Raw genomic sequence first — 72,089 nt, forward strand, 5'->3', positions numbered from 1 at the left:
TTTAACATATAATATATATTTTATTTAATAATATATAAATGGCATCAGGGGAAATTTCACTAAAATCTATTTTATTGACCTCATTTTCATTTTGTGATGTCTAGAGCTTGCCAATTTACACCAGTTAAAAGCTAAAGGCATATATTTCATTTGCCTTACATTCTTTTTTTTTTTTCATAGCTTCATTTATTTATTTGAAAGGTAAAGTTACAGAGAGGCAGAGGCAGAGAGAGAGAGAGGGAGGGAGAAAGAAAGAGAGAAAGAGAATTCTTCTATTGGTTGGTTCACTCCCCAGCTTCTGGCCAGAGCTGTGCCAATCCAAAGCCAAGAGCCAGGAGCTTCTTCCAGATCTCCCATGTGGGTGCAGGAGCCCAAGGACTTGGGCCATCTTTACTGCTTTCCAAGGCCATAGCAGAGAGCTGGATCCAAAGTGGAACAGCCAGGACTCGAGCCGATGCCCTTATGGGATGCTGGAACTGCAGGCGGTGGCTTTATCCTCTTATGCCACTGCACCCGCTCCTGTCTTACTTTGAGACACATATGATTTCTTCATAGTGTGACTGTTCCACATCATTAATACTTAGCTTGTGAAAATCATTTGAATCACTTGTTTTAATGTGAGTCTGGCTGCTAATTAAATGCAAGAGCTTATCTGTCTTTCTTTAATCCTAATGTGTCTAGACATTAGTCTTGCCTATTATGCATATTCCCAAGTTTATACATAGAATGTATTAATTAAGTGAAGGTGTGTTCAATGAAAATGATAGAGGTGCTTCCATACATTTTAAGTAATACACATAACAAAATTAAAGGGAAAAATCCCTGAAAGCTGATAGGCAAAAAATTTTAAATCAAAGTCATTCCTAAATATATAATATTAGTGTAAAATTGCACTGCAATCTTCTGAATTACTGTGTATGTAATTGTAATGAGAGAGAAATGAATGAAGCTAAGCACTGTTAAGGTTTTTTGACTGCTTTTCATATGCCAAAATGCACCTTCATACGTCAAAATGCACTTTGCTAAGTACTTTATATAAACAATCATGGATAATTTTCTCAAAATTTTACAAAACAGATATTGATATAATTTGCACTAACAATCTAAGAATGTAAAAACAGAAATGTTAAGTAATTTACTAAAAGTGATAGACCTGAAAAAGTTCTGGGCAATCAAACTCGATCTGAAATGCCAAAGATCTGAGTTCCATAACAACACTTCTTCCTCAGTGATATTTTAGTAACAATTTAATCATACATTTCTAAATGCCAAAGTTCAGAGGTCAGTGAACCATGGACCATGGGTCAAATCCAGCCTCCTTCTGTGCTGTAAGTTGAAGCTTTATGGAAGCAAGTCGCACCTGGTGATTTGCGAATTGTCTATGGCAATCTCATTAAAGCAAACCTGATTAATTGCAACACAGGCCACATGGGTTGCAAAGCTTGAAATATTCACTGTCTCATCCTTTATGGTAAAAGTTCACTGATCAGTGTTTCACACTTCTGGTTTGAAATGTGAAATCAATATTCTGTGTCTTAGACTATTACTGCATTTCTGTTTATTTCAGTTCGAAAACAGCTAATAAGTTTGAAGTAATCGTCCTATACATCACAATCACATGACTGACGGTCTCATTCCTAGGGCAGGCCTTGGGTCTAGTGGTTGTGATGCCCATGCTGCAGTACCTAGTTTTGATACCTAGCTCTGCTCTTAACTCCAGCTTCCTGGGAGACATGGTGATGGTTCAAGTAATTACTTTTCTGCCCTCTACGCAGTGGACTTACACTGAATTCCTGACACCCACCTTTGGCCCTAGATGAGGGTTATTGCAGGAGTTTGGGGAGTGAGCCAGAGAACAGCAGTCCCTCTTTTTTCTGTCAATCTGTCTTTCTCTCTGTCTCCTATAAATACATACATACATACGTAAATACAAAGTCAAACCTAATTCCTGATAGTTGCCTTAAAGAAAAACTCAAAAATTAACCTAAACTATCATCACTTTTCCTATGAATCCTACAGTAAAACTTGCTATTTCGTAGTAATGACTTATTTCTATAGTGCTTCAAGCTAAGAACTTTTCTTTCTTTTTTTTTTTTTTAAACAGGCAGAGTCAGTGAGAGAGAGAGAGAGACAGAGAGAAAGTCTTCCTTCCGTTGGTTCACCCCCAGAATGGCTGCTACTGTTGGCGCGCTGCACCAATCTGAAGCCAGGAGCAAGGTGCTTCCTCCTGGTCTCCCATGCAGGTGCAGGGCCCAAGCACTTGGGCCATCCTCCACTGCACTCCCGGGCCAAAGCAGAGAGCTGGACTGGAAGAGGAGCAATCAGGACTAGAACCCAGAGTGTGGGTGCCGCAGGTGGAGGATTAGCCTAGTGAGCTGTGGTACTGGCCCTAAGGACTTTTCTAATACAAAATCGTATTTATTAAAGGGAAAGCTTAATTAATATCATATGCCATAAAATAACTAATATATCTATAAAGATGTCAAAATAAAGAGATATCATTAGCATAATTAAAATAGCATAAAACTATTACATTGACTTAAGTTTTGCTGATGAAATCAGTTATTTGTAACAACAATTAGCAATAATGTCTGGATAAAATTAATTTATGAAATAATGGGAATATTGTGTCATTTTTACAAATTATAATCATTTTTGCAGATTTAAAGGCTCAAAATTAAATTAATACCCCTAAACAGTTAGTTTTATATCAGGAATTAGAGAAACTTTATATATAAAGCAATCTAAAGAAGCACCTCCAGGTAAAATCTAGCAAGGGGCCTGATCTACTAATATGCAGTGCACCAATTTTAGTGAGTTCACTAGAAACTGTGCAATTGGGTTTTTAATTTATAAAGTCCATTGGTTAGTCCACCAAGTCTCTTTCTTATGAGTCAGCACACATTGTATTTACAGAAATGGAAGCATAGAACCCAATGGTTATTTATGTCCAATGAAGAAATATATCTGCTCAATGGATGAGGCTCTGACTCATCTTCAGTAGTTTAGGAAACTGATGTAAATCACAAACTCCTGAAGTATATCTTCCCACAAAAAGACCCCAATGCATCCCATACTATTCCTACATTCAATTTTAAGAGATTGCATAAACATTCAAGATACTTAAGGGCATATTTTAGTGATTTGATGCTTCTAACCAAGTGGGATGGAAACATGGATCCTAAACCTATCTCCTGTGAATGTGACGCCACATAATCCTCACATGCTGTGAAAGAGAAGGCAAAATAATAATGTTCACATTTCCTTTATGATGACTGACCAGAATAGTGTGTTATCAGATTTTTTTGTGTGTAGATATCTAGATTCTGCCTAGATTCTAACCCACCATGAAAAGATACTCAAGTTTACCCTGTGAGTGGAGACTGAGCTTGGAATGGATGCAAAGAGGGATGTAGTTTGATCTTCCCTTTAGCAGACCCAGCTGACTGTGTCTTTCTCTGCTTATCACTTGGAGATACCCCCCTACTTCCATGGTAAAGTGGCATCACACCCACGAAAAGGCAATTTTAACTTAGAAAGTGTATATTTTATGGGAAAGAGGTCGTTCTCTGGACAGGTTAAATGTTAAAGCCCTTCATATTTTAGTTTAAATGTTTTTTAATTAAAATTCTGAGTTGTACATTTAATATCTCTGCTTTCACATTATCCATTGCTTTCTATTCTATACATTCTGTATGTACCATCACTATTTTATTGATATCTGATATCATTGTCAAATATAAAAGCTGTTCCTCAGTTTCATTGCACTTGATTTTAACAGTACTCATATTTAATATTTTTATATTATCATATTTAATATGATATTATTATCATATTTAATATCATATTTAATATTTTTAATGTTCTTTAAAAAACATTTTTCCTGGTGTCCATGACTCTCTATTTTCCTTATTTTACTAAATCTAAACTCTTTCTTCATTCTTACTTATCTATCTCTAAGTGAAATTATATATTTAATTCCAAATTTATCTTGAACACTCATCCTTCATGTTACAGTAAGATCAGAGGATCAAACTTGAAATCTTGTGCTGTTTTGTTGGTTAGTAGATGTGGATGTCGGAAAGGGAGTATATAACATCTTATTCAACTCCTTCTTGCTGGCAATTGATAGATGAAGTGCTAGCACCTGATAAAATGAAAGCCCCCAGATCTACATTGCACATCAACTTAGTATACCTTGGGTATAAGCACTAGACAAAATTTGCTCCTGTGAGTGGTAGGCGGTCAACCCAGCATGACCAAGATCAAACACCTCCGAGTTATTCTGGTTAACCTTGACTAGAGTTGCTCACCCAAGTATTCTAAAAAAGTAGACCCAACTTCCTTCAGGTTGGCAGATGTCTCATTTCTCTAGCCATTCTCAGGTTACATCTTCTAATTTCCTTCCATGTTTGTAAATCTAAGCTTTCCTTTGGTGAAAGAACAGAAATGTTCTAAGATTGTGCTCTAGCTTTCTGAAGAGAAAGAAGGGGGAAAGCAAAACAAAATTATTTCACTACCAGGTAGTCTAAAGGGTTAAATTTTCACAGTATCACATTTATTTTATAGCAGCTTCATGAAGAAGTAATTTTTTTCTATTTTATAGCACAGAGCATTTAAGCTTGGGCAGTTTATTTGGAAATGGCGGATAGTTTCTATAAATGATTAAAGCTTCGCTCACACCATTAAATATTTTTTCAAAATACATAATTATTTTAATCTGATCCTCTAACATAGCTTGAATGATTTTGTTTCCACATAGCTAAATTCACTTTTCAACTTACAATAAGCATGATTCATTTCATTTCATCAGTTAATTAGTTTGGATACAAGCTACTGAAACAGGAACTTTGAAGTCAAAGTGTCTTTCAACCATCCCTGCCCAAGTGGATGCATTTTAAAAAGAACTGGAAGTCACAAGTCTAGTGTGAATTGCTGCAAAAATAGACCAAAGAATATATAACAGATACAGAATCTCCATTTATTTTTAAAATCCTTTTCAACAAAACAGTGTCAAGCATCTGCTTAAAAATTCAACACAACTACATGAGGATATAAGTAGCAATGTTCCCCATTAACCTGATCATTTGTGGTTTGTGGTTTGCATGAAATAATGTCCAATGAATGGTAATTATAATATATTTTTAAAAAGTCATCTGGTTTTCTCTTCTCCAATTATTATGTAATTAATTGCATTCCTTTTACTCTTTATGATTATTCAATGAATAAAAAACCATCTCCTTTTACTCTGATGGTTGTCAAAAAAGGCTTCATAAAAGAGATGAGAGCAAAGCAGAATTTTGAAAGGTGGATTACAGTCAAACACAATTTTTACTAAAAGGTATGTGAAACACGTGAAATAGATGTTTTCACAAACCACCTAATCAGCACACTTTATGCTTTCAACAACCATTGTCCTAAAGGGCTTGCTAAGCACTGTGCATATCTGATACTACATCAGTCACCAAACCGTGCCAGTCAGTAACTCTTAACTTCTTTCCACAATGTAAGTGTGCATTTAATAAGCTTTGGGGGAAAAAGAAAGGAATATATCTTGAGAAAGAATCAGGAATTCTTTTGGGTAAGTCGCAAAACACAGTGAGAACTGAATTCTGTGTGTCCTTTTTATCATTTGAGAATCTCTGTTAATTAGTTTTTTAATGTTCTTCAAAGCATTACTTTATGTTCCTATTGACCTGGAGGCACATTAAAACATTTCTGTGTAGTACATCATCAAAATGAAGCTAAATAATGCTCACTAAAGTTAATAGTAACATGTCTTACTATCTTTTAACTCCTTAGTAAGAATGAGTCTATTTTTGACAAGTGCTTCTCTATTGTACATAGAAAGTCAAATTCTAGTTGTGAGTCTCAGGACTTCTCCAGACCTACTGCGACATATTGAGTAAGCCACAGTTTTTCTGATTCTTAAAATCCTCATTTGTAGCATAGGTCTTATTTCACATGATTAATTTCTTCAATCCTTAAAAATACTTACGAGTGGCATACAGTATGGCCTGGGAAAGCAATACCATGGCCCAAGTTCTTGGGTACCTGCATCTGTGTGGGAGACCCAGAAGAAACTCCTGGCTCCTGGCTTTGGATAAGCACAGCTCTGGCCATTGTGGCCGTGTGAGGAATGAACCAGAAGATGGAGGACCTCTCTCTCTCCTGTCTCTGCCTCTCTGTAACTCTCCCTTTCAAATGAATTAATAAATTAAAAAAAAAAAAAACCTAAAAGCTTCTAATACTACTTTAAAGTAATGAAGTTCCACAAATTTAGTCCATGAAATGTTGTGTAACAAGACTTGCTGTTTTACCCATGACTTACTTTTAGGAATTAATGATGTCCAATGTCTGTGGGGGTGCAAACTATTGAAATATTTACTTAGTGCATAATAAGTTGATCTTCTGTATATAAAGATAATTGAAAATGAATCTTGATGAAGAATGGGATGGGAGAGGGAGTGGGAGATGGGATGGTTGCAGATGGGAGGGAGGTTTTGGGAGGACAAGGCACTATAATTTAAAAGCCGTACTTTGGGCTGGCGCCGCAGCTCACTAGGCTAATCCTCCACCTGTGGCGCCGGCACCCCGGGTTCTAGTCCTGGTTGGGGTGCCAGATTTTGTCCTGGTTGCTCCTCTTCCAGTCCAGCTCTCTGCTGTGGCCCAGAAAGGCAGTGGAGGATGGTTCAAGTGCTTGGGCCCTGCACCTGCATGGGAGACCAGGAAAAAGCACCTTGCTCCTGGCTTCGGATTGGCGCAGCACGCCAGCAGTAGCAGCCATTCTGGGGGTGAACCAACGGAAGGAAGACTTTCTCTCTGTCTCTCTCTCTCACTGTCTAACTCTGTCAAAAAAAAAAAGTCTTACTTTAGAAATTTATATTTATTAAAAAATTTTTAAAAAATTATTACATGATAAACCAGTAAACTCCACTGCCCATACATAAAAGTAGGAAGAACAGACATGACTTAATAAAGGCAAGGAAAGTTGAAATTAAGTATTAAATTTAGATACAAGATAGTAAAATTGAGAAGTGGTAGTAAGAATATGGCCCAGGAACAGATCTGTATGACACAGCACTGGAAAAATTCTGGGGTATTCAGTATCTGATCCTGAAAACTTGGATGTTCAAATGGAAAAATAATACATCATTGAGTACTGTATAATTCATGTAAATGATAATTCAGATGGAAAAAGTATCTAATTTAAAGAAATATCTATAGCCCTCAGGGGAGGAAGAATTCCTTTAACACACATAACAACAGCAAATGAAAAGCATGAATCATTTCACTACATTAAAATTTAATACTTCTGTATTACTATATAAAGTTAAAACAGAAGCAAACTTATAAGCTGCTAAATTGTATTTTATTACCAATAAACAATACTGAATTGGTTTATGAATGGATTAAAAGTTTCTACAAATAATAAAAAAGTGGTGAGTCAAGAATTTGAACAGCAAATCACAGAAGGAAAATTCAAATTGTTATCAAACATTTTATCAGCTCAATATTACTAGAAATTAAGGAAATGTTTATTAAAGCAATGAAGTATATTCAGATACATTTTTTACATCTGTCAAATTGGCAAAAATACACACATACATTTAATAAAACTAAATAGGCATGGACTTGCAGAAATAGAACTGTCTACATTGCTTTAAGTATATATACAAGAATAACCACAAGAACAATTTAGTGATATCCAGTAGACCTAGGAATCCATATAGAATAAGAATTAGCAATTATTTGTTTATGGATAGCTGGTGAAGAATTATTTTAATATTAAAATTGAAGCAATATAAATTTTGAGTAATAGGGAAATGAATTAAAAGTCAATTACTGTATAATTTCTAAATAACATAAAATTGTATACTTATTAAACCACTTTATCTACATGTATTAACATAGATAAATCTTTAAAAATTAGCAATATAGAATTGAAAATGAATATGTATGATATAATGTCATTTATATAAACATGAAAACATCAAAATGATGCTATCTTTATGGATGTATGATTATAAATATGAGTCTATATAAGATGAAAAGAGGTCTGTAAATCTTATGCTAATATTTTAGCCTTTTTTAGAATAATTCAATTTTTTAAAAAGATTAATGTTATAAAAGACCAAACCATATATTAAAAATGGGTGGTAGATATAGAGTGCCTACTATGGCATACACTGCTGTATCTTTTAAATATTTCACAATTTAAGCAAATTAATAATTTAAAAACTATAAAATAAATGGAAGTAATATAAATTCTATGGTTTCAGCCTTTCTCTTGTTCATCTGAAAAGCTAAAATCAAACTTTTAAAGCAGCATTTCATTTTCATATCCAGATCACAATATTTATTCCATAAAGACTTTTTTAAACCACATAATGAGCATTCAGAAATTAGCATATAGTATTCTAATGAGTTTCCTAACTTGGAAATATAATGTAAGACAAAGGGGTATACCAATACAATTATCAAGTAGGTTGAAATATCTTGTAAAATATCACATAATTATTTATATATTTTATTTTTATGTATCATTTGAGAATGCATTGCTTAGATCTTGTTTCTAAATACCGTGATGAAATGAAGTTACACAGGATTTAGGTGGATCCTACATCCCATGACTGGTATCCTTATAAGAGGAAGAGTGAGAGTTTAGTCTAACAGGTTAGGATGTCTGTGTTCTATTGAACCACCTGAATTCAACTTCTAGATCCAGTTCTTGATTTCAGTTTCCTGTTGATACAAACCCTGAGAAGGCAGCAATGATGGCTTGCATGTTTGAATTCCTGCCTTCTGAGTTGGAGACCTGAATTGAGGTCCAAGCTCCATTATACAGCATTCGGGGGTGAATTAGTGAATGGGAGATCTCCCTCCCTCCCTCCCTCCCTCGCTCCCTCCTCTCTCTCTCTCTCTCTCTCATATATATATATATATATATATATATTTATATATATTTATATATATTTATATATATTTATATATGTATATATACATATATATAAAAAATAAAAAAGAGAGACACAACAATTGGAAATTTATGAAGAAATTCCAGCAGCTGAAGGAGCTAGGAGAGGGACAGAGTAGATTTTGCTTAAGAGCCTCATGAAGGTACAAACCCCACCAACATCTCGATTTTCAATTTCTGGACTCCTGAACTATGAAAGAATAAGTTTCTATTGTTTTCAGTCACTCAGTTTTTGATAACATTATGTAAGTCCTAGAAAAACAAATACAAATATCACTAATGAATAAAAGAAATAGGAACTCCTTTGAGAGGCAGCTGATTCTAGGACTGAAGCATGGAACTATTCAATAAATGTGCAATACTATCTTGAAGACACACACACAGACACACACACACCCCAAAATGCAGAAATGGGCATTTCAAAGAGACTAGAAGCCAATCTGAGAAAGTTCCCAATGTCAAAGTGGAAATAATTTAAGGAATAAATAATGATAACGTTAGATGAAAATTTGAAACAGTAAAATAACTCTCCATAAGTCCACTCTGATATAAATTATAAATGATTAAATGACTAAATAAATAAAATGTGTGTAAAGGAGACATCTTTATTACAGAGTATTTCTAATTGCTGCAGAATGAAGTACATCAAGCAAGATCCATTGATAAATGCTAAAATTAGTAGGTAAAAATTAGAGAGAACCAGTGTCTTTGCATTGCAAAATGTCTTCTAGTATGTATAATGTGGTTTTAACACACGATCACAAAATTTTTGGTACCCTTCGCTGTAAGTGATATAGCTTACTTATTCTTTCCTTGAACATGAGCTGAACTTAGTGACTCACTTTTAGTGAATAAACTATGGAAAGAGATAAGGAGTAACTTCAGAAGAGAGAGACCTATGAAATAACACTTTAACCTGAGATCTAAGTACATCACCAATGATAAGTCATATTGATATGCTACTCCTGATAGTATTCAATAAGGGAATATAGAAACTGAGATATTCTTCCCCCAAATTCAGAACCTTCATTAATCCATGAGAGAGCATATCCAAACTGAGGGATATATGTAACAATGCTTGACTAATATATCCAAAAATGTCAAGTTCTAGAAGATAAAGACTTTGATTGTTATAGATCGCAACTAAGGAGACATGGTAATTAAATGTAGGGATCTGGGATTAGAACAAAAACCAATCCAAATGAAAGGCTTTGGTTGCACACCCTGAGAAGTAGCAGTGATGGCTTAAGTACTGGGACCCATACCACTTCCATGAGAGACAATGATTGAGTTACTGTCACAGGATGTCAAACTGGTTCAGCACAGGCTGTTAGAGGCATGGGGGGAGTGGATAAGCAGATAGGAGTTGTTGCATGTCAATGTCTCTCTGCCTTTCAAATAAATAAAAACAGATACGTGAAGTTGTAAGAGGAATTATAATACTGTAGAACTCAAAGTTGATGGCTTAATTATTAATATAAATACTAATATGAATTTTTTAGTTTTCATAAAGATGTCTTGCAAGCTAAGATATTAATACTAAAGAAAGCCAAAGTCAAACCAAGAACAACTGAGAACTTTACTATTTTGCAAGTGTCCTAAAGATTTAAAATTACTTCAAAATTAAAAATCTAATCCAAATATGACATCAAAATTTGGTTATATAATTCATTTTCAAACTCTTTATAAAGTTCAAATATTCATCATCTTAATTACATATGAGGTTAATTGAAATCATTTGCAAGTAAATAATTTCCTCAAGGTTATAGAATATACTAACATTAAAGAAACGTGAAGATTAAAGGCTTCTTTCTGAGAAAATAGAGAATGTTTCCTGAGAAGTAACAGAATAGGACTACAAATGTTTTTGTAGTAATGTCTCAGAAAGTCTCATCCAAAATAATTTTTATAAGTAGTTTCCCAAGGGATTGTGGATGTCATCTTCAAACTAGAGATCTATTAAAAATTCAGATTACTTTAAGGACTTTAAAAAGTGTTGTTAAATTTTATATTTTTCTTCTCTGTGACACAGATTTATGGATAATTTTAGAGGAAATGGCCCTTAGAATTGAGTGAATGGATTTATGTTGAAATATTTGATTAAAATTAGAAAAAGACTAACTACTCATTCAGTTGCTAAGTTCTCAATCATGGTTTGAAATGATCTGTAAATTATTCAAAGTGCATTATGGTTGCCTATTTCTCATGTAATACTATGAATAATATTTCAGTTAGAAAAAATTCTAAGTCATAATTTATTTTTACTTATCTTTTTAATATTGGTATTATAGATTTTATCATAGTCTTTTACTTCTCTTTCTGTGTTTCTTTCTCTCTCCCTTCCTCAAAAATGAATAAAAAGCTTTTAGAAAAGCTTTTTTATTGAGGGAAAGGGAGAGGTAGAGAGAGGGCTGCCGTCTACTTTTGAACTTCCCAAATGCCTGCGAAGTCTGGAGAAGCCAGAGCTCTTTACCAGTGCTGCTCCTACACTACCAACCTACCTACACACACATAGTCTTAAGCCTAGTTACTATGTCTTGGGTGAAGAAAAGTATTAAAATACAAATTTATTTTTTCATTTTCAATAATCATTGAACACTAACCAGGTTAATATGTCAAATCATGGCTGGAATTCTGAGATTAATATGCATACAGATATAATTGAAAATGTTTCTTGAAGTTATCTTTTCTAAAATATATATGAATAAATATTATTAAAAAGTGAGGGTTCGGCATTGTGGTGCAGTAGGCTAAACCTCCACCTGTGTGCGGATTCATGTCCTGGCTACTCCTCTTCTGATCCAGTTCTCTGCTTATTGCCTAGGAAAGCAGTGGAAGACGGCTCAAGTGCTTGGGCCCCTGAACCTGCATGGGAGACTCTGAAGAAGTTCCTGACTCCAGGCTTCGGGCTGGTCCAGCTCTAGCCATTGTGACCATTTGGGGAGTAATTCAGGGACTAGACATATCTCTTTGTCTTTCTATCTCTCTCTCTGTAACTCGATCTCTCAAATAAATAAATTTTAAAAAATCTTTTAAAAAAAGTGAAACACATTCACTTTTCTAGACTTTGAAACCTTTAGTTTCATAACCCTTCACAAAACTTTATGATTTCATCAACTTTTAACTTAAATTTTTGTTATCTGGCAAGTGATTAGCTTATAATTTACATTATGCTAAATTTTCTGTTCTTTGCTTTTATTTGTTATTCATCTCCAGATATACCCAAGCTAATATCTTTAGCATATTTTCGGTATATATTATTTGACTCAAAAGTGGTATAAAAGTGCCTGTTTAATAGAGTGTAATTAAGTCTTAATTCTACCCTCCAAAAAATTTGTGCTGACATAAAGAGAATATTTATGTACTTTAAAATACTGCTAACTTTTTTAAAACTGTGCTATTACATTCATTCATAACCCAATTTGTTTTGATTGGTTGAAGTGAGCTACATAGTTTGGTCATGGTGTATTTCTAATATTGTTCATCATCCAAAAAGATGAAACTCCTGGAAAGAACTGAAAAATATATTTTCTATTCTGAATTCTTCTCATGTATTGAAAAGAGACTGAGGTCAATTGCTATGAAATCAGGAATTGTAAACTCAAGTGCTTACAGAGGTCAGTTGGTAATTTAAATGGAGCAGAAAAGTTCCAACTAGCACACACCCTTCCAGATGCTGCAGCTCTGCTTTGAGCTGAATCTCGCCATGATGGAAACCATTCTTAACATTGGCTGATATTCCAATTTATCAGGCCCCTTTATCAGGCCATGCCAGAAACCAGTATTTTTATTTAAAATTTCATGATTTTTCCAATGCTGACTCTTTGTTTCTGGTAAGTTGCTCAAGCCAAAATTTAACATGTGTTTGAAGGGTGAAACTGATCATCAATCTGATCACACTGATGACTTACTATTACATTTTACAGCAACCCTCTGCAAATACATAGGGAATTGGAGCTGAAGAATTCTGCCAAAAGTCCTTTTTAAAAAGATATAAATGAAAAAAAAAGATATAAATGAATGTGTTAAACACTAATATATGTCAAGGAAAATATTTCTGAAAATCTAAGGACATTATTGCTGCTATTTTTAATTAGGTTTTGAGAACCTCGGAGTTAGAAGAGATGCTAATTGATCTTACAAAATAGACATTCATGGGTTTGGCATTGTGGTGTAGCTGATAAAGCTGCCGCTGCAATGCTGCATCCCATATGGGTGCCTGTTCATGTCTTGGATGCTCCATTTTTCATCCAGCTCCCTGCTGATGGCCTGAGGAAAGCAATGGCCCTAATATTTGGACTCTTGCACACATGTGGGAGACCCAGATGAAATTCATGGTTCCTGGCTTTTGCCTGGCTTAGCACTGGCCTTTGCAGGCACCTGGAGAGCGAACCAATCAGTGGATGGAAGTTATATGGGTGTGTGTGTGTGTGTGTGCAGGCATGTGTATCTCCCTCTCTCTTTGTAGATCTGAATTTAAAATACATAAATAAAATTTTTATGGAAAAAAAGAATATAGATTCAGAGGTGGGCATTTAATGCCGTGGGAAAGTCACCTCTTGGGATGCCCACATTCCATATTGGAGTGCTTGGTTCAAGACCTGACACCTCGCTTCTGTTCCAGCTTCCTGGGGGGGCAGCAGGTGATGGTTCAAGTCCTAGGGCCCCTGTTACCCACTTGGGAGACTTAGGTGGTGTTCTGGGCTTCTGGCTGCAGCCTGGTGCAGGCCTGGCTGTTGTAGGCATGTATGGAGTGAACCAGTGGATGGAAGATCTGTCTCTATCTCTCTGTCTGCCTTTCCAATAAAATAAAATAACATTGATTCTGAATAACAGGTTAATGGAAACCATTTAGTTAAGCATAACTTTTTATTGCATAATCTTTCAGGATCTTAATTATAAAATATTAAGTATCAATTTTTTTGTATTCTCAGGAGTCACTTTGAATTAAGGCATTATCAAAGAATGTTTCATTTCACTTAAGTAGATCCAACTACATTGAAAATAGTATATAGAAAAAACTTTCTTATTTGCTCATCAGAAAATATAATCTTAAAAATTAGAGTAATAATTTTGCAAATAATCACATAAACTCTTCCCCATTAATCTTTTCTTATACAATGAATTCTTGCTTGTTTCATCACGGGTTAGTCAGTAGTCTGCTTTTGTTAGGACATCTACTGCTGGATTCAAAGTGTTGGAAATCCTGGTTCAATTCCTTAAAGCAGTATTATAGGTGAATGCTCAAGGCAGCCTGTACCATGTTCATGGGGATTGCTATGTGCAGATATAGACTGTCAAGAACACACATTACTGCCCTCCAATGAAGCTATCATTCCTTAAGACTAGTTAGTCCAGGTTAGTATATTATTGCAATGAATAACACAAGAATGGAGAATTACAGAATCATTTTTAGGATACTACAATGCTAAATATTTAAATATCCAGTATTGATTATCATGTGTATCAAGGAAATACACAATGGATTCATGAGGACATTGACAAATTTCTAAGGCTTTCTATGTTATCCAGTAAGTGTTCTGTCACAAATGTCATCAATAAACAAAGTAATTTTTAAACAATAAACCATAAAGTCTAAGATATTCACTTAATGGCATTCATTATGCCAGCCCTTGTATAAGAATTTGAACATGCATTTACTCATACCGGGACATTTGCAAGGGTACATGAAAATGTTTGTGGAAAATGAAATAAGAAAATAAGCTTTTTGGTGCAAAACAACTTGAAATCTATGCGTAGTTTTTTTTTTTTTTAAATAGGCATTTTCCATGAACTTTTTTGAAGATTCCTCATATATATGGACAGAATTATTCCTTAACTCCATTGTCTACAAATTTTTAATTATCTTCGTAAAATTGCTGAAATGAATTCATATGAATGATATTTCATGTTTATATGATAGACCTCAGTATGTTTAGTTCCTCTATTTGATTTATAAGATGTACTATGTCGGACCCTCGCCAGCAAGGGTCCAACGCAGTCATGACACGGTCACTGTTCATCGGTTCTCAAGGAACTTTCACTCTTTCTCGGTTCTCAAGGAACTTTACTCATGGGGACAGAAGGAAAGTGGGGAGAGGAGAAAAGAAGAGGAGGGGCCTCGGCAGCCACCGCGCCCCACCCAGATCCCAATGTCCCTTTATATCCCAAGTCCCATGGAGCATGTGCTCCATAGCCAATAGCGGTTCTCTTCACGTCCAGTTTATGCTAATGTCGTCCAATCAGATGAAAGGGCACGTATAGCCTCAGGTCGAAAGTTCATCTGTTTCACCTGGTTCCTCCTAGTTGTTTATGCAGAGTCCATCCTGTTTCATATGTTTCACCTGGTTGTTTTCGTAGGCCCTGTGGTCGACTGATTGCTGTAAGCTATGTAGATACAGAAATGAGGAGGTTCCCACAGGTGGCCAGCCTGCAGTTCCCCACAGTACTAGTCAGTGTTCTCCAAGAAACAGGATTGGCTGGCTTGATGATAGATAGATAGAGAGATAGATAGATAGATAGATAGATGCTATTTTGAGGGATTGACTTCTGTGATTATGGAAGCTGAGAAGTTCCATGCTCTACCATTTATGAGCTGGAAGCTCAGGAAAGCTTGTGCTGCAGTTCCAATCTCAGCACCAAGTCCTGAAAACCATGGTGCTAATGGTACCTGTCTGGTCTGAAGGCCATGATCTAGAAATGCTAATGTTGGAGGACATAAAAAGGTAGGATTTTGAGCTCCAGAAAACAGCACATTTGTCCTTCATCCATCTTTTTGTTCTATTCAGCCACTTGATTTGTTGGATCACGCCTTCTCTCACTCTTTTGATTATGAAATCATAATCTCTTCTAGAAATCCCCTCAACAGACATACAGAAATAATACATTACACACTCCATATTTTCTTATCCAAGTCAAAGTGACTCATAAAATTAACATTCACAAAAAGCTTTCTCATTTTCCGACAATAAGAAGCTCATAGTAGTAAATACAGAAAAAAATACAGAGTAAAAAAAATATAGTAAAAAATACAGAAAATATAAAAAAAATCTAGGTATACTAAACCTGCATTCATTTTGATGGTGAGATAGTGAATATGGTACCAGTCAATCCAAATGTTGATCTCCAAAAACAGCTTGTATACATAAAATTAAATATTTATAATATTCTGAATTTCAGGCCTGAAATTCATTTTCATGAAAAGCTATAAATGTAGGTCACATATATCTACCTGAAAATATGAAGTAGCTCTAGACTTTGCATGTTGTTCAAAATGAGCACAGCAGAAAGAAATGATTATTAAGAAATATATTTCGAAGTTCCGGGCAAGATGGCGGAATAGGCAGAAGCACACTTAGTCCGGGGGGAGAGAAAGTTTAATATAAGTGGAGATACTGCAGGGTCAAGGAAGAGTAGGGGATGAAACAGCAGAGGAAACACTTCCGGAACTAGTGATTCACAGTGGACCTGCGTGGAGAGCGTGGGAGCCCAAGTTCGGGACACCAGCAGCAGACTCAACGCACCAGCGCTGGAACGCGAGGTGAGCCGAACCACAATAGCCCGAGATACCAGCGAGCAAGCGGAAAGAGGAGGCTAGAGGGAACGAGGCTTGAAACTCCGTGGGAAAAAGTTCACCAGGCTAACTAGAAGAGAGAGAAAAAAAAAAATAAAAAAAGTGACTGATACGGACACAAGTTTCTCTCTCTCCGCTCACCTATCAAAGGCGAGCAAGACAGAGCAGGCGCCATTTTGGACATACGTCATAAGCTGGGCGACCTCAGGTCTGCACCGGCCCTGAGCCTAGCAGAAAAACCTGACTCTGTGGGGAGGGGTGAAATAACAGGAGATTAGGATCTAACTTGGCAAACCAGTGGGAGACTGCAGGAGAATTGGAGCCCACACTGAGGGCAGCAGAGATTCCCTGTGTGGTCCTTGGGAAAGAGCTTCCGATCTCTGGCTCCTGTGGGTATATCATTTGCGTGCTAACTACCTCCAATTACATTCAGCTGTGCGGAATTACTTCCCTTTTGAATCAAAAAAGAGAGAGATTTACCACACCTAACCTGGGAGTGTCATCTTTGACACACCCTCAGCCCTGAGGAACCAAACACAGCTCTCAGTCCACACTCATCTCAAGCCTCTAAGGCACCACTGAAAGCAGACAGTCCACTTAATATAGAGCCATAGTGTAACAAGAAAAAACACCACAGTGAAGAAACCAAATATCTCCAACATGCCAAACAACAAACGCAAAAACCAAGCTAACAAGAATAAGGAAGACACTATGACACCCCCAAATGAAAAAGACACCCCAATTCAAGATTATGAAGATGAGGAGATTGAAGAAATGCAAGAAGCAGATCTCAAAAAATTGCTAAGAACATTAAGAAGTTCTCAAAAACAAATTCTTGAACTACAGAAATCCTTCATGGACAAGATAGAAAATCTCTCTCGTGAAAATGAAATATTAAGGAGGAATCAAAATGAATTGAAACAACTAGTGGAACAAGAAATGGTGATAGTGATGAGAAATCATAATGAAATGAAGAATTCAATAGATCAAATGACAAACACATTAGAGAGTCTTAAAAACAGAATGGACGAAGCAGAAGAGAGAATATCAGACTTAGAAGACAGAGAACAGGAAAGGAAACAATCAAATCAAAGAAAAGAAGAAGAAATCAGAAATCTAAAAAATACTGTCAGGAATCTACAGGATACTCTTAAAAAACCCAACATTCGGGTTCTAGGAGTACCTGAAGGCATGGAGAGAGAGAAAGGATTAGAAGGCCTTTTTAGTGAGATACTAGCAGAAAATTTCCCAGGTTTGGAGAAAGACAGAGACATCCTAATACAGGAAGCTCATAGAACCCATAATAAACATGACCAAAAGAGATCCTCACCACGACACGTCGTAATCAAACTCACCACAGTGAAACACAAAGAAAAGATCCTAAAATGTGCAAGAGAGAAACGCCAGATTACTCTCAGAGGATCTCCAATTAGACTCACAGCTGACTTCTCTTCAGAAACCCTGCAAGCTAGGAGAGAATGGCGAGACATAGCCCAGGTGCTAAGAGAGAAAAACTGCCAGCCCAGAATATTATATCCTGCAAAGCTCTCATTTATGAATGAAGGTGAAATAAAGACCTTTCAAAGCAAACAGAAACTGAAAGAATTTGTCGCCACTCGTCCAGCCCTGCAAAAGATGCTTAAAGATGTGTTACATACAGAAACACAGAAACACGGTCACCAATATGAAAGAAGGTAAAGGTAGGAAACCTCACACCAAAAGATCACAGGAATCTCAAACCATATATTAGAAAGTATCTTTGGCTAATGGCAGGGCAAAGTTACTCCTTCTCAATAGTCACATTGAATGTTAATGGCTTGAACTGTCCAGCTAAAAGACACCGATTGGCTGATTGGGTTAAGGAACAAAACCCATCCTTTTGCTGCTTACAAGAAACCCATCTATCCAACAATGATCCATACAGGCTGAGAGTGAAAGGCTGGAAAAAGATATACCACGCCAACAGAAATGAAAAGAGAGCGGGCGTAGCCATCTTAATATCGGACAACATAAACTTTACCACAAAAACTGTTAAGAAAGATAAAGAGGGGCACTATTTAATGATTAAGGGATCCATTCAACAGGAAGATATAACGATTATCAATGTATATGCACCTAATTACAGGGCACCAGCTTATTTAAAAGACTTGTTAAGGGACTTAAAGGGAGACTTAGACCCCAATACAGTAGTACTGGGGGATTTCAATACTCCACTCTCAGAGATAGACAGATCAACAGGACAGAAGATCAACAAGGAGACAGTAGATTTAAATGACACTATAGCCCAAATGGATCTAACAGATATCTACAGAACTTTTCATCCTACATCTAAGGACTTTACATTCTTCTCAGCAGTACATGGAACCCTCTCTAGGATTGACCACATACTAGGCCATAAAGCAAGTCTCAGCAAATTCAAAAGAATTAGAATCATACCATGCAGCTTCTCAGACCACAAAGGAATGAAATTGGAAATTGGCAACTCAGGAATCCCTAGAGCACGTGCAAACACATGGAGATTGAACAACATGCTCCTGAATGAACAATGGGTCATAGAAGAAATTAAAAGAGAAATCAAAAATTTTCTGGAAGTAAATGAGGATAACAGCACAACATACCAAAACCTATGGGATACAGCAAAACCAGTGTTAAGAGGAAAGTTTATATCAATAGGTGCCTACATCAAGAAATTGGAAAGGCACCAAATAGATGAGCTTTCAAGTCATCTCAAGGATCTAGAAAATCTGCAGCAAACCAAACCCAAACCCAGTAGGAGAAGAGAAATAATTAAAATCAGAGAAGAAATCAACAGGATTGAATCCAAAAAAACATTACAAAAAATCAGCCAAACGAGGAGCTGGTTTTTTGAAAAAATAAACAAAATTGACACCCCATTGGCCCAACTAACTAAAAAAAGAAGAGAAAAGACCCAAATCAATAGGATCAGAGATGAAATGGGAAACATAACAACAGACGCCACAGAAATAAAAAGAATCATCAGAAATTACTACAAGGACTTGTATGCCAGCAAACAGGGAAATCTATCAGAAATGGACAGATTCTTGAACACATACAACCTCCCTAAATTGAGCCAGGAAGACATAGAAAACCTAAACAGACCAATAACTGACACAGAAATTGAAACAGTAATAAAGGCCCTCCCAACAAAGAAAAGCCCAGGGCCAGATGGATTCACTGCTGAGTTCTACCAGACATTTAGAGAAGAACTAACTCCAATTCTTCTCAAACTATTCAGAGCAATCGAAAAAGAGGGAATCCTCCCAAATTCTTTCTATGAAGCCAGCATCACCTTAATTCCTAAGCCAGAAAGAGACGCAACATTGAAAGAGAATTACAGACCAATATCCCTGATGAACATAGATGCAAAAATCCTCAATAAAATTCTGGCCAATAGATTGCAACAACACATCAGAAAGATCATCCACCCAGACCAAGTGGGATTCATCCCCGGTATGCAGGGATGGTTCAACATTCGCAAAACAATCAACGTAATACACTACATTAACAGACTGCAGAAGAAAAACCATATGATTCTCTCAATAGACGCAGAGAAAGCATTTGATAAAATACAACACCCTTTCATGATGAAAACTCTAAGCAAACTGGGTATGGAAGGAACATTCCTTAATACAATCAAAGCAATATATGAAAAACCCATGGCCAACATCCTATTGAATGGGGAAAAGTTGGAAGCATTTCCACTGAGATCTGGTACCAGACAGGGATGCCCTCTCTCACCACTGCTATTCGATATAGTTCTGGAAGTTTTGGCTAGAGCTATTAGGCAAGAAAAAGAAATTAAAGGGATACAAATCGGGAAGGACGAACTCAAACTATCCCTCTTTGCAGATGATATGATTCTTTATTTAGGGGACCCAAAGAACTCTACTAAGAGACTGCTGGAACTCATCGAAGAGTTTGGCAAAGTAGCAGGATATAAAATCAATGCACAAAAATCAACAGCCTTTGTATACACAGGCAATGCCACGGCTGAGGAAGAACTTCTAAAATCAATCCCATTCACAATAGCTACAAAAACAATCAAATACCTTGGAATAAACTTAACCAAAGACGTTAAAGATCTCTACGATGAAAACTACAAAACCTTACAGAAAGAAATAGAAGAGGATACCAAAAAATGGAGAAATCTTCCATGCTCATGGATTGGAAGAATCAATATCATCAAAATGTCTATTCTCCCAAAAGCAATTTATACATTCAATGCAATACCCATCAAGATCCCGAAGACCTTCTTCTCAGATCTGGAAAAAATGATGCTGAAATTCATATGGAGACACAGAAGACCTCGAATAGCCAAAGCAATCCTGTACAACAAAAACAAAGCCGGAGGCATCACAATACCTGATTTTAGGACATACTACAGGGCAGTTGTTATCAAAACAGCATGGTACTGGTACAGAAACAGATGGATAGACCAATGGAACAGAATAGAAACACCAGAAATCAATCCAAACATCTACAGCCACCTTATATTTGACCAAAGATCCAAATCTAATCCCTGGAATAAGGACAGTCTATTCAATAAATGGTGCTGGGAAAATTGGATTTCCACGTGCAGAAGCTTGAAGCAAGACCCATACCTATCACCTTACACAAAAATTCACTCAACATGGATTAAAGACTTAAATCTACGACCCGAAACCATCAAATTATTAGAGAGCACTGGAGAAACCCTGCAAGATATAGGCACAGGCAAAGACTTCCTGGAAAATACTCCAACAGCACAGGCAGTCAAAACCAAAATTAACATTTGGGACTGCATCAAATTGAGAAGTTTCTGTACTTCAAAAGAAACAGTCAGGAAAGTGAAGAGGCAACCAACAGAATGGGAAAAAATATTCGCAAACTATACTACAGATAAAGGATTGATAACCAGAATCTACAAAGAAATCAAGAAAATCCACAACAACAAAACAAACAACCCACTTAAGAGATGGGCCAAGGACCTCAACAGACATTTTTCGAAAGAGGAAATCCAAATGGCCAACAGACACATGAAAAAATGTTCAAAATCACTAACAATCAGAGAAATGCAAATCAAAACCACAATGAGGTTCCATCTCACCCCGGTGAGAATGGCTCACATTCAGAAATCGACCAACAACAGATGCTGGAGAGGATGTGGGGAAAAAGGGACACTAACCCACTGTTGGTGGGAATGCAAACTGGTTAAGCCACTATGGAAGTCAGTCTGGAGATTCCTCAGAAACCTGAACATAACCCTACCATACAACCCAGCCATTCCACTCCTTGGAATTTACCCAAAGGAAATTAATTTGGCAAATAAAAAAGCCATCTGCACATTAATGTTTATTGCAGCTCAATTCACAATAGCTAAGACCTGGAACCAACCCAAATGCCCATCAACAGTAGACTGGATAAAGAAATTATGGACATGTACTCCATAGAATACTATACAGCAGTAAGAAACAACGAAACCCAGTCATTTGCAACAAGATGGAGCAATCTGGAAAACATCATGCTGAGTGAATTAAGCCAGTCCCAAAGAGAAAAATATCATTTGTTTTCCCTGATCGGTGACAACTGAGCGCCAAAGGGGAAACCTGTTAAGTGAAATGGACACTATAAGCAACAATGAACTGATCAGTTCCTGTCCTGACTTTAGATGTACAATGTAATACTTTATCCTTTTTAGTATTTGTTGTTGTTGTTGTTGTTCTAGTACTATTGGTTGAACTCAGTAATTAACACACAATTATTCTTAGGTGTTTAAATTTTAACTGAAAAGTGATCCCTGTTAAATCTAAGAGTGGAAAAAGAGAGGGAGGAGACGAACAATTTGGAACATGCTCAATCGGACTGGCTGCAAATGGTGGAGTTAGAAATGTGCCAGGGGATTCCAACACAATCCCATCAAGATGGCATGTACCAATGCCATCGCACTAGTCCAAGTGATCAATTTCAGCTCACAATTGATAGTTCTGATAGATCTAAGAGTCAAAGAGATCACACAAACAAGACAAGTATCTGCTAATACTAACTGATAGAATCAAAAAGGGAGAGAAAGATCCAACATGGGAAGTGGGATACACAGCAGACTCATAGGATGGCAGATGTCCTAAACAACACTCTGGCCTCAGAATCAGCCCTCAAGGCATTCAGATCTGGCTGAAGAGCCCATGAGAGTATAGCAGGCATGGAAAGCCAAGATATCATGGAAAAAAAAAAAAGACCTAAATGAATGATCTCTGTGAGTGAGATCCCAGTGGAAAAAACGGGGCCATCAAAGAAGGAGGTACCCTTCTCCGAAGGGAGGAGAGAACTTCCACTTTGACTATGACCCTATCGGAATAAGATCGAAGTCAGCGAACTCTAAAGGCTTCCATAGCCCTGGCAACTCATGACTAGAGCCTAGGGAGATTACTGACGCCATGAACAGGAGTGTCAAATTGTTAAATCAGCAACAGGAGTCACTGTGTACTTACACCCCATGTGGGATCTGTCCCTAATGTGTCGTCTAAAGCGAAGTGATGCTATAACTAGTACTGAAACAGTATTTTTATACTTTGCGTTTCTGTGTGGGCACAAACTGATGAGGTCTTTACTAATTATATACTGAATTGATCTTCTGTATATAAAGAGAATTGGAAATGAAAAAAAAAACCAACCTGGTGTTAAAATGGAAATGGCATAGAAAATTAACTAATTTGAAAAAAAAAATTATGTAGGATCTCTGTCTTTAATGTGCTGTACATTGCTATTTAATGCTATAATTAGTAATCCAATGGTAGTTTTTTCACTTTGTGTTGCTATATGGGCAAAATGTTGAAATCTTTACCTAATATATACTAAACTGATCTTCTGTATACAAAGAGAATTGAAAATGAATCTTTACATGAATGGAAGGGGAAAGGGAGCGGGAAGGGGGAGGATTGCGGGCGGGAGGGAAGTTATGGGAGGGGGGAAGCCATTGTAACCCATGGGCTATACTTTGGAAATTTATATTCATTAAATAAAAGTAAAAAAAAAAAAAGAAATATATTTCTATTTGCAGTTAGAGAACTTTTGTTAAAATGATGAAAACTGAGAAGTTAATAGGACTTTGGGAAGCAATAGTGTCCTGGTGATAAACAGAAACTGTACAATGAGAGAAAATGAGAAGGTTTAGGATGTCTTTCTTTTCTCTTTTTTTTTTTATTTTTTTTTATTTTTTTGACAGGCAGAGTTAGACAGCGAGTGAGAGACAGAGAGAAAAGTCTTCCTTCCGTTGGTTCATCCCACAAATGGCTGCTACACAGCGCGCTGCACCGATCCGAAGCCAGGAGCCAAATGCTTCCTCCTGGTCTCCCATGCGGGTTCAGGGCCCAAGCAATTGGGCCATCCTCCACTGCCTTCCCAGGCCACAGCAGAGAGCTGGACTGGAAGAGGAGCAACCAGGACAGAATCCGGCGCTCCAACTGTGACTAGAACCCGGGGTGCTGGCACCGCAGGCAGAGGATTAGCCAAGTGAGCCTTGGCGCCGGCCTAGGATGTGTTTCTGTTGCTGCTTGTTAAGACAGAATGGAGAATAGCAATCCTTCAAAATCTGGGTTTTCCTCTTTATCATCCATAAATATTGCTAAATAATATTCTACATTTATAAATATGTGTTTAAATATACTTGCAGTCAGTAGAACATAAAAGCAAATAAACCCGTCTTACCAGTATAAAATGATATATTTCCTACATTAAATCTACTATTGTTCAAATTGGAGCTTTAAAAGTAGCAAAAATATTTTATATAAACATGAATATATAAGTTAAAACCAAGTTTGGTGTCTCAGATTATTTGAATTCTCTTTATTCATAATTTGAATTCTAGGAATCCTTATGCATGGATTCAACTTAATATTAGTCCAAAGTCAAAAAGACAATTATCTATATTAGAATTATAATTTAAGTTAAAACTATTCAATAAGAAAATTATTGTTTAGTGCAAGAAAGTGACATTTCAAATTCTACCCAGTCAGCGAAAACAAAGAAACATTTGAGGTGAACATTGACTTATGCTTACAAGAATATATTCTTTTAAAAACATTTATTAAAATTCAATTTACTTAAAGAAATGTTTGAAGTCCCAAGAATTAAGTAGTTTAATCATGTACCTAACTCAGAAAAGCAATAAGAGAAATTTAGGAATTTCAAGGAAATGAAAAAAAAATCATAAAAAAGAGAAAATGTTACATTTGCATAGTATTTCATACTGGAATGGTCAAAGATCACATATATAAATATATGTGCAACAGAAAATCACTAAGCTAATGTATGTTGTTCAAAGATTTACTCAAGTTATCAATAGCTCATGAACTTTTAGTCATACAATTTTTACTATATATTAAAATGTTAACCAATTTTACAAGTGCCATTTTATAGGTATTCATTGTTCCTATTTTTTAACGACAATCAGAAATTGTCATCAGGTCAATTCTAAGATAATAGTTTCTATGACAGGTTTTATTAGTTTTTCAGGTTTTATTTAATTTTTTTGATAATTCTGTTATTAGAATTTTGTTTCTATCTAATACTCTGCTACAATTACAAGTTTCAAACCATAAACTGAATAGTGAATCTGGATATATGCTAGAAAATGCAAACAGACTTCATAATAATTCAAACACATTTTCATTTTACTAAGATTATAATTTTGAAAGTATTTTCTATGCTAATGGACATAAATTTTTGTTCTGATAAATACATTTCCTGCAAAGTTAGATATGTTATTAATCTCTGATAAGGGTGCTATAACTATTGTAAATAACTATCTTGAGAGTAAGTAGATGAAGCTGTCTAATATCTAATATCTAATGATTATTCAGTAATTGACAAAAATATACAGATTCACATGTTTATGGAACGGAAAACTAGTGAGAAATTGGGAAAAAATAATCAGGGAGTCAGAATGGAGAGAATGTTTAGCTCCACAGTTTCCTTTACTCTAATTGAATCAAATGTTGGTTACTCCAGAGAGCCACAGCTCGATAATGGATAGAGGAACTGTACTAAAAACAACCTGAGACCTTGTTGATTATGTTCAAAATATTAGGAGATGTTTAAGGATAGAAAGTCTGGCACTTTTAAGGACGACTTTGGTTAGTAATTTGGGCAGGGAAACTGTTCATGATCACTATCAGATGCTGCTAATATGTTTTAATCAGAAATCAGCCAGTTTGTTTTCTCCCCCTGGAATCAGAAGATGTAAATTAGCTTCATTCATCCAGCAAGTACTTTTTAAGCAACTACTATGTGATAGGCATTGCATAGATAAAGGGAACATAGTCATGAACAAACAGAACAGGAGTTAGAAGGCATCTGAGAAATGAAATCTGAGTGTTCAGAGTCATACTCATATATTTCAATTTATTTGAAAGAAAAAGAAAGAGACACAGACTGTAGAGATTTTCCATCCTCACTTCATGCCTGAAATGCACACAATACCCAGGGCTGAGCCAGACCGAAGTCAGGAGCTTAGAATTCAGTCTGGGTCTCCCTCATGGGCAGCAGCTACCGAAGCACTGGTTGCCTTCTGGAGCACACATTGTCAGGAAGTTGAATCAGAAGCAGAGACAGCAGGATTCAAACCATTCACTCCGACATGGGATTCAGCACAGCAATTGGTGTATAAATTGCTGTGCTTAATGCCCACTTTTAAAAAAAAAATTAGCATTTTATTCTCTCCCTAATAAATTATTGAGTTCTTCTTAGATATATAATATATAATACATTTTTATAATAGAGATCCTTTAAACATGAGCAATTACGTTATTAATCTATTCCAGTATCAGATTAACATATAAATCTTTTTTTCTTCAGAGAATATTTCATATTATATGATAGAATACTATTGAATTCTTTGGCACGCTAGGAATAACTTTTTCTTTTTTAAAAAAAAAAAGATTTATTTATTTATTTGAAAGTCAGAGTTACACAGAAAGAAAAGGAGAGGCAGAGAGAGAGAAAGGTCTTCCATCTGATGGTTCACTCTCCTGAGGGCCACAACGGCTAGAGCTGCGCTGTTCCAAAGCCAGGAGCTAGAGCTTCCTCTGGGTCTCCCATGTGAGTGCAGGGGCCCAAGGACTTGGGCTATCTTCCACTGCTTTCCTAGGCCATAGCAGAGAGCTGGATAGGAGGTGGAGCAGCCAGAACTCGAACCAGCATCTATATGGGATGCCAGCACTGCAGGCGTCAGTTTAATCCACTACATTAAACACTGGCCCCAGGAATAACCCTTTTCTGAAGATCATAAGCCCTTTACCCTAGGGTTGAGTACTGGGGAAGGACTCTCAGCCCATATTATTGTCCAATAAAAGTTTGCTATCAAAATACATTTCTCTTTGTTGCCTATGTGGTAGTTTCTGTCTTCCTTGTCAGAATTTGGATCAAGGTATAGGCTCAATTCTAAAATTAAACACCTTGTTATCAAAATAGAAAGCTTTTACTTACATTTTTACTTCATTTACTTGGGCTTTTATATGGAAATCACCTACTTCGTATGAAAGACAAAGAGAATAAAAGCAATTCATGTTTCATATATCTCAATATGAGAGGTCATGCAGTTGTTAAATATAGAAGAAACTTGAGCCTGAATGGCATCTAAGTTTTCAAAATTGAAAACACTTATTGAGGTTGACTTATGCAATTGTTGAACAAGTCAAACATTGCTGGCTTTTATATCACAAATATCTCATCCTATAGTTCTGCAAACCCAGCATTAAATGTTTAAACATTTGCAAACATTTCTTTCTTTTCAATAGTGCATCTGTATGTTTTAATTACTTATTTTGGATTACATATCGCTATAGTGAACACATATGACAGATTTGTATGCCTAATAAATCCGTTAGATAAATTCTCTGTGAAAACTATACATAGATTCAAAGGGGCAATGATTACAAATAAGTCCTTCATTGTAGTTAACAAGGTTACTTTTGTAAAGTACAAAGAGAGATCTTGTAACATCTGGCAAAAGTTAATGCATTCATAAGCACACATGTAATCAACTTCTGCAGGGAAAACAGAAACATCAGACAAGTTGAGAATTACTTCTACAGCCGAAGAAAAGCAGTATCACTGATACTGGGCATGACATGGGCAACCTTTTCACTTGTGCATTGGAGACCTGCCCAGGACCTTTATTAAATGGCTTGTCCCCATGGTGCTGTTAGGAAGAGGAAAGTGTTTCAGCTCAAGGAGCTACCCCGGAATTTTGTAAACACTCAGAGTAAAAATAGACACCACCTTCTCTGCCCTTTCCAGTAGCAGCAAAAATCAGACAGCCATTAAACTAGAAATAACCCAGACAGGCTGGCCTTAAACCAAATCTATCCCAACCACTAAATGACCATGAATCTGTCTCAAAGAGAGAAAAATTTTTATTGCTTCATGGTGATACTAACCTTTGCCACACTTGATGCCAAGGAAGGCATGGACTGGTGCAAGGGGCCTGTAAAATATACTTCTTGAGCAAAACAACTCAGTTACTACGTGGAGTGTTTTCTGTAGATATTTCACTGGGACTACCCATGTAAATATAGTTATATGTATAGATATAGATATACAGCTGAAAAACTGAGTGGAATTTCAATTACAATAATACAGTGTAATGCAAATGAGTTCAGTGTTCTGAACAACTGAGATTCTGGAATAAAGAAGTCTCTGTCTACTGTTCAAATTGTTATTAGAACCAAAAAATGGCTGGCGCCGTGGCTTAACAGGCTAATCCTCTGCCTTGCGGCGCCGGCACACCGGGTTCTAGCCCCTGTTGGGGCGCCGGATTCTATCCCGGTTGCCCCTCTTCCAGGCCAGCTCTCTGCTATGGCCCAGGAAGGCAGTGGAGGATGGCCTAAGTCCTTGGGCCCTGCACCCCATGGGAGACCAGGAGAAGCACCTGGCTCCTGGCTTCGGATCAGCGAGATGTGCTGGCCGCAGCAGCCATTGGAGGGTGAACCAACGGCAAAAAGGAAGACCTTTCTCTCTGTCTCTCTCTCTCTCTCTCTCACTATCCACTCTGCCTGTCAAAAAAAAAAAAAGGAAAAAAAAAAAAGAACCAAAAAACACAAATTATTATAAGACAATAGAAACTCAGTTAGGATAATGTGTGGATAAATCTTGAAAAAGAACAGAAGTTTTGATGGTGGGAAGAAAGAAGATTCTGTCTTGTTTGAGAAAATAGAGCTTTTCAAATGGACCTGGAATTCATGTGCTATATTCTGGAATGCAGGGCTTTTCTGACATGGAATTTTATTTCTAGGCCATGATAATCAAAAATTTCCAGATGGAAAAGAGGGAAGCTAAAAGTAAAATGTCATTTCTAACATTTCTACTTGAAAATTTAGTTTAAGAATTTGGAGCTTAGGGAAGTGTTATTTAGTCTAATTTTCTAGGTTATTTTGAAAATGCAATCAATGTACATCTATGTTATAGCAACATAATTCATAGTAGACAAAATGTAAAGCAACCTAAGTCTCCACCAACAAATGAACAGCTAAATAAAATGTAATATATATATATATATATATAGCTAAGAAAATATTCTTCCCCTTAAAATGACAGATAATTCTGACACATGTAACAACATGGATGAACTTTCAGAATGCAATACCAAGTGAAATAAACCAGGACAAAACATGTATGATATACATGCACTATATATACATATATACAATATATATATATGATATAAATAGCCCTGTAGGAAGGCTCTGAAGTAGTCAAAGTCACAAACTAGGATAGAGATTGTTAGGGACTGGGAAATTGCAGTTGTTTAATGGCCATAAGGTTTCAATTTTGCAAGATGAAAAAGCTCTGGAGATTGATTGCACAGCAACTTGAATCTACTTAACACTTCATAACTGTGCACTTAAAAATGGCTAAGGCTGAAGAGATCCCAAGATGGCAGAATAGGGAGGCAGTTTACTGTTACAGATAGTTTAAAAAAAGTGCAATCTCAGGGAAGTATTAGAAGGAAAACTGCAGAGGAAACTCCACACAAATTAGAGGGACACTGTGGATCTACATGGAGGTGTGGACGTGCACAACTCAGGACTCCAGCAGCCGAGACCTTTAGCACCAGCTTTGGAGAGTGACATTAGACCAGACCGCAGAGACCCAAAACACTGGTGATAAAGCTGTGGGAAGAGCCTGACATGAGTCTGACTAGGAGCCCAGTGGGGGACAGAGTACCTGCCAAAGTATTAGGGGTAAAAGGGGGCACATTTCTCTTTCCTTGATCACCTGGCACTGGAGTCTTGTAACTAGCTGAGGGAGGGCAAGTGCCATTCTGGACATATTAACAGATGCACCAGCTTGTGTCCATATGCCCAGCAACCAGTCAAGGGGAGACACATGAGTATGGTTGGGTGCTTGTGACTGTGGGAACCTTGAATGCTGGGACAGTCTGTGAAAACACTTAGGTTGCAAGGGAAGGTGCAGGGTGTGGCTGAGTCTCTGAGCAGTCACTGTGGGTGGCTCCACACACTCAGGGCTCCCTGTTTGCCTGGTGAGAGGCATTGATGTCCATTCACTGATGACTGGATATTGAAATTTTAAGACATGTACAGCATGGAATATTACACAGTGGTAAAAAATGAAATCCTGTCATGTGCAACAAAATGGATGCTAATGGAAAACATACTTAGTAAAATAAGCCAGTCCAAAAATAAAAATACCGTATGTTCTCCCTGATTTATGGTAACTAACTGACCACCTGAAAGGTAATCTCTATAGATGAAACTAACACTTCGAGATGCAATGACTTTGAACAGCTCTTTGAACATTTTTCTTCCATATTATTTGTTGAACTCTTTAAACAGTGTATGGTTAATCTTATGTGTATTAAGTTAACTAAAATAAATCAGTAAAAAAATAAGAATGCAAATACAAGAGGGAGGAAAAAGGGTGGTAGCCTGGGTGGGAGGATGGGAAGAATCACTATATTCCTAAAGTTGTATTTCTGAAATACATGGAATTTGTAGACCTTAAGTAAAAGGTTTCTGGGTAAAAAAAAAAAAAGTAAAGTAAAAAAATGACTAAGACTGTAAATTTTGTTGTATATAAATACATATTTTATAATAATTAAAAGCAAAACAACAGTTATCCTCACAACAAAATGGAGCATCTTTGTTTTTGTGTCCAATATGATGCACATACCTTGCAAAGTTGTGAGTTAGTTAGATTATCTTTTCTGATTTGAGCTGGGTCAATATAACATATCAAAATAAGGGAACCAAATAAATAATTTATTCTCATTGGATTATGAATGAGGAGGTGAAAAAAGACTTGCAGAGATTTTTACAGGGCTCTCAGTACATTTTCATAGACAACAATCTGTCTGATCTGATCAAGCTTTCTTAACTTATCCATCCTTGTCATGTTCCAGTACATCCCTTGTTAGTGTCACCTTTATATAAAATGCATAATAATTTAGGAAATCAACTTCTTTTAAGATGTAACAATTTTATTGAAGGAAAGAGAACTATTTATAATTTATTATTATAATTATTTTAATTATTTATAATTATTATAAATTAATATTTATAATTTATAATTCACTATTTATAATTATATATATAATTATAGCAATTTTCCTACATTTGTTATTTTATCCACACAACATTTAAGCTTTTAAACTCATCTTTCAATTCCATTTCCATATACTTTTTAAAGCTTCCTTGTATTGTTTTACCCATTGTAGCTACATTATTTTAAATGCTTTTGTCTGAATTTTAAAGCCAAAGTTAAAAGTGATTTATACAGCACCATTACAAATTCGAGTATTCTAAGGCAGATTTGACTCTAAGTGTCTTTTTAGCAGTGATCATGTTTTATGCTTTCATATGGCTTCATGTTGTAAATTAGCATTGTTTAATTTGAAATTGAAGAATTCCCTTTAAAATTTATTGCAAGGCAAGTCTAACAATGAACCCCTTTAGATTTTGTTTGATTATCAACATCTATATTTTCCCTTCACTTCTGATGGACAATTTTGCCATATATAGTATCCGTAGTAGGCAGATTATTTTTTCTTTCTGTAAGATTTCTACAGAGAGATCCCCTGACTGTCTTATAGAGCTTCCCCTATATCCGATGGGTGTATTTCCTACTGATGTTTTCATAGTTCCCCTTTTCTCTGACTTTTGATAATTTGATTAATATTGTGTTTCAGCCTTAGGATTCATTTTCGTTAGGGTATGTTTAACTCCATAAATTTGAAAGTCCATATTCCTCCCAAGATTTGAGAAGGTTTCAGACATTGTATTTTTAAATAAGCTTTCTTTTATGTTCTCTTTTCTCCCTTTTATGAGACTATCATAATTCATATATGCTTATGTTTGATAATGTCAGATAGATCCCTTATGCTTTCTTTTTTTTAAAGTTTAATATATTTTAATAGCAAACTTACAAGAACAGCACAGAAGACAGAAAACATTAAAAACATGAACTCGCATGTAGTATAACTCAGAAAACTCTAGTGAATGGATGGAATCTACTGTATGATAAAAATGCTACAAACACCATTTAGCTGCTGTCAATAAGAAATTTACTTGTTCTAAAAAATCTAAATACTGACACTGTCCAGAAAAATTTCACAAGTTTATTTATAATTATTGTAAATTTGAACTGCTGAAACTTGTTCACTGAAACATTCTGACTTGCATTAATGCTTTATGTCCTCACATTTATATTAAAAATCCACACACAAATGAAAATGGAAAAACTGCCAATACTTGATTTCTGTATCATATTTTTCCACTTGCAATCATATGCTAGGTACCTTTTGACCCCATGAGGGAAAGAAAAATATCTAATGTTCAGAATTACAATAACAGGAAGAAGAGAAAAAAAATTGAGAATGAAATATTTTTAATGATAGTGGATTCTTAAGCATATTCTCCAGGTATGCAGTATACTAGCTGGATGTTTTTCGGCATTATTGTTAAATGTTTGTCATGGATAGCACACAGCTTGGTGTCTTCAAATAGGCCAACCAGATAGGCCTCACATGCCTCCTGCAAAGCACCAATAGCTATGCTCTGTAAGCATGGGTTTGTTTTGAAGTCTTGAGCAACTTCTTGCACCAAAATGCTACAAGTGGAGTTTGTGAATCAGAAGCTCATTTAGACTTCTGATAATGTTTAATTTCACAGAGTATCAGTCTTGTAACCATGTGGTTTTTTTCACCTCTCCCATAGAGAGCACCCTCTTACAAGGAAGTTTTGTAGGCAGTTGCTTCCTTGGAGTGTTACCACCAGTAGATTTGTGAGCAGTGTGCTTTGTAGAAGCCATGCAATAATGACCTCCTTATGTACCCCACAGCTAATACAATTACCTTATGCTTTCTTCACTCTTTGTAAATTCTCTTTTCTTTTTGCCCCTCTAACTGGACAATTTAAAATTATTTGTTTATGAGTTCCCTTTTTTATGCATAATTCAGATTGTTGTTGAAGCTCTCTGTTGAATTTTTAAAATTTTGTCATTGCATTCTTTAGTTAAGTATTTTTATTTGGTTCTTTTATATAGTTTCTATTTTTTTTTAATTTCTCACTCTGTTCATGCATGATTTCCCTAATTTTATTTAGCTCTATATTTTCTTGTATCATTGAACTTCTTGAAGATACTTAGAATTATTTGTCTAACAATCCATAGATATCCATTTTTTTCATGTTGTTTCCTAGATGTTTATTAGTTTTCTTTGATAGTCTTATGTTTACCTGATTTTTTGCTATGCATTTAGTCTTGTGTTGATCTATGCTTTGAAGGAGTAAGCAACTTGAGTCTTTTGGTGGGAAAAGACTTTCTTTTATTAGGTCTGTGAATTGAAGAAATTGTCCCAAGGACTGGACTCAAATGATGTTGGAATGGGATCATCTGACTGCTGCTGTGTTTGCAGTGAAATTCAGAGCAGGCCTCTAACCTGAAATATGATAGGCACTGATACTGTCTGGTTCATGGGAAAGCTAGACTGCCCCTGGTCCTTGCTCAGTAGGAAGAGGCTATTATGAGGGTATAATTCAGGGCCTACAGAAAGCAAGTATTTTATCACATGCACAGATAGGAGGGACTCTTTCTAGGTTCTTGGATTGAGGGCTTCCACTTAATCAGAGGGAGGATCCGTGATCAGGCAGTGTTTGCAGATGAGACTATAGATGAGAAGGCTGGAACTAAGTCAGCAGGCTGCTACAGGACCCACAGTTGAAATTGAAGAATGCAGACTTGACAGTGGAGGCACACATAAGAATGTCTCCTGGAAAATATCTTGGAGAGCAGGACTGCTCGTGGATGACAACTGTGAGAGGATGGAACCAGGTTGCAGGGTTGATCCAAGTTCAAAAGCCAGGACTAAGGTCAGTGAGAAATGACCTGTCACCTAAGAAATGAGTGAGAATGACTCCTCCAGAGCCCTTGGCAGATGGTTCTTCTAGGACAACCAAGGGCAAATGGGCCAAAATCCCCCTGGGAGGTCGGATCTACTTTGAACCTGCAGCTAGGACAATGATCAGAAACTGCCACCTGGGTATGTCTGCCCTCTCAAAACAGCACTCTCGGTCTTGGGCTCCATGGGTGTTAGCAACTTTCTACTTAAACCCCAAAGTTCCTTCAAAGGCACTTTTGCCCAAGGGTGGCTGTGACATTATTGTTGCAATAGGAGGATGTAAGTGAAGGAACATTTATTTTTCCAACTTCCTGGGTTCAAGAGTAATGTATCTTAAACTTCTTTCTAAATTCCTTATTAAAAATAGAAGAATGTCCCAAAAGATAATTTTGTTTATTTACAGACTTGATACCTAAATACTGAAATAATACATGTTTTGCATATACAATAAGAGTTTTTCTGAGTAATCCTATGTAGGGTTCTCAAACTTATTTTTAAATCATTTTTACTAGTACCTTTTTATTCTTTTGACATTTATCTTTTATTTGATTATTGTTTTACTTTCTTTCCTTTCCTCCTCTTTTTCATTCAAGCTAAACTCTACTTTGCTCAGGTATCTCATTCTATTACTTTTATAGATTGTGATATTCTCCCCACAGTGTCTAATCATATTTTCAAATCATGAATGATTTGTTTTCCAGCAACTAAGAAAAACTGTCTCACCTCAAAGCTGCTTTTTCTAGAGGAGTTAATAAAAAGAATTTGATATAAAATGCTTATGACAACCCCTTTCCATTAGACGCTAATCTATCTCCAGGAATATCATTTATATCACTTCTATCATGTTGGTAAGGACATTTTTGAGCAATCAGCACCTTAAAATGTTCATCCTGGATGTTTGAAACTCTTAATTCTTTCATCTCATATTTCTATTTCTATTTAGCTCAATCATAGTTTTCTATTAAAGTGCAAAACAAATTAATTTCAAATAATGTACAACAATTACAAAATGATATTATTAAATAATTATCAACAACTAAAGGTTAATACATTGAAAGTTCTATCAATACAACAGTATAAAGATGACTCATGATGGGGCCAGCAGTGTAGTGTAGAAGGTAAAACCACTGCAGTGCTGCCATCCCATATGGGCACCAGATTGAGTCCCAGATGCTCTACTTCCAATCCAGCTCTCTGCTATGGTCTGGGAAAGCAGTGTAAGATGGCCAAAGTCCTGAGACTCCTCCTGGCTTTGGATCAGCTCATCTTGGGCCTTTGCAGCCATCTGGACAGTTAACCAGCGAATGGAGGACCTTTTTTCTGTCTTTCCCTCTCCCTGTCTGTAACTTTTGTACATTTTAAGATATTTTCTCTCTGTTTTATCTTTTAAATATTGACTATAATGTGTCATGGTAAAGATCTTTTTTGATCAGCTCTATTTGGTGTTCTAGGCACTTTCTGTATGCCCATCTCATTGTATGTATGTTCATCTCTTTCTCCAAATTAGAGAAATCCTCTGTTATTTCACTGAAAAACAGAGACACAAGGACTTCAGCAAAAGCTGATGCCTCCCAGTGTGCACATTACCAGAAAGAGATTGTTGAGCTATGAACCCAAGCACTCTGATATGGGATGCAGGCATCTCAAGCAGCATCTTGGATACTGTACACATAACTGTCCCTTAGTGGTACTTATTTTAAATCATAATTTAAGTATAAATTTTGGGAAATAAAAAATCACTTATAAAATAAACTATCTTATCAATAACAAAATTGAACACAGATTTTGAGAAATATTTCTATTATCCTATTGACATGGAATTATGTACCATCTTTAATAAAATATGCAAATCAAGTGCATCATGTTTCCCATTGCATGATGTATTTTTTAATTTTATGTTCCATTGTTCAAAGAGAATATCATTAAGCACAGAGTCATGCAGGCAATGTTTCCCATAAGAAAAACTAAAAGTAAACATACAACAGAAGTTTGGATGAAGCCAGGTGTTGCTTATTCAGTATCTCAAGCCTTGAAGGAAATGACACTGACCTTGTTTCAAACTTGGCTGCTTTGATTCAGCAGGCAACCACAGTTAAAAACAAAGGTATCAGAAAAATTTTGGATGGTATCTATGTCTCTGAAAAAGCAACAGTCTAGCAGGCTGATGAACAAGAACAAAAAGTCGTCTGGCCACAAAAACAAGGATTTGGATTAAGGGTCTAATTTGTGATATTTTGCTAATGCAGTAATAGATCTTTTGGTTTGATACTTGTGTTAAAAATGCGTAAGTTAAAGTAAGCTAGTTGATAATAAACGTCATGGGGCAGATGAAGGGGATATAAGGGTAAGGTAAGTATGGAAACAAGAGCATGAAAGCTGGGTCATGGTGACTATTTTATGTAGGGGATAAGAGTAATCTCCCTGTTAATATGACGTCGAAATGAGAGGTCAATAGGAAGCAGCAATAACAAAAACCTTGAGGTGTGCCTGTACAGCAATAACAAAGACCTTGAGGTGTGCTTGTACTTGCCACATGAAAAAAGCAAGACAGTAAGTAAGCCTTGGGCACAGTGAATGACAGGGCAGGGAGACATATTGTGTAGTGTCTGTCTTTTTCTATGAATGAGAATATAAACTACTGAATATTTTTTAATGGAGAATACAAAATAATTTCACTTATATATTTAAAAGGATGAGTCTGTTAGTCTCTTGCCAGAAGGAGTCTTAGATAGCAATTAAATATCCCATCCTTGAAGTTGCACAAGTCACATGCGTAAAAGTCAGTGGAAAAATCAGAAACATGGTGACCGTCACCTTAACCATACAATGAGTTAATAAACAAACTAACATTGTATAATCCTTTTGACAGAATACATTAAGAAGACCACAATGCAAGTATTACTTATATGGATTCCTAAGAGAAACTGTATAAACTGAACATAGTATACATCCAAACAGTGAGAAAAGCCTTCACATTAACTGACATATACTCATCAAACATTTTGAGGTCACAAAATCAAAAACCTCAAGAATGATTATAGATCATAGAATATAAAAGAGACATGGAAATGAAAAAAATATTTTTGTTTTGTTGCTATCAAAGTCATTATTGAACTTCAACATTTGAACAAGATGACCAGGTTAAGGTAGTGCTCTAGCAATATTAATTTCCTGAATATGATGTTTGCTTCAGTGAAGTGTTGGTAAACCATCTCTGGAGATGGTGGGAGTAGGGAAGCCCTGACTTGAAATATTTATTGATTTCCAAGGTGTAAATATTCCCACAGTGACTGACCCCAAGAAACTAATATGAAAGTACTGAGAGTATGTGGGAAAAAGATGTACATTTTTATTGCAATTTTATTAAAATAAATGCAGCCCATCAAGCAACTGTGATCATGAACAAAAGTATATTTGTCTTTTATTTACAATGGGCATCATGCATACAACTTATTTGCAATGCTAAAAATGTAAATGTATATATTACTTATACAAATGTAAAAGATAATGAACTAAATATGATATATAATGTGCACTTATTTTATATAAATATGAGTATATATCTAAATAACAATCATCATTTGATATTCAGAGAGAATTGGTTTCCAAATCAATTCAAAATCTCCTACTACTGATCCTAAAATCCATGGAATCTAAAATGAATCCCTTTTGCAAAAGGCTGTAGCATCTGTATGTGGCCAAACATCTCTTCTTGTATCCTTTAAATCATGTCAAGATTACTTATCATTCCTAATAAAATATAAATGTTGTTAGACTATATTATTTAACAAATATTGACAAGAAATAACTATACATGTTCAGTAGAAATGCAGTTCTTTAGGCAAACACTTTTATGCTGCAGTTATTGAATCCACAAATGTGGAATCCATGATATCGGGTGCTGACTGAACAAAAATATATATCAGTGTGGGACAGTTAATGATAGAGAAAAAAATAAAAATTGTATTTGGGAATTTTCTAGTATTCTTTTAAACATCCTACAAGATTATTGCAAAATAAAAATTTAAGAAAAAATAGAGGCTAGAAAAAGAATTGGAAAAGAACGTGCATGATAAAACTTCATTATTTTATATAATGAAGTAGATAAAAATAAGCACAATTATGCACACCAGATATAATACACAAAATAACATAAAGAAATAAAATTCCTAGTAGATTTAACAAGTTCTGTATCATAAAGAAGCAAATATCTTCTAAAGCAGTGCTCTAATAACAACTGGAGTTGATGTTTTTGTCAGTTTAAAATATTTTTAATATTTTTTATTTTTTAAGATTTATTTATTTTATTTGAAAGGCAAAGTTACAGAGAGGCAGAGAAGAGCGAACGAAGTTTTCCATTTGGTGGTTCACTCCCCAAATGGCCACAATGGCTAGAGCAATATCTTAATGTTATTGTATTCCAGAAGCAGTTCATAAAATAAAAAAAAGTCAATATCATACTCTTAAATTATATATTAAAAACAAAGATAAGCAGTTTAATAGTACTAGAAACCCAACAGTAGGTAAAATTGACTGTACTTCGTATGTGAATGAAGAAGTTTTTGAGTTATTGACACTCTGAGATCATATGAAGTAGAGAAGTACAGTAGCAAAACTGATTTGTGGAAATTAGAAAAAATAAACTGAGGAAAAGTTAAATGTTAGTCATTCTTTTAAAATTTGTTCATGGGGCCTCAGAAGAATACAAAAAAATGAACTATAATTTCCAAGTTTTCTTAAGTAATAACAACTTTTTATAATATCTGAAAATCAAATATTCCATGATGTGGATTAAATTTTCATAAAAGCATTTTATGTTGATATAAGTAAGGAAAAATGTTAAGGTTAACTATTTTAGCAATGCAGATGATTACAATTCGTATTAATCACTGAACATCAAGATCACCAACTACAGTAATATAAGATCCATTTTAACACAGATCCTATTTTTTTAGTTTTTTGTGACCATGTGTTGTTTGAAGAAGAGGAGGAAGGGCCAACAAGTTAAAAAGGAAAATGCTCTCATGTTCAAACATCAATTCTTTACATAGCTTTCTCCTGTGAGTAAGAAAAGAGCCTTCACACCTGTTTTATAATATTCATTTTCTCTTTGCTATGCAGAGTCCTATTCTCACTCATTTTCCCCTTCCATCCTATCTCTTAAAATGAGAGAGTGAAGATGTTCCTGCACAGCAGGTAGAAAATCAACCATTCTATACTATGGTTCAACATTAACAAACATCATTCAATTTTCACTTATGTAATACTTTTAAAAATGACCTTGACAAGAAAATACAATATTTCCAGGAAAAAAGCATAATAGAGAACCATCAATTAACCAGAATCACTTTCCATTTTCTTCTGTGCTCAAATTTAGAGGTAAGAGTTCAATCACAAGAACTACAACCAAATACATTTCTATGTTTGCTCTATAATTATAATAGATCCATTCAAAATCCTATCCTTTCATATAAAATACTGTCCAGAGTTCATTGATATTCAGAAGGATGGTCCTGAGACTGGACAAGTCCCTTAATCATCAACAAAAGATTTAATTAAGATAAGTACAATCCATTTTCTATAAAATATAATCCAATTTCCTGACTAAGAAATATTTTTAAAGTTTTATTGACATTGCTAGGCTAACCAGAGCACCCATTTATTAAACGGTCTAGTTCCATTTACTACAAAGTGATACAATAGTAGAACACTGTCTTCGTTCAATGAATCAAACCAAAGACTAAGGTTTACATCAAAAAACTTAGACTCTCTGCATCAACACTAACAAAAACAGATAAAAATTTTAACTAAAAAAAAAAAAAAGCTCACCAAACAAACCAAATAAAATACTGATTGTTCAAATGAGTAGTATATAGAAAAATTGTAGATATTAATTGATATAAAGATAGAAACTACCTAAGTAAATTGACTTGTGATATAAATCAAGTATTTGTATTCAAATTCAATACTATAATTGTTATACCTGAAACTACCATAAAAAAATAAGTGGAAAAGCATAATTTCCTTTCTGAAAAATTTTTCTTTCTGATAACAACTTTATTTCTTGGTATCTATGACTCTCATGCTAATCTTTCCAATTTTGACAGTATAGTTATTTAATTGGCAAATTTTTGAAAATAACTTTGTGAAGGGCACAATTGACAAACGCAAAAGTATAGTCCTCTTTCAATCTCTTTATATTTTTTTTGACAGGCAGAGTAGACAGTGAAAGAGAGAGACAGAGAGAAAGTTCTCCCTTTGCCGTTGGTTCACCATCCAATGGCCGCTGTGGCCGGCGCAATGCAGCCAGCGCACCACGCTGATCCGAGGCCAGGAGCCAGGTGCTTCCTCCTGGTCTCCCATGCGGGTGCAGGGCCCAAGCAATTGGGCCATCCTCCACTGCCTTCCCAGGCCACAGCAGAGAGCTGGACTGGAAGAGGAGCAACCGGGACAGAATCCGGCGCCCTGACCTGGACTAGAACCCGGTGTGCCAGCGCCACAGGCGGAGGATTAGCTTATTGAGTTCCAGCGCCGGCCTCAATCCCTTTTTATTTTGATGTAGAGAAATTTTATGGGTTGATTTGAAATATAAAACAAAAAGCCACATTTTAAATCTCTGACAGACAGACATTCTCTAAGGCAATCTTTTGGGAAATGAATTTCATTGAATATTTTGTGATTTTTCAAATATTTCCTAATGACATATTTTTGAGATTATTTAAATATTTTGATATTACTTAAATATATGCAAACAACACTAAAGAAATTCACAGCCAAATATATTGGAGAATGTTGAATATCAAAATCTTTGTTGGAAAAATTGTACTTGATGGCTATGAAAAGATCTGAAGTAAGAAAGCACTCCTATCTGAAGAATATTTATGTGTGCATAAATATATATTTGAGTAACATTAAAATTTCCAAATAAAAATTAAAACAAAAAGGTAAGTCAAGAGTAAGTAACCTGTGTAGTTTCTGCACTCAGCAAAGAACTGTGGATTTTACACAATTCAGCATATTAAAATTACATTACATTGAACAACATGTGTGGGATGGTCAAGCTGAGAATCTGATCTGGTATCTTGAAACTTTTCCTTAGTTCATAAAATTTCAATAGAAGTGACTCTGCCAAAAGAATTATCAGACTTCCAATTCCACACCATAACACCACATAAAGCATTTTATATTATAGTTCACAAGAGGAAATAAGAGGAAATGATCATGCAATATTTTAAGTATAAAATGAATTCAAGAGAAGAAATGAGTTAAAGGTAATTCAATAAGGAAATTGTGTGGTTCATTAATTGTGACAATTAATATAATATGCTAAAAACAAGGGGTATGGGCAACATGCATACATGAACTCTTTGTGTTACTGCTTCAGGATTTTTGATTTGTAAATTTGCAACTATTCTGAAATAAAATGCCTAAAAAGTAAATGCTGTGAGATGCCAACCAAGACAGCATAACAGAGATTACTTACCCACTATACTAAAATTAAAAAAAAACAACTAAAAATCAGCAACACAAATCCAGAAAAGAATGTTTGAGATGATGTCTCCAAGACATTTGACAGAAGATACTAAATGATAGTATTCCCTAACTGATGGGAAGTAAATTAGGTAAGCTATAAGATTGTGCCAGTTTACTTCCTGGATAAAAAGTCCAGATTGAGGCAGAATTAGAACATGGCTCTGGGTTAAGCAGACGCTCCTTGGAGTAAGGTAGGCCAAAGTGTCTAGAATTTAAATAAAAAGATAGCAGCACAAGAGACAAGCGTCAAATGACAAGTGACAAAAGTCAACAGCAAGGTATCCACTTGAGTACTTTATTGAATAATGATCCATGCACAGTTCTAAGGTAAGCACCCACCTCCAGGTAAAGAACACTTGTACAGTTTGGAAAACAATCATCATGAAATTGACAAAACTTCATCAACAGTCTAATAACTTCTAGCCAGAATTAAAATTTTCATAATGAAGGAGGTAATTTGAAGAGTATCTACAAGAGTTTTATGTCACAGTAAAAATACTCAGCTTTTGAATAAGGCCATGGACTTGACCTGTCTAATTTATCATTAAAGCATGATATCACGGAAGAAAAGTAAGGCAACCCTGTACAGAATACTATTAATACTAGTAATATAGAACCCAAGAATGTAAAGTCCACATGCTTGATATCTAATTGAAAAAATATTAGGTCTTCAAAAGAAGGAAAATGTTATCCAAAATTGAGATGAAAAATATCAAGTGAAACATATAATAAATGACATATGTGTTAGATTTCTTAGAAAAGTACATTAAACAATTATAACTGTATTCTAAGTGTTCAAGAAGCTAAAAGATATTGGAACATATTAACAGACACAGCATATATAAAGATCTGAACTGTACCTATATAGAGGTAAACCACAGTGTCTCAAATGGGAAATATACTAGATGAGATGAACAGTAGATTGGATATTTCAGAAGACATTGATGAAAAAATACCAGTGGGAACAGAGAGGAAAAAATAAAAGACATGAAATTAAATCAGTAAGCTAATTCAATCTACTACATGGTATTGCACATGAGGAACATTAGAACGAAAGGAGGAGGAGCGAGAAGACACACTACTTGGAAAATCAATAGTCAAAATGTGTGACAACATTAGCAGAACTGCCAAAAAGGAGAAATAGAAGTTTAATATCATAATATTTTTTATATTGCACATAATTGGTACAACATAATTCTATGGTAGTCAGAGATTTACATCATAAAAAACCGTCAATTGACAAGAAGAATTATAACTAATGGGTCAAAGTAAAGTTAAAATAAATCATATATTACTATCCAAATAATAAAAGCTACAAAAAAGGAGGGAAAAAACAATAAGTGTGGGGAAAATAAAACAAAATTAAGATAGTGGAGTGAAACTCAAATGTAATCATAATCAAATTAAATATACGAGTTTAAGTATCCCAATTAACCTATGGAGATGATACACAATTGTATAATATTTGTAAGAAACTCATTTTTAACACAACAACATTGAAAACAATATCATAATAGCAGTAGTCAAAAGAGAGATAGGCTGACTTATATTAATAACAGGAAAAGTAGGTTTGAAAACAGTGGAAGGTGGCCCACATGCTACTAGCAGGTATATTTGAGGAAATTTCAAAAAATTCATGGAAAATGGAGTTAAAAGATGAGTTTATTGTGGGGTAAAAAAAAATAAAACCCATGCAGATTTTTCATAATATGCTTCTCCTTTTATTTGAAGACTTATTTATTTATTTGATAGATTTATTGAAAGAGGGAGAGACAGAAAACGATCTTCCATCTGCTGGTTCCCAAATGGTCACAACAGCCAGAGTTGAGCCTATCTGAAGCCAGAAGCCAGGAACTTCTGCCACGTCTCCCATGTGGATGCAGGGGCCCTAGAACTTGGGCCATCTTCCACTGCTTTCCCAGGCCAGAGCAGAGGGCTGGATGGGAAGTGAAACAGCCAGGAAATGAACACCCATATGGAATGCTGGCGTCGCAGGCTGAGGCTTAGCCTACTATTATGCAGGGCTGGTCCCAGTGCTTTGAACTTTGAAGTACTGACAATTACAAAATGAAAAATGAGATTTTATTTTTGTTATTACTTACTTGTACATATTTGCTGGCAAAGTGTGATAATATGATACACAGATACAATGTGTAATGATTACATCAGGCTAGTTAGAAGGAAATTAAATTTTAACTTAAATATGAAATTTAATTTGCTTTAAATCTGAATTAAATTTGAAATTAAAATTGAATTTTTTTAGAATTATTTTATTTATTTGAAAGTCAGAGTTACACAGAGAGAGAGAGAAGGAGAGGCAGAGAGAGAGAGAGAGAGAGAGAGAGAGAGATCCTCCATTCCACTGGTTCACCCCACAAATGACCGCAATGGCCAGAGCTGAGCTGCTCTGAAGCCAGGAGCCAGGAGCTTCTTCCAGGTCTCCCATGCAGGTGCAGGGGCCCAAGAACTTGGACCATCTTCTACTGCTTACCCAGGCCATAACAGAGAGATGGATCGGAAAAGGAGCAGCCAGGACTTCAATTGGCACCCGTATGGGATGCCAGGGCTGTATGCTGGGGCTTTAACCCACAGTGCCACAGCACCAGCACCTAAAATGGAAATTTTAAAAACTGAAATTCATAACAGAATCTGGAAATATAAAATGCATAGAAAAATGTAACAAAATTTGTACAATTGCTAAAACACATAGTTGAAAGAAAATAAAGATCATCTGAATTGATGAGATTAGTTGAAAAATTCAATATAGTTTAGGTGTCCTTTAATGTAAATGTTTAAATTCAGTATGGTAACAATAAAATGAAGTAATTGATAAGCTATTCTAATAATTGCAGGAAAATCCAATAGAGCTACAATATATAAAATAATTTTAAAAGAGAAAAACAAGATTACAAGAATAACATTATCAATTTCAAAACATCTATGACACCGCATCTAGAATAATCCAAACTTTTTTTAAATGTGGAGAAAGACATTTTCAACAAATTATGAAACAAGTAGATATTTGTCCTGGAAAATTAATCATACTGATACAGGAAAAAAAATATCAAAATGAATCAATGACTACATAGAACATCTAAAATTTTACATTTTCCAAAATTTATATGTGAAAATCTTTGCAACTCCAAAACACATCCATTTAATGGAATACTATACAACAATAGGGACATTGCCATAAAAATTTATTTATTTGTTTGCTTATTATTTGAAAGTCAGAGTTTCAGAAAGAAAGGGAGACAAAGGGAGAGAAGCAAGAGAAGGAGAGTGGAGAGAGAGATAGAGTGAGACAGAGAGAGAGAGAGAGAGAGAGAGAGAGATTTTCCATCTACTGGTTCACTCCACAGATCACTACAATGGCTGGGACTGCAACAGGCCTAAACAGGGCCCAAGAGCTTCATCCACTTCTCCTATGTGATGTCAGGAGCCCAAGCACCTGGGCCATCGTGCACCGCTTTCCCAGACCATTAGCAGGGAGCTGGATTAGAAGTGCAGCTGCTGGGACAGAAACCAGCGCTCATATGGGATGCTTTACACTGGTACATGCATAAAAGATTGACTTTCTGGTACATGCATAAAATGTATGAATTCCAAAGTGTGAGGTTGAAAATAATCACTGAGGTTTAAAAGATTAAACTATATGATTTGAATCATATTTAATTCTATAAGTAAAAGCCATTGTTTCCTCATGAAAACCATACCATTGGTTGTCAGAAACTTGAGGAAAGAGAAAAAATTAACTACAGTGAGAAATTAGAACACTCTTTGTAATCATGTAAGTATTCTCCATTCTGATTGTGGTGTTTCTGACATAAATAAATGCATGCTGCAAAATTTAGTGTACTATTACTGAAAATGTGGCATTGTATTTATTTGATGTGTCTTCATAAAAAGTTGATTCAAATATTACTGATATAAAATTTGTTGAACAAATGAAACAGAAATGAAAAAGGAAATATAACAATAGATATCATAGAAATAAAAAGAATCATCAAAAATTGTTACAAAGGGCTGTATGCCAACAAATTGAGAAACCTAGAAGAAATGGATAGATTCCTGGATACATACAATCTACCTAAATTGAGCCATGAAGACATAGAAAACCTGAAGAGAAAAATAAACAAAATGGAAATTCAGTCAGTAATAAAGACTGCCTCCAATGAAGAGAAGCCCAAGATAGGATGGCTTCACTACTGAATTCTACCAGACATTAAGAAGAACTAACTCTAATTCTTCTCGAGCTATTCAGAACAATTGAAAGGGAAGGAATCCTCCTGAACTCCTTTCATGAAGCCTTAACTGCTAAAACTATAAAAGATACAACAGACCAATTTCCCTGATGAACATGGATGCAAAAATCCTCAATAAAATATTAGCCAATCAAATCCAACAGCACATCAAAAAGCTCATTCACCTGGACCAAGTGGGGTTTATCCCTGGAATGCAGGGATGGTTCAACATTTACAAATCAATCTTAACAAACTAAAGAATAAAATCATATGGTTGTCTCAATAGATGCAGATAAAGCATTTGATAACATACAACACCCTTTTGTGATGAAAATTTTAAGCCAATTGGATATAGAAAGACCATTCCTCAACACAATCAAGGCAGTTTATGACAAACCAATGACCAAATTCTTATTGAGTGGGGAAAAGTTGGAAACATTCCCATTAAGATATGGAGCCAGAGAAGGATGACCACTCTCACCATTGCTATCCAATATAGTGCTGTAAGTTTTAGCCAGAGCCATTAGGTAAGGAAAAGAACTCAAAGGGATACAAATTGGGAATGAGGAAGTCAAACTATCCCTATTTACATATGTCATGATCCTATATATAGGGGGTCCAAAAGAGTCCACTACAAGGCTATTGAAACTCATAAAAGAGTTTGATAAAGTGACAGGATATAAAATTCACACACAAAAACCAATTGCCTTTGTATACATAGATAAAGCTATGGCTGAGAAAGAACTTCTAAGATCAATCCTATTAAAAATAGCTGAAAATAAATAAATAAATACTTCAGAATAAATTTAACCAAGGACAACAAGATCTCTATGATGAGAATCATGAATCATTAGAGAAAGAAATAGATGAATTTTTTTTTCAAAAATATGGGAAAATCTTCCATGTTCATGGATTGGAAGAATCAATATCATCAAAATGTCCATACTTCCCAAAGCAATTTACCAATTCAATGGGATACCAATAAAAACACCAAGGAAATTCATCTGAGATATAGAAAAAATGATGCTGAAAACATCATATGGAAAATCGAGGGATCCTCAATAACTAAAGCAATATTATACATCAAATACAAACCAAAGGCATCACAATGCCAGATTTCAAGACATACTACAAGGCAATTATAATCAAACAGCCTGGTACTGGCACAAAAATAGATTGAAAGACCAATGTAACAGAATTGAAACTCCAGAAGTCAATCCACACATCTACAAACAACTTATTTTAGACAAAGGAGCTAAAATCAAACCCTGGAGCAAGGACGGTCTCTTCAACAAATGATGCTAGGAAAAATGGATCTCTGCATGCAGAAGTATGAGACAAGAACCCTACCTTTCACCCTACACAAAAATCCACTCAAAATAGATCAAAGACCTAAATCAACTACTATACAAGAAACCAACTTTAATGGTATATAATTTCTACAAAGTGTTGAATTGCCAGATTCAGGGACTGTGCTAAGGAATTCATAAGCAAGAAGAGAATTAATTAAAATGGGCAGCTAAAACTCAGTCTAAGTCACAGTAAGATTAAATCACATACTCCTGCTTTTTTGTCTATTTCCATTCTTTACGGTGATAATTCCATATTTTGTGTCAAGTAGCTGAGGACAAGTACTAGTGGGTGATCTTGGAAGCTATTATCTTTACTGAATTTATGCTTCAGAAGCATACATTCAGAAGTTAAATTTGTATGGTGTTTGTAACAGTTTATGTGGGAACTTAGTTCATGTTTTTTACTATGGAAAACAAAGACGCAAGGACAGAACACAAGGATATAATGGGTGCAAAACGTTTTTCCTTCCTGACATGAACATGGTCAGATTATCCGTCATAAATGTATTTATTACTTAATTTTATGTATACTCCATTCATCTAAAAGTTAAACCTTAGTTTCCCTGATTATACCACGTTCCCTTTTCTCTCCTTATCCACTTGGTAACTTTTCACTATTGTTAGCCTTTCTTCTGGCCCTCTTCCTAAATAATCTCTTTAGACAAATTCTTCCATTTCCACAATGAACACTTTTTATGTAAATAACTCCAAAATCCCTAGTCCAGGGTTCTCATTAGAGTTTCTGATCCATTTTTGCAACTTCCTGTAAGAATCCTTCCCTTTTGTGTCTTCTAAACACCTCAAACTCAATATATTTAAAATCGAGCTCATGTTTAACTGTCAGAAATGCTCTTTATAGTCTTTATTGATCTTGCCTGATGGTTCCACCTACCCATTGCTCAAATATAGAAAATATATTATTCTTTATCCCTTACTTTTTTTCACTTCCTATGTTTAATTCTTCACCACACCATGAACTTGGACTCATAAACAACTCGATGTATTTCTTCTCTTGAACATTACTACAACTTTGACCCTAGTCTAAGCTGTGCTTAGCATTCTGAAATATTGAAACTGATCATCTTCTTTGTAATACTGTCCATCTTCAATCTACTTTCTATATTTTACCATATCAGGCTTTAAGTCTTTATATCATTATTATAGTTTTTAAGATAATATTCAAACTCTATACTGTATCTTGTAGGTGAAAAGCAAAAGATTAATAGCAGACCAGCAAAACATTCTTGTACTTTATGATGAAATGTCCTAGAAACAGAAAGAAATACTACCTGGTCAAATATGTTACCTGGTAAATATGTTAATGACTAATTTGCTGTCAGACATGTTATTAGTACTTCCTAGCAGAAGAGGCAAATCTATAAAATGATTTTAGCAGGATGTATCATGTTTGTGAAGGATTATTTATGCTAAACAACAAAGACCCCAGATTTATGGGGCATGCCTCTAGGGAACATATACATTAGCTATGTGATTATTGGAATATATAATAGACAAGTATCATGAGCATGGTAATCCTTTATATAAATGATGACCACACGCATCATTAGTTCATCTTTTATTGTGCACCAAACAACACATTTTAATATACCAAGAATGATTTCTTTAGTTATGTTGATAGTCTTAAAATTCTGTGTGTTTTGCCAATACCTTGAGATACTTATATCCCTTAATGTTATTGGTAAAATTTCATCTTTTGTATGATTTCTGGTTTCATGGGTCTGATTTGGCAATATGACCCTTTGTGTTAATTCAGTAAGTGCCAGTAAATGGAGATCTGTTTTAAATTCTTTACCTTCATCTTTCCTAAATCGTAATTCCTCTACTTCAGCCTCACTGGACTTCTAGACTTACTTTGGTAACTTGCTTTGGTGCCTTGAGTGGACTGTTGGATTTATCAGACTATTAGCTCTTTAATAAGCTGTTCTCTTACTGAAATACTTTCATCCCACTCATCTCAGCCCCTTTATCCTCTTCAGAAACCACAGCTACTCACTCACTTTCTCTGTTAATCCTCAGTTATCTTTAATTTCCAGTTTAAAATAATTTCCTTAGCAAGGTCTTTTTTGTCCATGTCTGTTTTTAAAGCAGCATCATTTACTGCTTCTTCAGTCCCCTTGAACACCTTATGATTACTTGTAAGGTGTAACTGCATCAAAGCAGAGAATCTTGTCTGTCTTAGTTCGTTAGATCCCATAGTTTAATACAGCTTGTCACATGCTGAACAAAACTATTTTGGAACATAATGTTGGCCTAAAATGGCTCACAGCAACTGAATGGATTTCAGAAACCTTGATATTATATTTGCAGCAATATAGAAATCATAAATAGGCCTAGAGCAAAAGTTTGAGAGACATCATTCTATTTCCTTTCTTTTCCTGTTTCATATTATCTTAGAGCAAATGTTTTTCTTACCCAGTATGTGACCTCAGGAAACTCACATAGTCGTTTAAATTCCTCACTATAAAATGAGACTTCTAATAACAATAATTAAAAATGAGAAATGATTTAAATGTTTGAAAATAGCAGGGAATAAGTATGTCATAATAATCATTTGAAATATAAATAGTTTTAAAACTCAAAAAAATGCCATTGTCCTAAAACACCCATCTTCTGTGTTCTTGTTTTGAAACTACACATAGAATACATATCAGCCATTGATTCCTAAGGGGAATTTTGCCTGATTGTGTACAAAATTCCATGTGCTTAATACTTACTACTGTTTTATTTTGCCACAGTGTTTTAGAGTTATGACAGTAAATATAATATTTGTATGTCTTTCTTTCTGTTAATACTGGAAAACCTCAAAATATGTTACCATTAATACACAAAGTTAAGAAATATATTGGAAATATGAAATCATATAATAAAATACTAAAATCCATTTTTCTACACTCCAAAAGGCACAATACTTTCAGTGTAAAAAAACCTTTATGTACTATAAATCTCTTCCTGCATTACCAAAGTTACTCTATCATCATCTATACCCTTATCTGATTACCTAAATGTATAGGATGGACATCAGTCAATACTCCTGGAAAAATGCAATGCCTGTCGGGCTTTATGACTTTAGAAACAAGATAAAAGCCTTATGACTCAAAGAAAGCAATAAAATGCATTTTGTAGCCACAAGCATTGTATTTACTTAAAGGATTGTGACTATAAAAGCAAATCTCTCTTACTGGAAACCTGGACAAAAGCTGTCAGAGAACAGGGTGGTAAATGGCTTTGAAACTGTTTTCTCTGCTTCATTTCAAAAGCTTAGGGCTACCAATGTTTGACCTTTTACAAATGGAATGGATTCCTGCAGGTCTTGGTGTTGCACTGAATGCTGATTGCGGTATAAGCTTGATGCAGTCATCAAGAATGGTAAACATGCTCATCATTGGTGCATTCTTCTGGATCAAGAACATTTCTCACTCAGTGACATTTGCTGGTGTTCTCTAAAAGGTAGTGATTTTATTTTCTCCCAAACATTTTCTTGCTAGCATCTCTTGACCAAGCAGAGCAAGGAAAATTGTGTAACTGCCCAAAATAACTCCATATAACTGTCAGCTTGTTATCATCTTTGCCATTTAGTAATGGAGAACATAGACATATATTTGAGGATTATTGAGATACATTACATTTCCTAGACACTTTTTGTAGATTATACAGTAATATCATTATTAGTCTGTGGTGTTAGAATATTGGCCCTATGATTTCAAATACATATTAAATATAAATATGGGGCTAGTGCTGTAGCATGGCCAGTGAGGCCACCACGTCTCAAGTGGGTGCCAATTCAAATCCTGGCTGCTTCAAATTCTCCTCCAGCTCTCTACTGTGGCCTTGGAAAGCAGTGGAATGTGGCTCAAGTCTTTGGACCTCTGCACCCACGTGGGAGACCCAGAAGAAACTCCTGGCTCCTGGCTTTGGATTGGTGCAGCACCGGCCATTGCGGCCATCTGGGGAGTGAACCAGCAGATTGAGGATTTCTCTCTCTCTCGCCTCTGCCTCTCTCTAACTCTGCCTTTCAAATGAATAAATAAATCTTTAAAAATAAATAAATAAATAAAGTGCATGATGGTGTGATATAAAAACAACAGTTTTTAAAGTTAGGTATCTAAGTAATGTAAGTATTTTTAATATTAAATATGTTCTAACAAAATAAATGTCTATCTTATGCCTTCCCTAGTTATATTAAACTATAGAGTTGTTAACTTTTGAGTCCATATTACAGGTTAGAACCTGTTTTTCTTTCGATACACATCTCTGAGGTATAGTTAATATTACATTCTTTTTATAGTGGATCAAACTGGGATTTATACAAAATAAAAACAAGTTTTCAGGTCACATGAAACATTGAAGAAACTGGAGACAAAGGCTGGAGTCTGAGTCTATCTGCATGCTAATTTCATTCCAGCAATGCTGCAACTCTGAACTATGTGAATGGAAGCATCCTAAAAAGGGGAAAATAATTCTTGAATTCTGTTTTAAGAGATTAATTAAAATGGCATTGTTTTCACAAGTTTGGAGCTCTCTTCTGAAAGCCTCAGGGAATTTTCAGAGGATACTTTAATACTTCACAAATATTAACAATGTGCTAAACTGCATGCTGAATGCTTTGCATCCATTATTTCACTCAAATCTGTATAGGGAAGATATGAATGTTTTACCCAATTTTTAGAATGGGAAATTAAAAACAGCGGATATTCTTGGAGCCGGCGCTGTGGTGCACTAGGTCAATCCTCCACCTGCAGCGACGGCATCCCATATGTGCACTGGTTCTAGTCCCGGTTGCTCCTCTTCCAGTCCAGCTCTCTGCTATGGCCTGGGAAAGCAGTGGAAGATGGCCTAAATGCTTGGGCCTCTGTACCTGCATGGGAGACCCGGAAGAAGCACCTGGTTCTTGGCTTCAGATCCGCATAGCTCCCGCTGTTGCGGCAATTTGGGAGTGAACCAACAGAAGGAAGACCTTTCTCTCTGTCTCTCTCTCTCACTGTCTGTAACTCTACCTGTCAAGTAAATAAAAAAGGGGGGTATTCTTATTCTCTATATACTTCCAGATAAAATATCTGCACTTTTATGCCTTGTTTAGCACCCTGAGAATCTAACCTTAAAGGACTTATTTTCCTGGGCTCCGTAGCCCACTGGCTTATACTTAGGTTGGGTGGACGGAATCTGAGAGGAGATCAATAGTACAAAAATATTACTATTCTCACTCACCCTGCTATAGCCCCATACGGACTGCCTTCCTCTGTGACCACAGGTCAAATTAGCTGCAGTCTGTGTGCTTCCAATTGTGTTTGTGATGCAATAGCCCCTTTCCCTCTCCTTTCTTTTCAAGTCACATGCGAAAACAGTTTCCAGCTGTTAGTAGTTCTGGCTCTTCATTATGCTGCGTCATTTCCTTAGTTCTGCAGACCTCTATTATGTTCTCTTCCATTTTATCATTAGAGTGTGCCAGTTCATTCATATTGGGACATTGACGGACTCAAAAAGATAAGTCAATTGCCTTAGAGCAATTGGGTTTGGCAGAGTGCAATAAGGGCTCATTTAGAATTTGGCAAGTTGGCATTCAACACATTTGTTTGATACTAACGCTTTTAACCATTGTAGGATCTCTACAATTCTGCTTCACAGACTAAACAGAAGAGTGAATTGTGCCTGAACCCTCAAATTTATTTTTATTCTTTTGCAGGAAAAGGTGCTGTGACATGGAGGAGATTGCTCTTGACGGATCCTGAAGACAAGCTAGCAAAAGTAATTCAACTCCTGAAGATGTAGCCAAGCAGAAAACATTTCACCAAGTAGATGAAATTCCTCAGTGTTGAAAGATAGCAATGTGGAAGTTGTTGGAGTGGTAACTCTAAGGACCTTCTCCCGCCTGACGTAACTACAAATCCTTGGGTCTCTGACAATCACTACTTGATTTCAGTTCCAGACACTGCCTCATTAATTCATGAACCACTATACTACAAAATTTTCATTGTTTAATTATCTTTTCAGAAATTATGTATCAAAATGATTACTGTGAGATAGAAATTATGGTAAGTGAAAACAAATTTAGATGAATAATACAAGGTCCCTTTCCATAAGGAAACTGCAGAATAGATAGGGAAGCACATTTCTAAAGCTCAATTAGGAGCTAGAATAGCTAAGATTGGAGCTTGTGTGAGTTGTTTTGAAAAGGCAAAGAGTAATTGTTTTTGCCATTACCCCTTCTCCTAGTATCATCCAATGGGGCTATCCAGTCATTCACTATTTCGTTCCTAGTGCCTCAGATTCCTGACCCAACTATCAGCTATAAAACTTTAGCTTTCCACATTAGCTGAGGACTCATATGTCATGGTTAACACATATTGCATGCCAAACTGCTCCATACCAGAACCTTAGTCTTTTTTCTGTTCCACTATCTCTTAAAATGATTAGATTTGGATGACAATTGATAGATAATTTAATGTTTTTAATCTTTAAATCTGCATCACAACTGCTATGACAATATTTCATATAAGAAATATCTAATTTGAAGTATATAACTGGAGGTGAACTATCTTGAAGCTTCCTCCATTTAATTGTAGATGTTTCTGAATATCACTGTTAAAGCATTTTTATTATACTTGAGCACTTATTTCTCTGTTAGGAAGTAGGACTGGCATTGCCTTCATCACTCAAATACAAATATCAGAGAAGTATTTTACAGTCAGGATGACTCAACTTTCTTTTAACATGAAGAAGTTTTCAAACAAGTAGTTTTCTCTTGACTTCCCATCTTCCTATCTTTACTTTTTTTTTTCATTTTCTCATAACATTCTACCTTCTTTCCATGGCCCTTTGCTCATCCCAAATCACAATCAGGCATAATTGATAGGGTTATTTCAGGTGATATTCCACAATAGATGTGAAAATTGGTGGATAAGTTTGATGAGTAAACCTGGAACACATTCCACAAAAACTCATCAATTGCAAGGAATAAAAGTAGTGAAAATAAGATGGACAAGCCTGTAAGAAACCAACAGATCAAGGAAAACAAGATTGATCCCCCTAATGATTGGATGTTAGCATGCTACATATTATGTTTACGGCATCATTTTTGTTTAAAGCATGATTTCAGTGGTATCATTGCTAGAACTTCATACCATAAATTCGGTCATAAGGAAATAACATAGCGATTATTTTAAGCTATGAAAGATTTAAAGGGAAACTCTGAGAAACTATTTTGATTGAAAGAATCTAAAGAAAACTGACAACTAAATGTAATCCATTCTCTTAAATCAGATCTTAGGTAAGAAATGAAAAGGAAACACTGTGCAATTTTCTCAATTTTTAAGATTATTTCTTTAATCACTAGTTGATAGTTTCTTAACTTCACAGATGTATATTTTCTCTAAATTTACATTATATTATATAAAATAAAAAGAACACTTATTAGACTACAAGTTGTCTGACATTGTTTAATCCCTGGAAAAATGGGATTGTGTCTGTTTCAGTGAGTGCATTTGGCTGCAAGTATTAAATAATTCAACTAATACTGCCTTTAAAAATTGGGGCTTTTTTTTCCCAACATGACCAGAAGTCTAGAATTAGATAATTGCTTGGATAAGTTCGGTTGATTAATACATGGCATCAAAATTCTGAGAACTTTCCCTTCTTGGCATTTTGGGCTTTAATTCTTAAGCTTTTCCCCTTAATTAGAAGACAGTTTACACAAATACACAGTCCTCATTATTACCAAAACAAACAGGAATTAGAAAGATCTTCCTAGACATTCTGTAGCATATTTCTCAATATGTGCTATTGCTAAAAATTAGGCTGCATTGCTATTCATAATAGTAAAGAAACCAGACTAGACAGATGAGGTTTCATATCTTGTAAAAAAGTAAAATGAGGAAAGAAAAAAAAAGAAATGTGAATGTAGTTGGGTAGTCAAACAACATCAATTTGTCATTATATTTTATTTTTCTTTTGCTCAATAACTAAACCAGTTCCTGGATTATAATGGATATTAATTAATATTTCTTTAAAAAAACACAAATAGGCCAATTTTAATTAGTTCTTCTATATACACATTTACTACTTAAAATTGAAACAGCACATCAGAATTTCCTTTTATTGCAATTCAAACATTTAAAAACCAGAACATCTAATTATCCATCCTAATTATTATGTTCTAGACAAAACATCCAATCTTTACATGCCTTTCCCGCAAGTCAGTTCGCACAGCTCTTGGTGCTGAGTTTCATCTCACTGCCATTAGTCTTCTGAAACACATGAGAATACATGAAATTTATTGGTGTTTCTCTGAGTCAAACCAGTAAGACAAAAAGAACTAAGTGACATTGAAAGTCATTCAAATACATTCAAACTACAGATTCCTTATAAATTACTGGTACCAAGATAGGAAGAGAAAGATAATTACAACTAATATCATAGGTCATCAAAATTATTGGTATACAAGTCTATCAGCATAGTGTTCTACTGTATAAAATTACTAGCAAGAACAGTAAAATAGAGATTATGATTAAATTGACTCTTTGTCGTAATCCATTCCTATCCAAGCTGAGATACCTCTTAAAGTACCAATATTCACAGATTAAAAAAACAACACAGGCCGGCGCCATGGCTTAACAGGCTAATCCTCTGCCTAGCGGCGCCGGTACACCAGGTTCTAGTCCCGGTTGGGGCATCAGATTCTATCCCAGTTGCCCCTCTTCCAGGCCAGCTCTCTGCTATGGGCCGGGAAGGCAGTGGAGGATGGCCCAAGTGCTTGGGCCCTGCACCCGCATGGGAGACCAGGAGAAGCACCTGGCTCCTGGCTTCAGATCAGCGAGATGCGCTGGCCACAGCGGCCATTGGAGAGTGAACCAACGGCAAAAAGGAAGACCTTTCTCTCTGTCTCTCTCTCTCTCTCTCTCACTATCCACTCTGCCTGTCAAAAAAACAAAACAAAAACAAACAAAAAAAAAAAAACAAACCAGAGAGTGTGATCCTAAGGGAGTTAAGAGTGAATCAAGAACTGAGCCATTCAGATGTTGCTGCAGTTACTGCCTAGTTCATGGATGGTCTCCATCGGAGAATGCTAGGATAGAAATGGATTACGACAAAGAGTCTCTTAATATTTTGAATGAATGTTGAATGCCTTAATGCAAAAATAAGAATTTGACTAAGAATTAGCTACTATTATTGCTACTGCTTCTTCTACTGTGACTACTAAACTACCATTATTACTGTTAGTACTACTACTGATTTAATTTTAGAGTATTTTCTATATAAGTGCTTTTTAGGCACCCTATAAATCATTATTTAATTCTCACAAATCTTTTGTCACCTAGAATACATTATTATATCAAATTTTCAAAATAGGCATAAGCAAGTACCTTTAGTAAAAATGAAAGTATTTCAGGGCAATTTTCCTACATTTTTATGCCTATGTCTCCTTTCATTAAATATTTTTGGAGAATTATCCCATCATTTCAATAAGTAATTACTAAAAACTACTATACACTTGGCACTTCAATTTTTTCCTTAATTCTCTAACTAAAGAGCCCTTATTCAGGCCTTATTCATTTTCTGTTCTACTGCTTAACTGGTACAGGAGACACAATTTGAGTAGCTCTCTCATTCCCAATGCTTACCTCCAGGGATCATATCTTTTCTGTTTAACCGTTTTCCAACATGACTATCCTTACTTAATCTTACATGGATCTAGTAGTTTCTCTCTTCTAAAAATTTGAAACACAGAAATATGTAAGTGATATTAAAAGCAATGTTATAGAAACAAAACCCACAAAATCATGCTGTTTTCCTATAGATGCACTCATAATTTGCTTTCCTAAATTTTATTAATTAGATATTTTCAAGAGTAGGATGTAGTTTGGTTTAGTATCTTTCCCCAAAATGTCTTATTCTATATAAGAAACTGATGGATTTCTGGTTACTATGGTACTTGGAACTCATATAATGTCTTTTTTCTATACTGGTTGCAGAAACCTGGACTACAAATATTCATTGGATACAGATATGTCTCTAAAACTATTGATGTAAAAATTTTATTCAAAATTGAGTGAAACCAGAGAAAGCCTTGAATACAAAGCAAGAAAAACAAGCCATGCTGGTTTTTAAAAAATCATTTTAAATATACTAAAGTTACAAATACTATTATGGTCATATATGACTTTCCATGTTTATATTATAAAATACCCATCTCTACTAATAGACAACCTTATTTTTGTAAACTAAGTAGAAATTCCACAGTCCTAATTTGAGTTTTTAATTGTTGCCCTTATTAAGTATTGACTACTTAACCTCTTCCAGGCACTATGATAATTCACATCCACTCATTTGCTCCTGGGATCTGAGTAGAAAGACAGAGAGATCAACTGCCAAAACCACATTTAGTTTTGTTGTCTGTAATTACTACAAATTAAGAATTTGAAGTCATCATAGAGATATATTTTAATTTACCATCAGTTTTATTGTTTCAATAATTTCTGTGTTTACTATAAGTGCCAAAATATTTAGAGATTTGAGAATTCATATATTTTCTGTTTACCTTTAAAATGCTTGCAGCTGTATCATATTAAAAGTTTATCTCTGCCAAGGCACCAATGAATGTGGTGATAAGGAATTCTTTGTTGCTGGTGAAAAAAAAAAGTTTTTTTGCAAGTTTCTGGTTTAAAATGTTTATATTCTTTTATTTTCTTTACCATATAAAGGAATGATCCATATTCTCTATGTAACAAATAAATGATCTGTCTCCTTCTTCATTTTATTCTTTTTAAAATACTCTCTATAATACTCTAGTTCCAACTCTACATTTGATTAAACTAATGAGTTAAAATACACTGAAGAAGTATATTTTTTCAAGTAATAAAAATCATCATGTTTATTTCAAAGATTTTCCTTCACTCCAACTTTGATTATACTTGACATAGAAAAAGAAACACATTCTATTCTCTTCTTCCTTACATTTAACTTTCTGTTTTCTCTCTAATACATTCAAGTTTAACGCTATGAGAAGGCAAGTAAGAAATCATCTCCTGCATGAGTTCATCTGGCCAGAATTTTATTCTCTTTCTGGGTCTTCTCCATTGATGTAACTCAATGTTTATTATTTATTAGACGAAGTTAAAGCCACACGGCTCTGGTGATAAAGGACTCCATTCCAAGTAGATTCGCTACACACTGAAGATTCTTTGGAAACTAATTTTATCTTTCTGATGTCCCCCATGAGCATCCTCAAACTTCTTTCCTATAACACTTACATCTTGACTCCTAGTCTAATATGAAGCTTCCAATCTCACAGAAAAACAACAATACCCTTATTTCAGGCTTTCAAGAGTAGGCCTTCTCCTTTGGAAAACAGAATGGTGACGCAGCCTTCACCTAGTGCAAGGCTGCTTAGGGGCCCTGTAGTAGAGTTGCTAAATGTGTTCCTCCAAAACAGGCAGGCAGCTGGACATGTTAACTGCTGTCTGAAAAGGCATTTGTGCTGTGCTCCATTAAAAATGTTGTCTTTGGATAAATCAAAGTGAACAGGTCCAAAACTGTATTTAATATTTCTTGGGTGATTCCAGACAACTCCAGGAATAAGACAAAAAAGGTTGGAATTTCTGACCCAGCATTGAGTCATGGAAATCCTGGCTGTTGCCTCTCCTTGGCCCTATAGCTCACAGACTCTTACTGCTTCTCTTTATACCATGAGTCTTGAATGCCCTCATCTTTTCTGTAACAGAATAAAAGCCCTCCAGCTCCACATAGTCTTTCAGCCTATCCTGTTGGATAATGTGAAAAATCCTCTGGACCACACAAGACAACCATTTCCAAGGCCACTTTCAAACACCATTGGACAGACAACAAGAGGAGAATACCCATAATGAGCTCTAGGTCCATATGACAGCTTGAAAAAAAAATACAAAAGATGGACCTTCACACATAAGAGATGGATGTTAAGGTAGCTAGGTAGACATTAGTATATGTGTGTGAGAGTCCAAAGACAGTGGGAATTTTTGAAGAAAAGAGGAATTTTTATATAATCAAATGTGGGAAGAAATGTAGAAGCAAGCCTCATCAGCAATTACATTTATAGCATACCGCTTTTGTTTGATGACCTTGTTAAATGGGTCCCAACCCTCTCTCTGTGGCAGCTTAACGCGATCTCCCCTATCTTACACCAAGGGGTTGATTAGGTCCATTATGAAGTTCTTGGAGGAATTTCAGCAACTCCATATCCAGAAAATTCTCCACCCAATCATATACCAGAAGAGGGGGGAGGGAGGAGAAACAGAGAGTGCATACCCATCTCCATAAACACGGCAGTCTGAATAAAAACTGGACTGTTAGTCCTTTCCTGAGATGCCTATTGGTCTTTCAGGTATACTCTCTTCATTAAACTTGAGTATCATACTTACTGCTAAAAAAATAAAATAAAACAAGATAAACAATGAATTTGCTGGTCAAGATCACCCTTTCCTCCTACTATCATTAAGCATCTCCTCTTCCATACCCTTCCTCCCTCTGCCTCCAGTAGCATTGAAAAGATCCGTACACTAAGCACATGCCTTCAGGAACAGTATTTCAGTCTCTAGTTTGTGCTGAAGCTTTCTTCTCTAAGTTTCCAGAGGACAGGTGGCCTGGAACCAATCAAGTATCACTTCACATCACAATCACCAGCCATCCCTCCTTGTTCCTGTCACTGTCATTCTTCCATCTCTTAGGAAAATAGACATAGTTCGATTTCTCTTACTACCACTATGAGTATGGTAATTTAATGCCATGAACTGTGCCATTTTAAAAATTGTCCATGAAGAATATGTTAACTTTTTATCTCTGGGATCTATTTTTACAGTAATCCCTACATTAATTAGTAATCATTTAGAATATAAAATGATCTCAATCATTATAAACCATGAGCTGCTTCCTGTAGGAGAAAATTATTTCTGAGGACAGTCTTAAAGGATGAACAGGCATTATAGAGTAAGCAAAGAAAAAGGCAGAGATGTCACAATGAGCAAATGAGGAGAATGAGAATAAGCATGGTCTATGCAAGGAACTTTTAGTAGTTTGCTGTCTATGGAGAGCATATCACTGTCTTCAAAGCAACAAGATCACACCTCTGCTGGAAATATCATGTATACATTGTGAGGCAAACATTAGCAAATAGTGATTAGGGATTAGCCCAGAGTGGACCCTCTAAGTCATATAGAAGAGATTCAAGTAATCCCATCCAGATATCTATTTTGAAGAAATGTTCAAATCAAGAAAACCAGGCCTTCCTTTCAAGTCAAGGATGTGAAATTGGATTAAACAAAAACCAATGTTTTTATCATGAAATACTATCATATATATGCAAATATTAAACCACCGAGTTTTGATAATTTTTGGAATACTGAGTAAAAACCCATGTCCTCAAAATTTTTATTCTTGGTAGATGTATTTTTGTAGGTAGCATATATTTCTCTTAATCTCAAACTAAATCTCTAGAAAATAGCTTAATTACATATAGAGATGTCTTAAGATATTTTCAATATGTAACCTACTGAGAGTTTCAACTTCAATAAGCCTCAAGCCAAAAGTCTTATGATGTGATTAGTTTGTGCAGAACAACTGGCCCCTGGAATGACGAGGCATCCCAATACTAACACTTTCTTTCCCTTTTAATAAGAGACAAACACTATAACAACACTATCTGGAAAACTCATGCTGTTTTTGAACGAGTCTCAAATGTTATTTAGCTTGTTTTGTATTGTAGCCTTCTTTTAATACTAGGGCCAATATCTGAATTTTTTTTTTTACAATAGTGATTAAAAAGAAAGAAAGCAAATATAAGAGTGCACAAACTCACACCCAATTCAAAATAATATCCTAAGCTTCTAAAGTCAATCACTTTTTAAATAAAAACATGATTGAATATCCTGTATTTTCCTGCAGTATTACTTGTAAAATTAAGGTCAATACACTCTCCTTGAAGTTAACCAGAATATAGATTGTAAATTTCAAATAGTTACAGCTTGAAAACAGGCAGTTTTGATGTTATAATTGCATAATTCTTAGTGATGTATCATTAGCCAAAAGCCATGTGATGGTTAACATTTTGTGTTAAAATGACTGGGCCATAGGGATCCCAGATTTTTTGTAAAAGAATATTTTTTGCGGTTTATTGAATGAAATTGGCTTTCAACTGATAGAATGCATAAAAGCACATTGTCCTTCTTTAATCTAAGTAGCTATCATCAACCAGTCCAAGGCCTGAATAGAAAAAAATGGCTAAACACATACAAATAAGTGGAAATTCCTCTTGCATGACTTCATAAATGGTGATTTTTCTACCTTTAAGTCTTAACGCTGTAACTACACCCTTGGCTATGCTTGCTCGCAGGTCTTCAGACTCAGCAACTAGAGGTAAATCATTATTTCTCTAGACCTGCTGCTGGCTGACTGCAGGTGTAGGTATTCTCAGCCTTTACAATCATATGAGCCAGAGCTTTATGATTTCTCTCTCTCTCTCTCTCTCTCTCTCTCTCTCTCTCTCTCTCTCTCTTTCTTATTGATTCTATTTACTGGATAGCCCTGACTAATGTAAAGCATAATAAAAGGTTTACTGAACAACAAAGGATACCTTAATTCAATTCCTTATTCTCTAGATTACCTGATAGTAAGCATGAGAGAAATAACGACACTATCCAGTTGGCATTGTGAGAGCTATTGCTAAAGGAAATGAAGACATACAATATGAACATATATTTCTTCTCCTCAATATTTGAGGGTAAGAATAGTAGCAGTACTTACCAATAAACTATAAAATGTGTATCTTTAATTACTACTACCACTTGGAAAATAATCCACAACTTCTCACAGATATAATTTCCTAATAGATGTATAATTTCCTACTATGTGTAATTTCCTACTAGTTTGTGGAATTATTATTAAAATTTGCTTTAGCCAAAAACATTTGAAATCTATGTATATATTTTCCATAATATGCATTTCCATCAACTATTTTTGGAGTGACAGAGGGAGAGATAGGAGAGATACAGAGAGATCTGCCATTTTCTGCTTCACTCCTCAAGTAGCCATGATGGTTAGAGCAGGGCCAAGTGGGAAGCTCTAAGCCCAGCATTCCATTCGTGTCTCACATTGTGTAGCAGGGGCTCAAGTACTTGGACCACTTCCTGCTGTTTTCTCAGATGAATTGTTAGGGAGATGGATCACAAGTGGAGCAGGCTGGACTCCAAAGTGCACTTAAATATGGGATGCCTGTGTTGCACAAAGTGACTTAACCTGCTGTTACACAATGCCAACCCCTCCATATCATTTGGAAACACCACTCATGCTAATGGACCTCAAACATTTTTGTCCCAAAATAAACTTGCCTTTTAATTATACTTTTCCTCAAGCATTTTCAAGTACCTGCACATATACAAATACGCTAACGCACATATATATTTACATGTGTATCTATCTACTTTTCATAAGGAAACATTGGAAATGTGATTTTTAAGAATATTAAAGACTTCAAATTAGTCATAACACTGTAATATATTATTTGTAGAGGGAACTAAACATTACAAGAGTAATGGTTTATACAATGAGGTTTCACCTTACCCCAGTAAGAGTGGCTTTTATACAGAAATCAAAAAACAAATGCTGGAGAGAATATGGGTTGGTGTGAATGTAAACTAGTATAACCATTATGGAAGATACTATGGAGATTCCTCAAAGATCTGAAAATCGATCTGCCATCTGACTCCTGGGAATTTACCCAAAGAAAATTAAATCAGCATATGAAAGAGTTATCTGTAACCCCATGTTTGTTGCAGCTGTATTCACAGTAGCTAAGATAGAATAAACCCAAATGTGCATTAACTGGTGACTGGATAAAAAAAAAAATGCTCTTAGCAATTGGAGCTGGGCCAAGCTAACACTAGGACCTCCTTTCAGATCTCTTCCTTGGGTGACAGCAACCCAAGTACTGAGCCATCATCTGCCATGTCCCAGGTGCATTAGCAGGAAGTTGTATCAGAAATGTGAAATATACACTATGGAATACTAATCAGCGATAAAAAAGAATAAAAGCTCATCTTTTGCAGCAAAATGGATGCAACTGGAAGTAAACATGCTTAGTAGAATAAGCCAGTCTCTAAAATACAAATGTAATATGTTTTCCTTGATTTATGATAATTAATATACAGAGCACAAAAATGTAATGTATATGAAAGAAATAGACATTTTGAGATTTGATTATTCTTTAAAACCCTTGTCTATACTCTTGAGGAACAGTGTTTTTTCTACTTACTTCCTTTGGATTTTGTTATTTGATGGAGGATTAAACCTGTGATTATAAAATAAACTGAAAGTATGTCATTGTAAGAATTTAAAAAAATTATGAAAGGAAGGGGGGTGGGAGGGATGACAGGCTCTTAAATCTCCCTCTCTCTAAAATACATGAAATTTGTTCACCTTATATAAATAATTCTCTTAAAAAGAGTAATTTTTGAAAGCTATATATGTAAAAGACAAGCGAGGTACATTGCCAACAGTCAAAATTTATAACAAAAGTAATATTAACATGTTGACAAGTAAAGATAAGTAAATGTATATTATATACCAAATCAATCAAGAAAACAAAAATTAATTTAATCTATATTTCTTTTTTAAAAATATTTTATTTATTTATTTATTTGAGAAGTAGAGTTCAGAAAATGAGAGAGTCAGAGAGAGGTCTTCCTTCCATTGGTTCACTCCCCAGATTGCTGCAATGGCTGGAGCTGCGCCTATCCGAAGCCAGGAGCCAAGTGCTTCTTTTGGGTCTGCCACGCAGGAACAGGGGTCCAAGGACTTGGGCTATCTTCTACTGCTTTTTCAGGCCATAGCAGAGAGCTGGATTGGAAGAGGGGTAGCCGGGACAAGAACTGGCACCCATATGGAATGCTGGCACTGCAGGCGGAGGATTAACTCAATGCGCCATGGTGCTGGCCCCTAATCTATATTTGTTTAAAGAGTTTTTGTATGTGATGTAATGAGATTATATTTGATAGTGTCAATAACACATACAATGTTGTATAGATTGAGGTTGAAAGAACACAATCAGTATAATAAACATAGACTTCATGTTGATTCCATTCTAATCTCTCTCTCTTATTCTATTTCTAGTTTCTCCCAAGAATCATATTTCTCCAATGGAAATTGAAGATCATTAGCATTTTTAATAGTAAAATATGAAACACTCAACCAGAACAGCATATTTTTCCTAGTAATTTATTTGAATATTTGAATTTTTTAAACTCTAACAAGTTTTGGGGTCAGTTTAAAAACCTCTTTCCTGTTAAATAATTGTCTCAGAAACTATGGAAGACAGAACAGAACTAACTTCACCTTCTGTAATATGTAGGGTATTTAGGCTTAAGTGTTCCAGAGAAAAAGGCAGCACTACCCTCCCCTCCATGAGTAAGGATTCCACATAATAGGGCTACCAGTAACTGGCGTATATGTTTATCTGCATCATATAAAAATGTAATTAGTTTTTATAAAATATGTAATCCATATCTATCACTCCTTCATATTATTCGATTACAGCCACAATCCCTAGATGAAGACAGGTAACATTAATATTTTAATATCTTAAAGTTTCACTTCTCAGTTAGTGTTTTGAGTTGGCAATTATTTCCAGAGATAATATGATTCAACCTTTATAAATGTCACAATACCTAAGAAAGTTAACAATGTACCTTATAGCTTTTTAATATAAGACAGTATATTTTTATAAAGTACAATTTTTAAAATATATTTGCGGGCACAGCACTCTGGTGCAGCAGGTTAACACCCTGGCCTAAAGCACTGGCATCCCATATGGGCACCGGTTCGAGACCCAGCTGCTCCACTTCCCATCCGGCTCTCTGCTATGGCCTGGGAAAGCAGTAAGAGGATGGCCCAAGTCCTTGGGCTCCTACACCCGCGTGGGAGACCCAGAAGAAGCTCCTGGCTCCTGGCTTCGGATCGGTGCAGTTCCAGCCGTTGTGGACAATTGGGGAGTGAACCATCGGATGGAAGACCTCTCTCTCTCTCTCTCTCCGCATCTCCTCTCTCTGTGTTACTATTAGTTTCAGATAAATAAATAAATCTTTAAAAAATTGATTAAAATATATATATTTGAAAGGCTGAGGAGCAGAGAGAAAAAGAGAGGGTGAGGGAGAGAGTCACTGAAAGAAATCTCTCGCAAGTTAATTGCATGGTAATTCTCTTTAAAATTATCAACAACACAATTGTTTTTCACACTTTGTCATTTTATGTTTATTTATTTGGTTTCATCTACTTGCAAGGTGAGTGATGTTTCTGGATTAAGTATGTTTTTAAAGTGCTCGCTAACTTTGTTCATCTTCATTTCCCATGGATTGTTACTACTCTGTGATTTTAAACTCTTCACAGAATATTTTCTGCATGATTATTTAATTCAAAGTAGATTTTTGTGTAATAATATTTATGAGACTTTTGTGTGCCTGAGGTCATAGAACTATTTATTTAGCTACATAAAAAATTCCAGATTTGAAGTTGAAATTCTCTTTCTCCCCAAAAATGCCAAAAATTGTTGGTCCTTTCCCATTCAGTGTTCCTGTTGAAAAGTTTGATTATATTTACTTCCTCTTCCTTTTCCAGTGATCTGGACATTTAGAGTTCCCTTCCCTTTGATGTAAGACTTCTAGAATGTGTATGGGTTTTTGTTTGTTTTTGTTTTTGTTTGGTCATCTGTATCTTGTTTGGCACCATTTATTACTTTCCCTTCATCATTCTCTCTTCTTCTGGTGCTTTTATTTTGAAAAAAAATATGCTTTTGTCACCAATAACTCTGACAATTTTCTCAGTTTTATTTGTCCATTTCTAAATTTTTTTTTGTCAGTGCTCACCATCATATTCTCAATCTGTGCTCTAAAGTGACAGTGGTAAGCCTTAGCTACTGTGAGAACTCCATTCATTCCCATCTTCCAACAGTATCACTCAGGACATTTCCTTCTCATTTTGTTCTCTTAACCCTGATCTATCTCTGTAAGCTTTTCTCAAAATTCTGTTTCAGATATTAGAATGCATAAAATGCCTCCTGGTCCTATGACATCATTTGAAAGAAAGACGTCCCTGAAAGAAAGCCAAAGCAATTCTTGTTATGTCATTGTCTCTGAAATAACTCTTCAAGCACTTATTTTCTTAGTCATCAACTTTTGTACTATGGTGCTTTTCGTGAGCAAAAAAGATAAAATACATGTTATATATGCAAAACTTTAATTTACACCTGCCAGATGCAATTTCAAATGATTTCACTCTAATTTTAAATGTGCTTTTTTTTCCTAAAGGTGAGTGTGAAATTTTGCTAATTTGTCTGAATACCAAATACTTGGAGGCATTATGTTCTTAACATGGGGAAGAATTTTAAAATCGTATATCCAAATCTTTTTTTTTTATTTTTTTTAATTTTTTGACAGGCAGAGTGGACAGTGAGAGAGAGACAGAGAGAAAGGTCTTCCTTTGCCGTTGGTTCACCCTCCAATGGCCGCCACAGTAGGCGCGCTGTGGCCGGAGCACCGCGCTGATCCGATGGCAGGAGCCAGGTGCTTCTCCTGGTCTCCCATGGGGTGCAGGGCCCAAGCACTTGGGCCATCCTCCACTGCACTCCTGGGCCACAGCAGAGAGCTGGCCTGGAAGAGGGGCAACCGGGACAGGATCGGTGCCCCGACCGGGACTAGAACCCGGTGTGCCGGCGCCGCAAGGCGGAGGATTAGCCTGTTGAGCCACGGCGCCGGCCAGTATATCCAAATCTTTTTGACATAGTTTGCATTCAACTCTACTCATAAAATGTCTCAAGATATATTTTTTCCTGCTATCAGTACCCCAGAAAACATTAATCTCAGAATAATTAAGTACTAGTTAAGCTGTTAATTTTAAATAGCACTTTAGTAACTATCATTTAATTGAAGTATGAGCTATATTTGATAATAATAATAAAAGGGTAACTTCCTTACCATTGAATACTTAGTGATTATTAAATAATTGATATAATATGAATTTGAATCTTGTAGTTGCTTGTTAAAAAAAAATCAACTCTATTAAAGCTAGATGATTTACATAAGTGATTTCTTTCTTTTTACTTTTGTCAGGTATCCCAGATGTTCTAAGCATTTGCTTCAAAATTTGGAGACTAAAATATCTGTCTCAGAAAACATTTAAGACAGAGTCAATTGTCCTGAAATCTTTATTAATAAATCAAATATCCTGGAAAACATTAAAGAACAAAGAATTTAAAACATACATTGTTTTGCTCAGGTATTTGTTAAACAGGCTGTGTTTCTATGTAAATGTGATCATTTAATTAATTGAAATATTGTGTATAGGGGTGTAATTAACTTCTATTCATTTGATTATGCAATTATTTTACTTAATCTGTTTATGCTTCTGCTCTGTGTGTGTGTAAGAGAAATGAGAGAAAATTTTAGATGAATGGAAAAAAACTTTATTCATCTAGATTTCCTTACAGAATGAAAACTATTTCTACAACATAAAGTAGTCATTCGGTTGTAATAAGAAGTCTCTAAAAGTAATGTTTCTAAACCTTGAAAGAAAATTTTGAGTGAACAATGACCTCCAAAAACTCCTTTAAATTTAAATGCCTTCAAATATATTCTTTTCATTATGATCTTTCTGATGTAAAATTTTTTAAGGATTTATTTTTATTTATGTGAAAGACAGAGTTACAGAGAGAGGTAGAGACAGAGAGAGAGGTCCTCCATCTGCAAGTTCACTCCCTAGATGGCCACAACGGCCAGAGCCGCATCGATCCTAAGCCAGGAACCAGGAGCTTCCTCCGGGTCTCCCATGTGGGTGCAGGGGCCCAAGGATCTGCACCATCCTCCACTGCTCTCCCAGGCCACAGCAGAGAGCTGGATCAGAAGAGCAGTAGCCGGGACTAGAACTGGTGCCCACATGGCACGCCGGAGCTTCAGGCCAGGGAGTTAACCCACTACACCACAGAGCTGGCCATTCTGATGTAAATTTTTTAAAGTGTCCATTTTTATTAAATTACAGTGAAAAATTTTAACTTGTCCCTTTTTTCACCCTGTGTTAAAAACAAGATCTTCCTCCTTTTTTTATTTTTATTTATTTATTTGACAGGTAGAGTTACAGACAGTGAGAGAGAGACAGAGAGAAAGGTTTTCCATCCAATGGTTCACCTCCCAAATGGCTGCAAGGGCCGGAGCTATGGCAATCTGAAGCCAGGGACCAGGTGCCTCTTTCTGGTCTCCCACGTGGGTGCAGGCACCCAAGCACTTGGGCCATCCTCCACTGCTTTCCCAGCGATAGCAGAGAACTGGATTGGAAGAGGAGCAACCAGGACTAGAACCTGGCGCCCATATGAGATGCCAGCGCGGAGGATTAACCTAGTGCGCCACGGCGTCAGCCCCAAGGTCTTTCTCTTTTTAAGGGAGAAGATCTTAATGATTATGTTAGAATATTTGTGATTTTAGCAGCTCAGTAACCATTACATGCGAAGAACTTTCAAAATTATGACTCATTTTATAAGATTTTCAATTATCTATACGTTAACAATATTTAACTGCATTATTAAAAGGGCCTACAATAATTTCTGGATTGTTTTCTCAGTACCAAGGGAATTTTACTTTCAAGGCATTTTTAAAAGATTTGTTTTATTTATTTGAAAGGCAGAGTTACAGAGACAGAGAGAGAGATAGATACAGAGAGATTCTCCAAATGGCCACAACAGCCAGGAATAAGCCAGAGCGAAGCCAGGAGCCAAGAGCTTCATCAGGATCTCCCATGGACTTAAGCTTTCTTGAGTTCCTTTCCAAGGCACATCAGCAGAAAGCTGGATTGCAAGTTGAGCAGCCAGGACTCAAACAGGCACCCACATGGGATATTGGCATCACAGGCAGAGGCTTAACCTGCTACTCCACCAATGCCAGCTTCACTCAAGGCATTTTAACTTGCAAATCAAATTTGTTCAAAAAAACTCTTGGAATGCAAAATCAGTTTCATGTGTGACATGATTAATCACTTCTTTGCTCTACTGTATTCTACTGTGCTGTATTCTTACCAGAATATATTTTATAATTTGAATGTCAATTTATTGAATTATTTGCATTATTTGAAGAAATTTGAATTATAATCTCTCAGAAGGTTTCTTTAATCAAAGCAAAGCTACTTTTTCCCACACTGCTTTATGTGTCTAAAACATATGTAAATTATACACTAGCCCATTATGCTTTGTTTTTCCTGCTATGAACACTATGTAATAATTCAATTCAATAAACATTTGACAATCTCCTAAACACCTGTCTCTGGACATAATTCTCTGGACTGGATTTCATTGGAATGATAAATCTGAAGGTCACTTCAGAAGTCATCTAGTAGCCTCTTGGCCCCTTGTTTGTCAATTTCAGCAAACTTGAGAACAAAGGAGGATTTTGAATTATGAGTAATATAGGCCTAAACTGTGGGAGGAATATTTCACTAGAGAAGCAGAACATTTGATTATGAAGCATGTGATAATCTAGGTGCCATTCTGATCATTTGGTGCTTGAGTATACCAGTTATGTTAATGTTTTTGAGAGATTTACTGTGGTGATGCCACAGACACATAGAGAGACAAATAGACTTTCAAAATTCCTGCTTTGTCACTAATTTATTATTTGAACCTGAGTAAATCACTTCCCCTTCCTAGACTTTAGTTTCCTCAACCACAGAATGAAATATTAAACTAGATGACTTCTCCCTCTTTCTCTGTAGCTTTGGAGTAATTGGTGTCGACTTCTGGCTCTGACGCCTTTCTCAAGCTTCCTGCTAATGCAGTCCCTGGGAGGCAGCTCTGCTGGCTCAAGTGGTTGGGTTTGAGTCATCCCCATGGGAGACCAGGATTGTGTTGCAAAGTCCTAGCTTAAATTTTAGCCCAGCTTTGCCCATTGAAGGCTGCTGGGGAGTGAACTAGCTAGAAGTTGACAGTTTCTTTCTCTCTCTCTCTTTCTCTTTCTCCTTCTCGCACCCTCTACTATAAAGAATAAATATAACCTTTAATTCTCTCAATAAGAAACATTTAATGAATTAGTCAATGACTTAATTCAATCCCTTTAAACATTTATGCTTAATGGCAGAATTGACACTTACTTTTTAAAAGCTATATACAGTGTTAGAAGTGAAATATTGATGCAATCATTCAGGAGTTTCTTACATGAAAAATTATAATGATTCACTAATGTCTGGAATTACACCACCATTTCCGAATTTGAATGCCCTATCTGGTTATTTTTGTTTAGATGTTGGGCCTTGTTAGCCTAGTAAGTATATACTAGGTTATGATGGCAGAGATAAATTTACTGACTGTGCGCTATTACATTATTTTAAACACCAACATTCATAAGTTTTATAGAATTAAGATATAGATCTTTATGTGAAAAATAATTAAATATTTGTTTTTGAAATTATTTTATTAGCATGTAGTACTTGTATATTTTTATGGGGTACAATGCAACAATTCAATATCTATATAAGCATAAATTGATCAAGTCAGGCAACGAGCTGTTCATTTCCTTTTCCTTTGTGTTAGGAATTAACAGTTTCTGTCTTCCAGTTCTTTAGATGTTATACAGTACATTATTGAGTGCTGTATGTTGTGTCACTGTACTGTAAAATACTAGAACAAGTTAAGATCAAGTCTATTTATTTTCTTAGCTTCCACTTCTGAGAGAGAATATGTGGTATTTCTCTTTCTGCGCATGGTTAATTTCATTTAACATAAAGATATACTGTTCTATCCATTTTATGCAAATGTTAGAATATTATTCTTTTTATGGCTCAGTGATATTCCATTGTATATATACTGCTCCTTTTCTTCATTCACTATTAATGGACATCCATATTTATTCCATATTTTGGCTATTTTAAATAGTTTACAGTGAACCTGGTAGGGCACGCTTCTGTTTCATTCTTTAATTTCCTTAAGATATACTTTCAGATGTGGGATAATTGAGTCATATAGTGGATTTGTTTTAAGTTTCTGAAGATCCTCCAAAATGTTCTTCATAAATATTGCACTAATTTGCATTTCAGTCAACAATGTATAAGGGTTCCCCTTCCTCCACACCCTCATGGATACTTATTTTTATTTATCTTTTTGACAATAGCTTTTCTCGCTGGAGTGAAATGATACCACATTGTAGTTTTCATTTGTATTTCCTGAATGGCTAGTGATATTGAACATTTTTTCAAGAATTTCACGTCATTTATATTTCCTTGTCTGATAATTAGCTATTCAGCTCTTTTTCACATTTATCAACTGATTTTTTTCTGTTGAGTTTTTTGAATACTTTTTATATTCTTAATATTAACCCTTTTGTCAGATGCATAGTTTCCAATTATTTTCACCCATTCTGCCCATATTTATCTCATTCTGATAATTGTTTCCTTTGCTGTGCAGAATATCTTTAATTTAATCAAAGTCCGTTTGTCTATTTTTTTCTTTTATTGCCTGTGCCTTTGAGGTCTTACTCAAAAAATCGTTACCTGTGCCAATACTTGAAAGGTTTTTCCCATGTTTGTTTCTAATAGTTTCACACAGGTTTTATATTTGTATCTTAGATTCATTTGGGGTTTATTTTTGTGTAAGGTGAGAAATAGGGTTTAAGTTTCATTTTTCTGCATATGGATATCCAGTTTTATCAGCACCAATAACATATTTCATGTGATTTAAGAGGTATTTACCATTTTTTAAAAAATGGCTTTCATCTTAATTAATAAAATAAATATCCCTTTGGATCTGGCTAAAAGGTCCATGAGAGTCTCACAGGCATGGAAAGCCATGACACGATGGCAAAAAAACAATCTAAATGAAAGATCCTGGTGAACAAGACCCCAGCAGAAGGAACAGGCCATCAAGGAGAGAGGTGCCTTTCTCTGAAGGGAGGAAGGAACCTCCACTGTGACACGGCCTTGACTAAACAAGTTCAGA

Source organism: Lepus europaeus, chromosome 3, assembly GCF_033115175.1.
Source record: "Lepus europaeus isolate LE1 chromosome 3, mLepTim1.pri, whole genome shotgun sequence".
In the NCBI taxonomy this organism is placed as follows: domain Eukaryota; kingdom Metazoa; phylum Chordata; class Mammalia; order Lagomorpha; family Leporidae; genus Lepus; species Lepus europaeus.